Source organism: Telmatherina bonti, assembly GCF_933228915.1.
Source record: "Telmatherina bonti genome assembly, chromosome: 6".
Lineage (NCBI taxonomy): Eukaryota > Metazoa > Chordata > Actinopteri > Atheriniformes > Telmatherinidae > Telmatherina > Telmatherina bonti.
Genome location: NC_136624.1, coordinates 36,137,771 through 36,209,859, shown reverse-complemented (window position 1 = coordinate 36,209,859; position 72,089 = coordinate 36,137,771). Strand labels below are relative to the sequence as shown.

The 72,089-nt window shown below is 40.0% G+C and overlaps 3 protein-coding genes across 6 annotated transcripts in view; 2 read left to right on the top strand and 1 right to left on the bottom strand.

The window, feature by feature from the left end:
• The window catches only part of quob (quattro b), a 37,728-nt gene extending 15,683 nt beyond the window's left edge, over positions 1-22,045 (top strand). For 2 of the 4 annotated variants that reach the window (XM_079242409.1, XM_079242408.1), the window contains exons 2-24: positions 3,760-3,957; positions 5,488-7,018; positions 7,970-8,158; positions 8,677-8,800; positions 9,581-9,674; positions 9,886-9,972; positions 10,078-10,194; positions 11,210-11,308; positions 11,385-11,533; positions 12,179-12,317; positions 12,488-12,610; positions 12,807-13,004; positions 13,129-14,084; positions 14,313-14,562; positions 16,385-16,474; positions 16,876-17,100; positions 17,665-17,835; positions 19,410-19,587; positions 20,173-20,289; positions 20,377-20,631; positions 20,757-21,025; positions 21,600-21,659; positions 21,751-22,045. In XM_079242409.1, coding sequence (XP_079098535.1) covers positions 3,760-3,957; positions 5,488-7,018; positions 7,970-8,158; positions 8,677-8,800; positions 9,581-9,674; positions 9,886-9,972; positions 10,078-10,194; positions 11,210-11,308; positions 11,385-11,533; positions 12,179-12,317; positions 12,488-12,610; positions 12,807-13,004; positions 13,129-14,084; positions 14,313-14,562; positions 16,385-16,474; positions 16,876-17,100; positions 17,665-17,835; positions 19,410-19,587; positions 20,173-20,289; positions 20,377-20,631; positions 20,757-21,025; positions 21,600-21,638 — 5,598 coding nt within the window. In that variant the 3' untranslated portion in view covers positions 21,639-21,659; positions 21,751-22,045. The remainder of the gene's footprint in view (positions 1-3,759; positions 3,958-5,487; positions 7,019-7,969; positions 8,159-8,676; positions 8,801-9,580; positions 9,675-9,885; positions 9,973-10,077; positions 10,195-11,209; positions 11,309-11,384; positions 11,534-12,178; positions 12,318-12,487; positions 12,611-12,806; positions 13,005-13,128; positions 14,085-14,312; positions 14,563-16,384; positions 16,475-16,875; positions 17,101-17,664; positions 17,836-19,409; positions 19,588-20,172; positions 20,290-20,376; positions 20,632-20,756; positions 21,026-21,599; positions 21,660-21,750) is intronic. The other 2 variants (XM_079242410.1, XM_079242411.1) reach the window with 2 other exon arrangements.
• A 5,860-nt stretch (positions 22,046-27,905) lies between these two features.
• tgm2b (transglutaminase 2b) lies at positions 27,906-40,376 on the top strand. Its single transcript, XM_079242892.1, has 13 exons — positions 27,906-28,044; positions 30,185-30,364; positions 31,954-32,172; positions 33,799-33,917; positions 34,218-34,346; positions 34,435-34,612; positions 34,770-34,902; positions 35,346-35,449; positions 35,532-35,771; positions 36,679-36,957; positions 37,052-37,212; positions 38,816-38,952; positions 39,513-40,376. Exons 1-13 carry the CDS (start codon positions 28,035-28,037, stop codon positions 39,661-39,663), a joined length of 2,040 nt encoding a protein of 679 aa, XP_079099018.1. The 5' UTR covers positions 27,906-28,034; the 3' UTR covers positions 39,664-40,376.
• Positions 40,377-44,119: 3,743 nt separating this feature from the next.
• On the bottom strand, positions 44,120-68,539 carry vstm2lb (V-set and transmembrane domain containing 2 like b; the record flags this gene model as incomplete). The annotated part of the gene is made up of 4 exons (XM_079242822.1): positions 44,120-44,302; positions 44,454-44,498; positions 46,673-46,842; positions 68,425-68,539. 4 exons carry the CDS (start codon positions 68,537-68,539, stop codon positions 44,120-44,122), a joined length of 513 nt encoding a protein of 170 aa, XP_079098948.1.
• Between the last annotated feature and the right edge of the window lie 3,550 nt (positions 68,540-72,089).

Below are 72,089 nucleotides of genomic sequence, written 5' to 3'. Positions count from 1 at the left end.
AAAAAAAAAAATTGTTGTTTAAGTTTTTTTTTTATCTTCTTATGTTGAACCGCTTTTACAGACCAGGGGTGCCCAAAGTTGGTCCTCGAAGGCCGCTGTCCTGCAGGTTTTCCATGTATCCTTGCTCCAACACACATGACTTTCATTAAATGGATCCAACGGCCATTGAAGTTCTGCACAATGACGTTTGAGTCAGGTGTGTTGGATCATCAAACCTGCAGGATTGTGGCCATGGAGGACCAGAGCTGGTCACCCCTGCTATTGATACCAGCAGTTTTTGTGTTTTCTTTTCTTTTTGACAACCTTGTGTGAGTCAATTCAGAAACTGTGCTTGCAGCGGTGATGTGAAATTATGTGTTATTTTCTCTTTTGTTTACAGAGAGCATTTTGTCTGGTCCGGTAGATGGAGATAGCAGAGGTGCCCAAGTCTGATCCTCGAGATCTACCATCCTGCAGCTTTTAAGCATACCTGAGTCAAATGACTGAATTTCTTCACCCACATGTCATTCAGCTCTTCAGAGATCTGATACCAAGCCATTCCTTTGATTCAGAGGTGTTGGAGAGGCTTGCATCTAAAGGCTGCAGGATAGTAGAGCTCCAGGACCCAGCTTGGGCACCACTGTGCTTTACACACTTTAGAACAAAAGGAGAACATCTCTGCTGGTTTTGCAGGACTTTAACAACCACTTTTTTTCTTTCTTTTTCTTATAGATGGAAGCTTATTAAGCATCGCTGTGTGTATGGGGTGTTTAGTTTTTGAAAACAAATCCAGTAAATAGTACTGGTAAATTCCCAGTAAGATATGATGTACAGCTCAGAGACATTTCTTACTAAATATTAATTATAACTTTGTTTACCAAACATACTCAACCCAGATAACTTTATCTGCCACATTAAACCGTTAGATCAGAAGCTTGGTACATGCAGTCTTCATTATGTAAATGCTTGGCTACTTTTTCATCTAAATCCACTGTTTTCTCAGATATCAAAACACTCCAACTTAAAGCCAAGTTTACAGCAGAGCCGATTCACCAAAAATGCTTTAAAGATGCCCCCCTTTCATCTGAATTGTTTCAGTGTGTTTAGCTGGTCGTTGCTATCAGCACAGCTGGTGCTGCTACCTTGTCTTTGGAGGCATTTAAAGCAGACCTGTGCCCGCAGTAAAAACCAGCAGTATGTGTACCACTGGACATAAAGTGGTGTCATACACAGTTGCATCTTTATGGAGATTTAAAATGAAGAAAAATGGCTTTGTTGTCTCTTTGAATCAGATCTGATGTTGATCCTGGTCAGCTTAGAATCCAGCAGTTTTTGTGTAAGTGTTTCCTAGCATGCAACAAGCTGTGCATGCTCATGCAGGGCAGAGCCCCTTTTTGTCATTGCTGACATTTTTTTTTTTTTCTTTTTTTTTTTTTTAAAGAAGCATTAAACATTGCACTTATAAAATAAACTACATAAATAACAATGAACAAAAACAAAAAGCACTTCTTGATTTTCTTTCTCACTTTAAATGAAAAAAAAAAGCTTTTCAGGAAAATCGAGATCTGCACAGAAAAATGTGAAAAGCTGCAAAAGGATCTGTTTTCTGTGTTGAAGATCAGTTACTCATTTCCTAAGAAGTCAAGGTTACAACAAGCCACATCTTTGTAGTTCACGGTCTCCCTCGCTTGCTACAAAGTGTCGTACTTTTTACACAAGTGGGACAACATGTAAAACTTGAACTAGTCGCCGACGCTACTTGAGAAGCCTTGGCAGAGAGTGTCTCAGATTCTACATGATCTGAAATGATAAAATGTTGGAAGATTGGCAAAAAGTGGCCATAATGGGCAGAATGAATCTCTGTTTGCTTCTTTAAAACTCCTCTCAGCATCAGGCTGCCGTGTGTTTGTATGTGCATAAATGTTTCTAGTTGAAATGATAATATTCAGAACTAACCAGAGTTACAGAATCTACCGGCAAAATAATCCTTCTATGTGTTCATACTCAGTGAATGAAGCTGATTCTGATAATTAATTCAAAATGTTAAGAATAAGGGGTCCAAAAAGTCACATGAATAAAACATTTAATGATTTAAAGCATTCAGGATTCAATAAATGAATGCCAATATTTATGTTAAGACATCATGTTTGAAGAATTTGTAGTGAATGAAAAAACAAGAGTTTTTCTCCACTGTGGACACACTTGCGCAGACTTGGCACATTATTATTATCGTGGCTCCTCGAGCTTTCCTCATGTTTTTTGTGAAAATGCATTTCCATGTAATTTAAAAGACTCGGTGGAGCTATTTTCATCTGTTTTCTTATTCTTGTTGCGCTATTCCCACTCGGTGTTTGATGTGTAAATGCTGGCTGGGACTGTAAACCTCTTCTCTAACCTGAGCACTGAACAAATAAAGGAACGGAAGTCTAAGCCTGGAACAGCTGTCTCTGTGCACAACCCCCACTCCCACTCTCAGCCCTCCTTCCTGCTGATCGTAAGCAACTGTGAGGACTTTTAAATGCAGGTCTAAATAAATATGGTGACAGTTTATATTTGTTCAGGTTGAAGTTGATGATGAGATTTTATGGTTTAGGTAGTAGTAGTTATTATTTGCTTATTTATTTTCTGACAAACCGGAGAAGTTTAGGCTGAACTTCAGTGATTTACAAGTCACGCATAAACCAAACACATGACTACAGAGTAAGAAGTCTTATAACAGCAAAAAGATGATACTTATTGGAGTTGTTTCATTTCTGTAGTTTTATATTTCATGCTGTATTTATGATAACACCACAACACTGGACAAATCTGTATTCTGGAAGAGGTAATGCATTATTAATTAGGAGAGTTCGGCTCAAGCATGCAGGTTTTGAAGTTAAAAAATCTGTCTTTTGAACTGACTTTATCTTTATACGCTGTGGGCAAGAGATGAACTAAAACTTAAAATAAATTGTGAGATGTAAGATATCAGCCCTGGTTATCTGAGACTTGCCTGGATTTTATGCCTCTGCTTAAAATATGCATACCCAACTAAGTTTATCTCTGCAACCAACAGGTCTATTTGAATGATTTTTGGAGTCATAGTAAAAGGAAAAACCAGTGAGATTTGTTGAGATGTGTACATATCAGTATATGTCTTCCTGGTGAAGAATAAATGAAGATGGTTTCCAGCACAAATAAAAGAATTTCCATCGTTTTCTGTGCCTACTTATTCCAGTTCATGGTTGCAGGAGTGCAGGACAGGTGAGAGGCAGGGTAAACTCTGAACAGGTCATCGCGGCCAACACAGAGAAACATAGTCACGCTCACGCCTAAAGGAGAATTTAGTTACCAATTAACAGAACATGCATGTTTTGGGACTGTGGAAGGAAGCTGCAGTATCCAGAGAGAACCCACACACACACAGGAAGACCACCAAACTCCACAATGAAAGGCACAAATCAAACTTTTCCCCCCTGCTGAGATCAAACCAGGGACCCTCTCACCGTGGTAACCACCACACCACCGAACAGCCTTGAAGATTTTTGCTGGATTTTATTTTGTTTTTCAAGGCAAACAAAGTTAGAGGTTTTAATAGACACTTCGAGTGAGGTTTAAAAATGGCCACTCTGACAATTTCCCACATCTATTCTTAGGATTTTATAAGGTCACATAAACCACAAGGTTTGATGGAACAATCTTGTGCAAACACTGCAGCAAAGCAAAGCTTAAAAACACAATTAAGAAAAAAAAACTGCACACATTGAAGCCAACTCACCTTTTTCGCTTCTTGTCCTCTAGAATCCAGAATCTCTGGACCTGTCTATTCAGAGCGCCCTGTCGGCCCTCTTCCCGCCTTTTGAGGCCACGGCACCCATCGTCCTCAGCCAGCTGTTTTGCACCATCGATGAACGTTACGGTGGCGATGCTCTGCAGTGCCTGCTTGACTTCCTTATTCCCTCCAAACACCTGCTGGAGAGTGTCCAACAGGCTGCATGTGTGAGTACAGACACACCGACGTGTTGATCTTTTCTCTTCCAGAGTAAATCATTGCATAAGACATGATGCATGATAAACAAATATTTTGTCAGGACAAATATTAAAAAGACATAGATTTTGATTATTTAAAGACACATTACGTAACTTTTTGATCTTAAAACTCTGTGTCCCGGACATGTACGTTGACACAGTGACATCTATCATCATGAGCGTCCCGATCGAAGCTGAGAAACTGCTCTATAGAACTTTTACATCCAGGATGCAACGTGACATTTTGCTTCACAGCATAATAAGGAGCTGGCTGTTTTGAACACTCAACGTTGCTGATTCAGCAAAGAATTGCAAGCAGATTAAAAGACAGAAAGGGATAAAACAACAGTCATCATAAGACTGCCTTTTGCTGGCTGGCGAGAGCTAAAAGGTTAGGCAGGATACAAGAGGGATGTTGAATTAGTCGTTGATAGGAGGCGCGTGGTGGGAAAACTACAAAAGTTCTGTAGTGTGTTTATAATTTTTTCTTTAGTTGCATCAGCAGAGATAAAGAGGCATAAAAGACCTTTTGAAATTATGCAAGTAACAATAATCTTTTTATTTCCAATATTCTGAGAAATGATTGCAAATGTTTAAAATTACGTATACAGGCGGCTGAAATGAGTTTCCTCCACAGGGTGGCCGGGCTCTCTCTTAGAGATAGGGTGAGGAGCTCGGTCATCCGGGAGGAGCTCAGAGTTGAGCCGCTGCTCCTCCACATTGAGAGGAATCAGTTGAGTTAGCTCGGGCATAGAATAGAATAGAATAGAATAGAATAGAATAGAATAGAATAGAATAAACTTTATTGTCATTGCAACAAGTGCAACGAAATTTAGAGTGCCATTTCAGTTGATGCCTCATTCATTCAATAAAACAATAAAAAAAATAAATAAATAAAAAGATAGAGATTAAAATAAATAAAATACACAAACAATGCAATAGTGTACCGTCTGCTGCCCCAGCTTAATCATCTATCTATGAATAGCAGTATTTAAAATGATGACTGCCGTTGGGTAAAAACTGTTCTTAAATCGGTTTGTCTTCGTCTTCAAAGATCTAAACCTTCTACCTGAAGGTAATAGTTCAAACAGCGAACTATCTGGCATCTGGTTAGGATGCCTCCTGGACCTCCCTGATGAGGTGTTCCGGGCACGTCCCTCTAGGAAGAGACCCCGAGGAAGACCCAGGACATGCTGGAGGGATTATATCTCTCAGCTGGCCTGGGAAAGCCTTGGGATCTCCCCACAGAGTTGGCAAATGTGGCTGGGGAGAGGGAAGTCTGGGCTCCCCTGCTTAGGCTACTGCCCCCGCGACCCAACCCCAGATGAGCGGCAGAAGATGGATGGATAGATGGTTAAAAATTATACGCCAAGAAAAGCTTAAATGTAAACATAGAAATAGAAGAAAAAAAAACACTATTAAAGTTGGAAACTGACTCAGTTGAGAGTAAATCTAATTGTTTGCACTATATTTGTCTTTGTCCCTTGTAATCTGTCCTAGGCTGGATACTCTGATGTGGTTTTCCGCTGTGAGGGCTGGCCTCTGTGTCTCCACGACAAAACTGTGATCCAGCTAGCGCCTGTGAACCCTTTGCTGTTGCGTCCCGGAGACTTCTATCTTCAGGTGGAACCCTTCGGCGACCAAGCGGCACGGATCGTCCTCAAAAGTCTTCTAGAGGAGGGATGTCGAGAAGTCGAGGAGACCCCCATCCCTGAGACATCTTACCCCTGCATGTTCACCGAGGACTGGCTGCTGGACATCAACGAAGGACGCAGAGGAACTCCTCTGTCTCGTTGTTTGCTTTGCACAGACCAAGGAGTAATCAAGTTGCCTTGGAATAAAATCGCCATCCCAGAGTTTTTAGACAAACCTAAGATAATGCCCACCTGCGGGGAGGCGCCTCCTGTGTCAAAACAGATCTCAGCTCCCCTTCATTTCAACTCCTGCACCCTCCCAGTGGACGCCATGTCTCAGCAGATAGACGACAGGATGTCAGCGTCTCTGCGGCCGGCACATTCCTCTTCCAGACTTATTAAAATTGATCAAGACAGACGAGCCACTAAATCAGCCTCCAAACCGTTAATCAAACCGGTGGGTTGGGTTTCTCCTAATACCTGGGAGAGCCATAACTACCAGGAGATAGAGGGTGATTACGTAGATCTGGTGGATATTGCTAAAGGGAAAGACTTTGTGGATAAACAGCAAGACTGCCAAAAAAATCCTCCTAATTCAGTTTTGCTCAAACCTGTGCGGCCACCTCCGCCTGTACCACGCGGGAATATTTCCCCTGGTGGACGAGCTCAGCAGCATGCAGAGAAGCCCTGTAAGCTGGGGCAGGAGCCCACAGAACAAGACTTGAAGTGTAGATACAGAGATTCCTACCTAGCAGCACTGAAAAACCCAGTCCCCTTTGAGAGGGGGAGTGTAGACCTCCTGGCCAACCTTGAAGAGGAGGGTCTGTGTGAGGACGGAGACATAAGACCCAGAGGAACATTTGAAGCTCAAAAAGCCCTTTTAGGAAATTTCTGTAACCGCTGCAGCAACCCACCGATAACAAATGAGTCTTGCCAGCACGAGAAAAGCAGCGCGCTGACCCCGGACGCCGTTTTGTGTCACCTTCCCTCGACTTCTGCTTCAGAAAACCTGATAAAGGAACCACCTGAACTTTTCAAATCCGCCTCTGGCTTGAGTCATAATCAGAGATTTCAGGCTAAACTAACTTCCCACCAGTTCGGACATACCGCTTGTGTGCTTCCAGTGTCAGATGCGTCTCCGGCTCCTCGTGTCGGTGACTTGAAACCGCACCAGAAGGGAGAGTGTGTGAAGTTGTCTGGCAAACACAAAGTTAAAGAGAGATCTCTGTCGACTGTGTCAGAGACTCCTACAGGAAGTCCTGCTCTTTATAAACTCAGCAATAGGAGTCACAGTGATATTTGCCCAGAAACAATCACTAGCGTAATACAATGTAAAAAAGGCCCACTAGTGGATCAGGAGACCACAAAGCTGGAAAGACTGAAGTGCTCTAAGAAAGGTAAGCAAACCTAATGAGTTAAACCGAAACATTTGAGCTTGACAGTCAATTATTTCTTGTCATATATCCTTCAAACCACAGCTGACACTTATCTAGACATTATTATAATGAACTGTGGCTCCATGCTCAAAGCGTCTCTCCACATCAAGCCAAACAGATTGCATGAAACCCAACCGTGACCTCACATGTTTGCGGGAATGTGCTTCACTGAGGGTCGCCTTTCATAAAGGCTCTTCAGAAAGACGGTTCAAAAGTCAAAGATCAGGCCTGAGCCTCATCTTCCTCCAGGGGTTCTCCTACTGCTCTCTGAGCTCTCTGCCAGCGCCGCAACATTCACATCATTCCTCTTATCAAGGGAGTGAGCGGAAATAGCATCCTGCACCCCAGTGAAAGAGGGTCTGAACCCACTGGGTGGAAAAGAAAAAGCAGAGCATTCTTCTAATGCAGAGAGACAGGATGACATGCAAGGAGGAGGTTTCTCTGCCCTCCTCATCCGCCTGCATACACACGCACGCCCTCACAGGGGCAAGTTGAGATCTTGAGTGGAGACATGCTTGTCATGGACTATTAAAGTGGCAAAGAAAGAGAATACAGACAAGGCCTTGTTGGCTCTGAGGGGCTGCTAATTAGGATGCCTGAAATCAAAGCCTTGCTTTGTTAGCCTGGCTGCTACTGTGTTTTGTTACAGAAATTATGTCAAATGTTTAGAAGCTGCCTGTGAAAAGTTGTGCAGCTGTCTAGCGTTGGTCGAAGCAGACAGCAAGCTGTTAAAAGTTACAGATGAAGACATCAATTATTTCTATTGCTTTAAAAGGACGAAGGTCATTCAGAAAGCTAACCATTAATCTGAGACCCCCGAAGAGAAATCCATTTCTTAAAACAATTTCTCAGGCAAAAATATTAAATATACCTTTTGAAACTGTTGGTAAAACTTCTTGTGCTTTCTCCAAGATCCACTTGCAAGCAGAGGTGAAGCTCTGTGTCGTACACATGAACCGGGCTCTAAGCTCAACTCAAAGACCGAGAAGGCATCTTCATCACAGCTTCAACTTCCTGCAACAGGTACTGACCTTCAAGCTGAAGAATCTGGCTTCAGGAGGGTCAGTGGTCTGCTTGAACTGGGCATCATTTGTTTACCAGGTAATTTAAGGAAATCTCAAGGCCTTGGAGAGATTCTAACCAGCAGGATTCTGTATTGTATGAATGCTTACATCATGTACATGTTCTGTCTCAGAGCTTTTAATTATGTCACAAAAAAGAAATGCAAAATAACAATAATGTCTGTCAAAATTATTTAGAGCGCCAATCAGGATATGTATAATCTTGTTGTCTTAGAAAGCTGCTAAAAGAAAACTTTATGTCGTCACTTCCCAGCCTTCCTGTTTTCTAAAACCACTTTACACAACAAGCCACAAGCACCCACTCACATTCTTGTAGCAGTGGCTTGTGTGTGTTTATTTATTCACCAACACATATACATAAGAGGAGAAGTTGTCACTTTAAAAAGTGAACTGGAGTAACCGAGTGTCCATCCTTCTGCTTTCTGGATCTCCCTTAACCAAACTCTATCTTTAAACAATATTCATCAAAACTGTCAGTGTTTCTGTATGTTTTTAACAAAAAAGTGCTGAGATTTTTCACCTTTCTGCGCAAAACAGGCAGCAGGGACAAGAATGGAAGAGCAGTGGTGGAGGTCCATGGGGACATAAAAGAGTGGTCATCTCCTCTCGTCTCGGCACAGAGTGTTTGTGAACTGCTGCTCTACTTACACTCCATACCAAGGTAGAGCCAACAACTGTTTACTGAAGGGATTTAGATGTATCTAAATGTAAATTTAAATTTAATTTTGATCCTTACAGAATATAGGTTGGTGATGACCTTCCTTGTCCTGCAGAGAGGCCACCGGTTGGTTTCATGCGCACCAGCATGCAATAAGACATATCGCCACAAGGGGGCAGCAGAATATCACTCATTCAAACTGATCATATCTTTTTTTCCAATGGCCTCAGTGGTTTTAAACAAAACAATATGTAGTTTTATATATTCACGAGTCATCATGTTTTATATTTTTTACCATGATTTTTTTTCCGGTCATCTACCAAGCAAGCAGTAAAGCTGACTTGTTTTGACCAGATTTGTCAGACTTCAAAGGTCTACAAATAAACCCTGTAATGGTGTTATTTGTTTACCATAGTTTCACTATCAGCTTTAACATTTAAAAAGCATTTCTCCCAGCAAGTTTGACCCTCTGATGTCCCCTATAAAGAGGCATACCACAACCGTCTGCAACAGCCAGACTGGCTGCCAAGTGTCTGGAATGCATCAGCTTGCCAGAATTAGCAGCCATGTCTTATGTAGCTCACACAACAGTTAGGCTACTCAAGAAGAGAGCATTAGGAAGGATGTGTGAAGGCATCGATTACACTGAATCTGTGAAATGGAATGTGTGTGTAGACATCAGATAGTTAAAAAGGCCCAAAGCTGGCCTTTTTGACAAATAGAATGATATGATGAAGTGGACAAGTTCTGAGTTGCCTTAAAATTATGCAAATGTTTTATCAGGAAAGATGTTCAGGAGCTGGGAATGACTTTAGTCATCAATGCCAGGAAGAAGTCTCCTCCAGTTCACCTCTACAAAGCGCTGCTGATGGCACAGGTTGAAACAACAAACCTGCATGCACACGTTCAAAGATCTCACTGATAAAGTAACTCACGGTCTGACAGTGAAAGCTATTGTTTTTTATGTGAAGTAAAATGAATGAAATGAAAATGAAAAAAAAAAAGAAGTAGGGAAGTATTTACATATTTATGTAGCAACAGAATAATTAAAAATCTACCATTGTTTTTCTTGTTGGCTTTTGATACAGGAGCAAGCTCTCCATGCAGTCCACAGCATCATCATTCTGATGGACAAGGACACTTGTCCACGACCTGAAAAGCAGCCTGGTCTGCAGGTCAGAAATCACAACTCTGATGTCCATTTTTAACCTTTTTAATTATTATTGACACAAAGAAATAATGCAACTTCCTTCTTCACCAAATCTTCCTCACCAACTCAGATGGACATGGTCATGTCCATGAAGGCCCTGAACAAGACAGTAGAGACGTCTCAGCTGACCTCTGACCTAGGAGGGACGTTTACTTACAGTCATACAGACTGGCTGCAGTTCCATCAGGTAAAACATGTCGCTCCATGACATATCCGATCATAAAACTGGTCGACTAACGCTTATTTCATTCCCTCCTGCAAGGGGGAGGTTATGTTTTTGGTGACGTTTGTTTGTTGTTTGTTTGTCTGTTCGCAACATACCTCAAATGGACAGATTGTGAATACATTTTTCAGAAATCTCAGATATAGAACAAGTGATTAACTTTTAGGGAATGATCCAGATTATCACCTGTATCAAGAAATTTTTTATAGGACTCGTTATTATTGGGTTAATATTGAACATTTTGCCTTCTAATGCAACAGATAATGCCCAGAATCACTGCAGAAAAAATGACACCATGGTAGATCTTTAACAAACAAACGACTAACTTAGATTTCTTCAATAACTTAAGAGACTTTTAGAGTTAAAGTGCAGGAAAGAAGCTTTAAATGTTCATTTTCTATCCCTGCAGGGGGCTGGTGTCTATTCCAGCAGGGTACATCTTGGACAGGTTGCCTGTCCATCACATAGACAAACAACTATTAACACTTACAAGGAGAATTTAGACTGACCAGTTAACCCTCTATGCATGTCTTTGGATGGTGGGAGGAAGCTGGAATGCCTAGAGAGAACCAGGGAGAACATGCAAACTGGTGTGGTGTAGTGGTGGTTTACTAGTGCTAACCACAAACCACCACTGTGCACCCCAGGCTTTGAATGATTTTTATGAAAAACCTAGTGTCAGTGTGGGGTGTGTGATAGTACACCTTCTATTAACAGACTTTGATGCAACTTGTGAAACTAATTAGTACTTTATTAAGAGACCAATTTTATTAAAAAGACTGTCTTTATGTTATCACGATGCACCTACCTGCAGACATTTCACACTACCTCTGAGATCTTTCATTGTTACACTTTGATGTACAGTAAGCCTTGTGTTTGTTGTTTCTCTGTTAGTTAACACAACGCAGCCTGTCTGCACTGCCTCTGCTGTCCTCTCTACATGTTAAAGTATTTCTGGCCACTGTTTCATTCGTTTCAGAGACTGGTATCTTTCATGGCTGACCTGCGGGGAGCTGACAGTTTGCTGCAAAAGGCCATAAAGAAAGTGGACAGCAAAAACCAAATGGGCACCGTGAAGGTAAAACGAGTTCACGATGCGATGTAGCTGCTGGTTCCGTCTCACATGCTGACTGCTTGCTTTATGGTCACTGCAGGAGGTGAAGCAAAGAATTCAGGAACAGAAGGTTTCAATGAAGGAGGTGCTGGAAGATGTTAGACTGGTAACTCTGCAGAGGGAAGGAGGAGCTTTACTAGCAAGGATAAAGAGAGAGGAGTTCAGATTTCCACAGTCTGAAGACTACAGGTATCAGACACAGCTTGGATGAGTGCACAGTGAGAAAAAATGATAAATTACTGCACAATTAGCCAAATCACAATATATACACACCAGGGTGAACCTTTCAAGAAGTTATGAGCAGCACGATCACTAAACTGGTGCTCTCGCTGATGAAAACCAAAGGCTCTGAAAATTAATATGCTTCAACTGAGACCATAGTTTTTAATCACTGAGAAAAGACTTTCTCATTTTCAAGCTTCAATATCAAACGGATCTTCCTCAAAACTCATTCACTCTCAAAAGATCCCTCCTGTGTGCAAATAGGTTGCAGTTCAGTAAAAAAAAAAATGCTGCTCCATCTTTCTAAATTTTACGCTGCCCGTGAAAACATCCTTACACTCAGACTATCTGAGAGCTGTCACTGAACTCAGTATTTTCATAAAGAACCACAGACAGCTGCTCCAATCGGCTGTGAGAGAAAATCTGGAATGAATGAGATATTTTTGTTAGTTTTGTCATCTCAAGTACATCATATCGTACACGTATATAATGAGTGAACCCACATTTATGATGACAAGGCACTAAAGAATACATATGATGCTACTTTCTGAAAAGAAAATGTTTGAGTGTTTTAGATCTCAGCGGTTCTTTGTGCCTCTCCTTTCTGTGCAGAGAAGCTTTGGACTCAGTTACAAGTCTGTACAACCAAGTGGAGGAGAAGCTTCATACGCTGGTGATGAGATCAAATGAGTCTCTGCAGCAGCTGGAATTCCTCCTCAGGCTCAGGGAGATGGAAGCTGAAGTCATCACGGTACCTCCGCTTCGCTCAGTCAGGATAACTCAGTAAAAATTGATAGAAAAACGTGATTTTCTGAAAATGAATTTTAGTCAGCTTTTGTCCATATGCGGCTGTTTCCCTAAAGAATACAGCAGCAGCTCAATCCATGATGCAAGATTGCATAACCGCCACATGTTTTGCAGGCTGGGGTTTGGTTCAGCACGGAGGGCGAACAGAGACTGAAAGACTCTTGCGCAACAGATGATGCATTCGTCTGTTCTCAGAAGGCCTTGGAGGACTTTAATCAGTTTCTCCCCCAATCTAAGGTATGCTTAAAATAATTAAATAACATAAGGCCCATTGAATTTAACCAAACATAGCCATGTTGGGTCATCTGCACTCTTTAATGCAAACCAACATTTTTTTTTCTCGTGCTGAAAAAGTTTAATTTCCTGCAGCATTAAATGATTAAGAGCATGTGGAGAAGAAAATTTGCTCACTTCACATCTTACCATTGCACAGGAGAAACAACAGCATGCATTGACATTGGTGAAGGAGGCAGAGGAGATTGTTGGCAGCAGCGACTCCTGTCCTGCAACAGATATTTTTCGTACTCTTGTGAGCACTTTTAAATCCAATGTAGAAGACTTCATGTTGCGGGCAGAACAGAGGCGGAAGGAACTGGACACGCAGGTGCACGTGTACAGCTTCTGTGAACAGGTTTGTATTTCAACATGGCTTCATTTCAACTTTCAGCCTCTTTCTTCTCACACTGCACAGCTGTATGCATTGTTATTGATATGATTTTACCTTTACATTGATAAAATTTGTTCATTGTGTCCAGGTTACAGCCATGGCCAAGGAATGCGCTCAGTTTTTGGAGCAAGCGGAGAAAGGGTGTTACTCAGCTCAGACCCTAAGCACACTTCAAATGTATGAGGAGAGATTACGTGGTGAATTCTCCACCCCACACTTCCAGGCACTGCGAGCTAAAGCCTGCGCTGTGGGATCAGGGGCCTCTGGGATGATGAGAGCATGGAATGCAGCCTGGGTCCAACGCCAAGAAGTCAAGCAGCGTCTTGAGAAGATGCAGAAGACGAAAAAAGGCGCAGATAAGAACCAGATCCAGCAGACCACTGCTGCAAACCCTCCAGAGGAGAAGGGAGAGATGGAAAAGAAGGGGAAAAAGAGCAAAGTGGGGGAGGCTCACAGCTCTCCGACCCCACAGCCAGTCTTTCACACAGAGGTCGCCGATACTGCAGAAAGCAGCACCGCTGCATCGCAAAATCACAACCTGAAAACTGACATAAAAGGGAGAAAAACAGATCCAAAAGTCCTGCAGTTTACTGAAACAGTTAAAAATGCCACAAGGAGGACTCCAGTTTCCCCACAAACCAGTGACTCTCACCCAGAAAGTAAATGGAGGGCAAGAGAACACCACAGCGAAGCAGAACTGAGGAGCGCAAGCTCTACGAAAGATGGGAAGAATTTTCCATCGCATCAGACTTTGGGTCGATCCTTAAGCGAGGGTTCGTACACAACAAAGATCTCTGGCTTTTCACCTTTGAGTACAAGTCACAAACACTGTCACAGCAGGACGCAGTCACTGGATCAGCCCGTCCACAGTCTGCACATTTCCCACAACACGAGTTTATGGCCAGGAAACCTGAGCTGTGAGTCAAAGCAGGACAGCGATAAAGAAGAGGGTAAAGAATGTGCACTCTCCACCCATGATACTGAAAATGGAAGCACTCCTGAGACATCAATGACGCCAACAGAAAACAATGGCAGCAACTCTGTGTAAGTAATGGACACTGCATCTGCTGTGATTCACAGCGCTGGCAAATTCTGCCAAACACATCTAAAACTATATTTAAATGTGTCCATTCACGTGTTTTCCCCTGATTATGATTCTATGAAGAGAATTGCTTCCTGCACTATGAAATAATGGAAAGCAAATCATGATTCTGAGCTCACTTCTGTGTAAATAAACGATTTTACATTTTTCATTTCCTACATTTTCAACAGGAAAGTACAGAAGATCATGGAGGAGCTGCTGTCTACAGAGAGGGAGTATGTCAAAGCTCTGGGTTATGTTAGAGAGCATTACTTCCCCGAGCTAGAGAGGGCTGACGTCCCTCAGGACCTCAGGGGCCAAAGGGGGAGCATCTTTGGTAACCTAGAAAAACTCCATGACTTCCACCGTCACCATTTCTCTGATGAGCTGGAGAGCTGTGGGACTGAACCTTTCAGAGTGGGCCGCTGCTTTCTACGTCACGTAAGGGTGAAAGTATTGAAAATGTTTGTCTCCTGTGTGTACGCTGAAAACAGAACTTGCTAAGTGAATGTCACATAATTATGTAAATAATTTCCAGTTGAATCAATTATTTGATTTACTGAGAAAGAATTTTGATGAAATATGCTGGATCAATGTGATGTGTTTGGGTTTTATCACCATGACTGAGTCCAACTAGCTCTGTGAGGGCAATTATTAAACAAGGAACTGAAATACCTTTGTTGTGCCTATTAAACACGAACAACAAAAGTATGAAGCACTTTATTAATTACTTGTGTAACTGAAAAAAACAACTTTAAGTGTAATCTTCCGTCCACATATAAGATCTTCCGTTAACATGTCTAATGTAGCTTTACAATCCAGTTGGATCAAACCATCACAGTTACTAAAAAGATTGTAATTCCCAAAACCTCAAATAGTTGACCCACCATATTTACACTTAGCTTGATCAGGAAGTTTTTTTGTATAAATATAGGTATAATTAAAGAAAAAGAAAACATATATTATACATGTATTATTATATGTATTATTACATGTGTATGTGTGAATGATCTCTGAAATGTAAATATATCATGTTTTTTACACAAACATGTTATATGTAAGGATTAAGTAAGGAGGAGCCGTGCACTACATGGTTTCTATGCACGACATGGAATCTAGAACACCACGATGTGCAGCGGAGTTCCTCTGCAGAGTGCAATAAAACCGTGTAATGCATGGATCAGAGTTGTTTAATCGGCTTTAAACCATAGTCCCACACAGTAAACATTTTATAACAAATGCCTCTTTCTTTCTTCTTTTTTTTCTTTTTACAAAATATGCTAAATATGCTAAATTATAGGAACTATATTATGTTGGCCTCAATGTACTTTTTGAGCTAAACAACCGTTGTCAAGCTACAGCGCATTTAATTTATTCACCAGTCAAAAGCCGGGGACACTTGTATAGGAGCAATATTACAGTGGTTTAATCTGCAGAACTACATGTGCATATATATGAAAATAATGCACACCACTTGGCTTTAGAATTCTTACTGACCAATATATGATAAATATATCATGCTTTATATACCGTACTATGTTTACGACAGTACATAAAGAACCTAAAGTACCCAAAGAAGAACAGAATAATATTACAGCACCATGAAACATGCTGGTGAACTGGAGATGGTCTTTACCATGCTTGTGGCTCTGAGGGAAGAAATGTCTAGATAATGGGGGGTGGGGGGGCTGATCTTAATGGTTCTGTACCAGTCCCAAAACACATTTAGAATGATTGATCATCCTGAGTGTTTCATAAAGTACAGGATTCTCAAAGCCTGTTGTTACGGACAGACCACGAGAGATCCTCTGTGATGTGGGTCCTTAGGAATTTATTGCTCATGACCTTCTCCATATTCTCCCTATAGAGAAAATGGAATTAATGTGGTCCACTTTAAGTAAAATCCCAATTTCTGCAAGTTTTATCCAAGCCCTCCCTCCTGAACTGGATTGTTTTTCTGTGCCTGAAGCGGCAGATGTAAATCTGGATAATAGTGAGCTGTGGTCCATGGCTTTCTGTTCTAATGGTTAAGGATAACTGATTTCAAAGAAAGTCGTTCCAGATGTGGAGACTGATGCTGAGTTTTTAGCTTCCAAGGAATGTTTGTTTTTACCAACAGTATAATGCATATTAAACTAATTATATATTGCTCATACAAATATGATCAAGCATAGTATGAATGTGAGTTATGGAAAATTACGTTGACTGTTTGCTTTGTGATTATAATGATGATTAATCATTGTTTTGTTTTTTTGTTTTAAAGCGAGAGAGCTTTGCCTTGTATGCTCTTTACAGCAAGAACAAGCCGCAGTCTGACCGGCTTCTTGTCAATCATGGACATTCTTTCTTCAAGGTTAGAACTAGTATTAACTCGCTTTGCTCGGGAGTTTACATTTTTTTTCCTCAAAGCAAATTTCCTTCAATAAGCAGTAGATATATGTTGTATCTCCAGGAGATGATCAGCAAAATGCTGCTGAATTTTACGCAGGACAGGATGAATGTACAGCTGATACTTTTGCACAAATGGAAAGTTTGCAAAATCACATGTGAATGCATTTTAGTTGAGATATTTCAACTAAAATCATTTTGGCCTCACAGATAGAATATTTCTGTCATTAAAACAAATAGTGTTTGTATAAATAACTTTATTTTAATGAGCCTTTAATGCAACCTCCCATCATTTCACATTGTTACCTGACAGATTTCTGCTCAGTCCTACTAAACTTTCTGTTTGGTTCCTATTTTGTCATCTAGCAAAAGCAGCTGAAGCTGGGGGATAAAATGGACTTGTGGTCGTACCTGCTGAAGCCCGTGCAGCGCATCAGTAAGTACAGCTTGCTGCTGCAGGACATGATGAGGGAGTGTGGACCAGGACGAACCAGAGAGATCGCTGAGATAAAGGCAGCCCTCGAGGTCATCCACTTCCAACTCCGTCATGGCAACAACCTGCTAGCCATGGATGCTATACACCAATGTGATGTAAGCAGAGCTTGAACAGTTACAACACCATCCAAAAAGCATCCACTTCTTTTATACTGAAGAAGCTACAAAACCATTTCTATATGTATATGTTGTACATATATAGTACTGTAAAATAGTACATTTTAGTTGGATATCATTTAAGTAGGAGAGAGACAAGTAAAGGCAGGACCATAATATCCTGTTCTATTCAGCGACATGATTGATATTTGCCGAAGTGTTCAGGTTTTATTTTCTTTGGGCAATGCAAGCATGATGTATGGGATGGAATGTGAAGGGTAAGAATAATGGATCCATTACTGTGGAACCATCCTTTCTGTGGAATGTTAAAGGGAGGTACTGTGTGTGGGGGTTGATGATCTGGAGCACCACTTACTGGTGAGCCAAGACAAAGGGAATGGCATTGAGAGTAACAGGGATGCTGCTGGTTTTTGCATTGATTTAATGGTGTCTGTTAAGAGTTTAATATTCTTACATGCAGTTGTTTTTGAGAACTTTTGTATTGTTGTTGTGTACAGCTCTGTTACTGAACATCCGTCATGCACTTCCGTTTGTGTGCTGCAGGTTAATCTGAAAGAACAAGGGCAGCTGATACGCCAGGATGAGTTCTTGGTAACTTTCAGGAAGAAAAAATGTTTTCGTCACATTTTCCTCTTTCAAGAACTCATTCTCTTCAGCAAGACCAGAAAGACCGATGTAGGAAATGACACATATATCTACAAACAGTCATTCAAGGTATGTACGTACAGTAGGCCTGCATCTATTCACACTCAATGTTTACCAGATGTACCACGATATGGCAAGCTCAGCAGAAAAGCTTCCAGTATTGTACAACTTCTTCTGAACAAGTCACTTCAAACTTACACACTGTGTTGTTGTCATTTACAGAAAATAATTTTCCAGTTAGCATCACAGCTTAGGTAAAAACATCACAAATTTCCACACAAACGGCATATGTACGAAAGTCTGTCAAATTCTTTACAAATAATTTAGTAAATAAACACATAATTATCCGTTTTGTACAACTACAACTGAATAAAGTGATTCCCAGCCAAGTCAGTAGTATTATACATCTATACATACATACACAATCAAAGCCCATGTAAAGCTCTCAGTGATCCATCATCATTGGAACCCCATGAAAACAAAGATTCTAAGGATAAGCAATAATACATACAATATACTGGTAAGCGACTGATAAAGTTATCAGTAACATACGATTGTATGACTTTGTAGCATGAGTTATGGCTGAAAAATGAATCAAGTATGATCTATGAGTAGATGCTCAAGGATAGCAATAGCTTGTGGCTGCTCTGCAGACCAACAAAGTGGGCGCTAGCTGTGAGCTGCCTGTTTAATGTGTGAGATCTTGCTAACATCAGCTTGGATAGGGCCAGGTGGCTGAGCCACCAACAGCGGTCTTGAATTTGCTTGAACATTACTAGCTTCTAACATCTGCTTCCTCAGCTGGGGAAATAGTTGCTAGCCTCTGTTAGCATCAGCTAGATTCTCCTTGTTAGCTGTGTGCAGAAAAACAAAGGCAGAGAAAGAAGTTTTCTGTGTTTTGACTTCATACATTTGTTCACTAAATACCTGATTTCTTAAAAAGATGGCGTTACTACCACAAACAGGCAAAGTTTACCAGTCCTCACATTCACATGCTGTGTACAAAGAAATCCATTAGTAGTATAACTTTGACTGACGATGGGGAAGTACAAGTATCGTCATCCTTCAAGACCTTTGCAGTGAATGTTTCCTGCTTCAGTTAGCATTTTAAACTTCCTACATGTATAACAGTTGTATACAAATAAACTACGGGAACAGAGTGATGTTCATAAAGTTGCATCATCACCTGTGAACACATAAATATCAGTAAGCTAATAAATTCAACTCATTGGCTCATTTAGCTAATTCCAATAGCTTATTTTAGAGGTTATTATAGTGAAACATGTTGTGAATTGAAAAGAAAAAAAAAAAGATTTTGACTACTTTTTTCCTTCATCACCTGTTTCTATTGACAGTATTCATTTTAGTCTTAATAAAAACACATTCTTCGTTAACTTCTACCAAAATATATATATGTCTGGGAGGACCCAGTAAACTGCAGCCTAGACAATTGCCTATAGCGTCTATAGAAAAGACTGGAATTGCCCCCTTTTTGCAAAATTCTCTATAATAGCACCAGTCAGACCTTGTACAACCCTTTCATTGCTTCTCTAACACACTTCATAGCAACAAACTTCATGGGTTCAGTTATAGGACTTTAAAGTACAATCCTAAATGGTTGCATTATCTTTTTCTGCATTTAGACATCTGACATTGGCATGACCCAGAACAGCGGTGACAGTGGTTTGTGCTTTGAGATCTGGTTCAGAAAACGGAAAAGCCAGGACACGTACACACTGCAAGCAGTCAGCCAGGAGGTGAAGGAAGCCTGGACCAAGGACCTAGAGAGGATCCTGTGGGAGCAGGCCATACACAACAGAGGTATGGAACGCAGTAGAAGCTTTGATTAGAGGTAAATGGGTGACATTATGATTTATAAGAAACACATCTCCATATTTAGGTTGGGATTCTTTGAGGGACTCATTGGTTACAGCTCAGATATTTTGTTAAAGTAATTTGACACTTTTATACATATATATGTTAAAATAAGTCACTGAGGGTGCATTCGCATCAAGATAGTCCGCTAAACTCTGTCCGACTGGGGATTCGGCTCAGTTAAAGACGGGGTCTATCCATGCGGACCAAGAGCGTATTCATGCTGCACTTTTGTAGGAGAGCCGAGTCCGCTTCTTTGATCAGAATCAGGATCCGTTTGTGGCATTCACATTTCCCCAAACGAAGAGGACTTTCAGAACATATGGACCAGGATTCGTATCAGAAAGGCTGATGTGAATGTGCCCTAAGTGATTAATGAGCAAAATTACTCAAGACCAAATCAGCACATTTAACTGAATAACAAAGGCAGCTATTTGTCTGTTTTTACACTGAAAAATATGTGGAATTTCTTTTACATCCATCTCCAACTTTACAGTTTGCACAACACATGTTCCTACGTGTTCTTTTTAGAGGTTCGCATGCAGGAAAGGGTGTTTCTAGGAATTGGAAACAAACCTTTTATGGACATCCAGCCCAGCGAGGCAGCTATCAATGACAGAGCTGTCAACTATGTACTGATGGGAAGAGGTGAATATTTGACATTGTTGACGATTTGATCTTTAGGCTTTCCACCAGTTTTCTCTAAAAAAAAAAAAGCTTTTTTTTTCACTCCAGAAAACAAGGTGCTCTCCTCTGTGGGATCAAGCGAGTCCCAGACCAAGCTTCCAGTGGGGCGACCAAAATCTCTTGGTTCAGGCAGCAGCTCATCTTCCTCCTCTTCCTCAGGACGGGGCTCCCTGTCCCCTGTAGGATATGTGTGTGGACCAAAGCGGGGGGCGGTTTCAGATGGCCTTGAAGGATATTCTCCACCTCCTGGAGCTCTGGAGGACGACGACCTGGACCATGAGAGTGGAAGTCAGACATTGTTATGTAAGTAAATGTTTGGTCAAAGAAGAGGAAGTATTTAAGATCAGAATCTTTTCAGAGTATCGAGATCTATGAAGTGTTATCCACAAATCTTCCCTGTTCTTACAAAGCAGTTTTCTTTGTTTCAGTGGACAGCTCTGAGTCCTCCGGAGAGAGCATCAGCGGCTTCAGCAGTTCCAGCCAGAGTTACCATTCTGCTGTTGGAGGAGAGGTGGAGGACACTCCCTCTGTCTGCGCCTCCATTATGACTGTTAAGGAGGCAGCAGCTGCTCACTCAGTTGAAGCTTTCCAAAAGCCAAATTCCCCAGTTGGCTGCACAGAGAAAACGCAACCGCCAGTTGCACCGAAGCCCAAAACCAAACTGCAACACCAGAACAAGGATCTGCTCAGACAGAAGGTGCAGCAGAGAACCTTTTGAATAATTCTTCATGTGTTTAACCCTTGAGGCACCCTATAATTTACAAGACAAAATACACTTCTTATCCCAAACTATACCCTTTATAACAGCGTCATAAAAATGTAAACTATACATATTTATTAAGACTTTTTTTCATATCAGATCAGAATGATTTTAGACCTAACTACAAATAGAAAGTATAAATAAAAACTTATATTTTTAGATTTTTATTCCCTTTTTTCACAATAAATCCACATTAGATTTTTTGGGAGTAAATGTGACCAAAGTGGTCATGAGGTCAAAAGTGCTGCAAGTGTGTTTGTCTCCTACTCAGTACAAGTAAGGACGATGATGGCATTTCAGAAATAATAAAAGAAGAAATTTGTGTCAAGGTTGACATATTTAACCTTTAAATTGAAGATAACCGAATGTAATAAACGAAAAGTAATTTGTTCCTTAAAGGAGCCTTGAGGGTTAAAAAAAAACATCATGAATTAGAAAACAAAGAATTTCATTCATGACAAATAAACTCTTGTGATTGAAAGAAAAGTAATAATATGCTCATAAATCTCAGGATCAGAACACAAATGTTGGAAAGTCCACTGAAGTTTAACCCAAAAAAGGGCAATATAAGGTAAATATTACATTTCCATGTTACAGAAATGTCTTCAAATAAAGAAAGCTTGTTTGTTGGTGTGGTTTGAATGTTTGATTTCTTTCTACAGATCTGAAAAGTGGCACAAGAAGCACGACCATGGTGATGATAAAACCAGTTCAAGACATGTAATTATTCCAGCAAGCTTTTACCACTCTGTACATAAAGTTTTTAGTATCAACATAAACAAGTTTAGATTTTGAAAGACATCACTTTACTTACTGTAATTCACTGTAAATTAGTTTTATAGCTCAAGCTGCAGTTTTTAAGTCTGTTATTCCTAAACTGGCGTGACACTTAGTTAAAGTGTTTTCTGACAATGTTCAACATGTTTTACATAATGCTGTCTTTTATCTTATGAATGTATGACCGTTTGTGCAAAAATCAATAACCTAATATTGCTTAATTACGTGGCCTGTGTTCCTCTGAAAATAAAAGGCTTTTACTTATTTTCTTTTCATTAGCACCTTTTTAATAAACTTTTTTTCTGATTTGATGATTGATTATCCATAAACTTGTACGAATTTCTATTTGAAATACAGAAACTTCATGACGTTGATGTGTGTTTTTTTATTTTATTTTTTACTTCTAAATGTGAATTTTATTCAATACACCTGAGATTCAACATGGTCATTAACCGCTGAGTCTAACTTAGGGTTGTGGAGACGCTGGAGTCAATCCCAGCAAGCACTGGGTGAGAGGCAAGGTTCACCCTGGATAGGTTGCCAGTCCATCGGAGGGTCACACAGAAAGAAAAACAGCCATTCACGCTCAATATCATGTTTGATATTGGATGGTGGGAAGAAGCCGGAATAGTCAGAGAGAACACAGCATACAAAGGGAGAACATGCAAATTTCCCACACAAAGCATTTGTCCGCATTGCCAATGAAAATAATGCTTCATACACTGCAACAGAGTGGATAATTACACTTCAAACATCAGTCAATATCTGGGCTGTACATTTCATGCACAGGAAACTATCAGCGCAAAAGTAACATTTAATAGAAGGATCAAAACAAAAAAACGGAATAAAAGTGATGAAAAGCTTTTACATAAACCAGAAAAACTAAAAGGAACTCATGTATCATTAAAATTCATACCTCAGACACTTAATTAAATAAAATACACAGGTATTACCTTAATGAAAGGAAATCAATCAATCAATAAATCAATCATTTAATTTATGTTTATTTGATGTTTATTGTAGTCATTTAGCAAAAGTTTTTATCCGAAGTGACTTAGTTGTAATAAGTAACCACTTAACCATAGCGATTAACTTAACATGCATGTCTTGTGGGTGGGAGGAAGCCGGTGTACCTGGAGAGAATCCACGCACTCGGGAAGCCACACGGACACAGTTCCAACCTCCCGCCAGACCAAGGCTCAAACCAGAGATCTTCTTGTAAGACCGCGATGCCAACCGCTACACCTCTGTGCCGTGCTGTTATGTAAATAAAGGTTTTATCAAAGTCATATCACATTGATAAGGGAATCATTTGCTTGGGCTTTAGCACCAAAAATAGAAAATGAAAAATAAAAACAAAGCTCTGACATACTTTTACAAAAGTTTAAACTGAAACAGTAATAAAAAACATGACATCTTCATTTCAAAGTTTCCAGATATAAAAAACACTTCATGTCATCGGGATAAATCCTTGTATATCAGCATTCTCTCGGTTGTTTAGTCTTCTGTAACTCATTACCCTCCCGTCTTTTAACCCCCATGCATGTTTCACATTATCAGGAATTCAGTCCAGATGATTGATGCTGCAGTCTTCCTGGAAAGGCAAAGTTTGTTTTGGCAAAAGGATGCAGTCACCATCACTGTGTGGATTTGATCTGGCTGCAGTTTTACTTCTGCTAACTGCTGAACTGACATTCCTGACATAATACCCAACTTTCAGGCCAAGACTTGACCACAGACCAGAGCACAGCTTTTCACTTAACACTGCAAATGAGATTCTCACTCGTGAATTCAAAATGTTTTTAAGTTTGCTTGTCTTTTGGTGGGTGCTTTTCACTTTGTAACTTCATCATGTGTCACTGACGTACTCTTTGGGAGTTTCACAGAAACGGACTTGGTCATCAAACTCTTCTTAAAACTTACAAATCGTCCTCCTCCTTCCCTTTCGGCTTTGTCTCTTTCTCAAGGGGGTTGCCACAGTGAATTACCTGCTCCCACCTTTTTAACATGTACGCAATCCATATTCACACGTCTATGTTGGCACATGTTTTACATCGGATGCCCTTCCTGATACAACCCCTGCCTTTATTTGGGCTCAGGACCGGCACTGGGAGCACTGGCTTGTGACCATCTCAGGGCTGCATTGTAGGGGGCTTGAACCGCCTCTACCTACAGAGCTACAGCTAGTCTCAAAAAACTTACAACTAGTTCTGTTGTTTTCTGATTTAGCAAACCCGTTAGTACCATCTGTGTGCTTCGGCAGGTTCATCCCCACTCTGCTCCAGCAGCAGAAACAGCAGGTAATTCTACAAAAGCTGAGCAATTCCCCATGACTGCAGATTACAATAGATGATACTTAGAGTAAAATAACCACCTGAAGCTACAGTATGTGATGATTTACCAGAGTTTGAAAAGGCCAGAATTTGAAACAACACAACTGAGAAAATCCTCCTCTTTCCTTAAAGGCCCTTCCAAAGCCACGCCTCGAAATGTGTGCATGTGCACTGCCGAGATGAGCAGTGAGACTTAACCGAGTTAATGATAAGAATTATCATGTTACACAAATTATTAATATTTACACAAATGAAAATAACTTCAAAGCTAAATAAAAAATAATACTTTTTATATAGCTGAAAGATTTTCATTCTGTCTTCTTATCGAAACAAGACAAGGTTTTCTCTTACTCTCAGACAAATAGGGCATGGGTAAACAACTCCAGTCCTCCAGGGCTGCAGTCCTGTAAGTGTTTGTTGTTTCCCTGCTGCAGCACACCTGACACACATCAGACTTAATTAACAGACTTGTGCATAGCTTGACATCAAACTCTATACAAGTTTTCTATCAGCCATCGATTTGAGTTGGGTGCGTTGCAGCAGGGAAACTCTGAACACTTGCAGGACTGCGGCCCTCAAGGACCGGAGTTGCCCACCCTTGTAATAGGACGATGTAGCATATCTTGACATGTTTCAGCTGTTAACTGCCACCTTCCTCAGTAACATCTGCTGATGTGTCGTTGTCGTGGCATCCGCTGCTTTTTGGAGGTTTGTGAATCTGTCAGATTCGACACTCCACCTGCCGTGTGGTTAGTCTCTGGACTAAGGACTCCCAAGTGTGTTAGAACCTGTATGCCCTATCGTCCTGATTTATGGTGCTACTCACTCACTTTCTGATGATGATTGCCTAATTTTCCAACCTTTGCATATGTTTCTATCTCATGTGACAATCCTTGTGCTGTCCCAGTCCCTGACACAGTTGTTACTCTTGCAGTGATCCAATACGGCTGATTTTAAATTCTCCTGTTTGAGTCAGGAGACGTTTCTAAGGAAAGCTGCAGGTGACAGCCAAAACATGCGGCATCATCCCATCCCTTTGTCTGATAATTAGAAAAAACCTCACATCAATACTCCTAGTTGTTGTTAAATTAGCTGGTAGTCGAGTAAAGGTTTCTTATATAATGTTTGTAGTTATTATCAGCTAACTTTGTTTAGCTGAAAATCAGTTGTCAGCTCTGACACAAAGTATGTCTTAGACAAGAACATCAACTTGACGAAGAGGCGCAGGAACCTGGGCTTCATCACAGCATAATTTTGTATTTTGTAACTTTGGTGGACCATGGAACACTTCTGTATGCTTCTTGACTACATCAAGGGGTCATTATGGTACCAGGAGCCACAAAAAGAAGTATAGCCCAGCAGCATGCCCACCAGACGAGTACTGAATCTAACCTTTTATGTGATTTAATTTCTCTCATGTATACAGCACAAAGCACGTACAATTCAGTAATACCTGACAGAAAATCTCCATAGTTGCCTGCAGTCTTGCAACAATGCCAGAAGTGATAACAGATTTGTTTGGTCCACATCTGTAAAATAGAGCCCCTCCTTTTGCTGGCCTGCCTCGATGTTGGTGTGAGTGTCGAATATTTATTTTGAAATTGTCTCCTTTCAATGAGATGCAGCATTTGTAATGAATGTGGTCAATGACTGCGCAGAAAAAGAATGTTGATCGGCTGCACAAATCTCTCAAGAAAAAATTTACAAACCCACGTATGGGATAAGGCTACAATGGATCAGCATGCCAAAACTCTTAATGGAGCTTATTTTTTCCATGATTACAGCCTTCCTCTGAAAACTGACTCATCCATTTAACAATGGCAGCTGTTCCCCTGGATTTGATTCCAATCTCAACACCGCATCACATCTCTGTGTTTTGGTTGCTGGTGATGGAGAACAGGAAGAACAAGGTACTCCATAAGCCAATTTCAGACAGGTTTGGTACATCAGTGATGCAGGATGGCCCATTACGTAATTTCTGAGAATGTATGTGTTCCTGTGTTATGCTATGTGTAAATATATATATATATATATTTTTTTTTTTTTTTTTTGGCGGATTGTGTTTATGAGTTTATTGTGTATAAAGTATGGATATACTTAGGAAGAAAGCTGTTGTTAACCAAGACCTGGAACAAGGTCAGGATGGGCTGCGTGGTGGCATAGTGGCCTCACAGTTAGCACTGTGGTCTCACAGCAAGAAGGTTGCTGGTTTGATCCTTGGCTGGGGCAAGGTTTGGTCAGTGGCCTTTCTATGTGGAGTTTGTATGTTCCCCACCTCCCCATGATAGTTTAATTGGCTAACTGTCTGATCTGCCCAAGTGGCAGTTAAAAGTGAAGTGCATTAAACTACAGTTCCCCTTCATCCACTAGGGGCTCTGAAACATAGTGTTAAAAAGGCCAAGTTCACAGCAGAAACAAATCCATTTCAGGTTTAATAGGTCAGGTTTACCTCCATGATAACTGTGGGGGGAGTAACTTTTTTTTCTAACTCCCCTGTTTAAAAGTATTTTAATCTTGAAATTCAGCAAGCGTGTGTACTTTTGACTGACAGGTACCCGATCTCCCACTTAGTTAACATCTTCGATGTTGGTGAAAGCGACAGTGGACTCACATACAACAAAGGCTTAGCGTAACAGCTTAGTTTGTTGTTTAGAAATGAAAACAACAAATCACCACCAAAACAAACAAAACCTTACCTGTCCAGGAAGAAAACAGCCACCCCAGCACAAGACCGCAGACCTACAGCCTCACGGAGTTTACACCATATGAACACACTACGTCGGTATTAATTCTGTCTCACCACTTTCTTTGTCCACTTGCTGTTTTTTTTGTTTTTTAATTATATCTTTCTCTAAAGATGGTTTTTTATTTAATATCTACAGTGGTTGCATTCATGGTTTTGGTTGCTGCTCTTTGTTTGCTAACCTACTCCATCTCAAATTGAAGTCAATTAACAAGCTAGCACAGGAAGGAGTGCGCGCAGGTGAAACAGGAAGAGGCGCTTGTCGGTCAGCCAATCACGGCTGGATTTGTTCCTTACAGAATGATTCTGATTGGCTCACCGATAGATAGATAGATAGATAGATAGATAGATAGATAGATAGATAGATAGATAGATAGATAGATAGATAGATAGATAGATAGATAGATAGATAGATAGATAGATAGATTTTATTTATATGTGCAAAATGTATAAAATGATGTAAAAAGGGGAGGGGATCACAGGAAGAAGAGTTACCGATGTTTCTGTCACTAATTGGGATCTGAATAATCGAAATTAAATGTAAAGTTTTGATCAGACCCATAAGATGGATATTTTTCCCCCCTTTCAAATTCATCCCATCCGGCAGCGAGTAGAATATAAGCCCATCTGAAATAAGTGTATATATAGAGGATTGCATACTCTGATAATAAAATATCTGCCTGATCCCTAAAAAAAAGTCTTTAAAACAGAAGAAAATGTCAGCGCTGGAAATTGTTGTTTTATTGTAGTTTCTTCTTACAGCCTCTATGAACATCATCCTTCCTAACTGTTAAAAAGAAAAAAAAAACACCCACACCCACGGTGTTTCTTGACTAACATGACAGCATTTCAACAGCAGGGTGATAAATCCTGACAGGATGTGCGTGTTGCGCTCTTGTGCGTACTCGTACCAAGGTTTGGTCCCCCCACTCCCCTTCCAACCTCTCATTCCGTTTAGAGGAGGGTCGTGTCACACCCACCACTATTGGTACAAGGAAGACTACAAATAAGACCGCTACAGACAGACGGACCTCTCTCCCATCTGAGTCGGAAATTAATTTAACACAATTCAGTTAAAAGTCCCGCAGGAGTCATGACACAAGGTAAGTCCTTTCATTACTTTCACATTAAAGTGCTTTCCAAGAGGAAACCATGCCACTATGACACGAGCTAAAGGAATTTACAAGTCAAATAGCGCAAATGTGAACCTTTATAGTCGTCTTATTCCGTTCAGGTGGCAAATTACATGTCCTACTCATGCCTGTGTGGATGTCTGAGGTTAAACTGGAATTTATAAGTATTCTAATGCTGTACAGTGATCCCAGTTGCTGCAGACAAAAACACACACTTTCACATCTTAATGTAATTTAAGCCGCAGTGCATGCTTCCTCACGTTATCCACTCCCAGGAGTGAATGCCCCAGAAGATGACTTCCACCCCCATGTTCCAGTTGATGGTAGCTGCACTGGGATCTTGAGTTGTAATAGCAGCTGAGAACAGCTGGCGCTTCTCCTAATTGATGCTATATTTAAAGGCTCACACAGTCCAACAAATAGTTTGGGTTATGCTGCAGAGAACACTACCAGAACTCGATAAATTCTTCAGAAATCTCTCAGTTTCATCCAAAGATCCACTAAGGGGAAAAGCTATTTATCACCTGGGTGTCAGAAAGTGAAGTGAAGAATATCTGAAGAGGAAAAACATACAATACATGCACTGACTTTGCAGTTTTTTTCTCCAGTCTGCGTATTTACTCATGGTTTTTATAAGTTAACCTTTCGGGGCAAATAAAAACAAATGTAAACAAAGCCTTGTTGGACATTCTAACACCATCAGCAGTGACACTTCCATGTGTGTGACATACAGACAGCATTCATCTGAAATGAAACGTGTTTGCTGATGGAGTCCTGAGGTCAGCATGGGTGTTTCCTGCAGGACTGAAAAGTTCTTTTTCTTTAGAGTTTACCTGTTTGTATTTCCAGGATTAAAACAGTGTTTACTGTACCAGTGACGAAACAGTGTGTTTTCCTTGTTTTTTTCCTTTTAAGGCTCATACTGGGCTTATTGTTGCTGGTGAGAAAGTTCATGGCTATTAGAGTTTGGATGTAGCCTCAGGATACACATTCTGTACCGGTTAGTTAGGGAGGCAGGGTCAAGGCTAGGGGGTCTCTGCTTTTGTCTTTCATTCTGGGTTTAGGTAATCTTACAGAATTAGCAGCAAGTCACAGCTTCACATAGCATACCATAACGGCTTCACTTTAAAGGACTCATAAAGCGGCACCTTAGCTACAAAAGCCAACTTTTAAATCTGATCTGCAGCAACAAAAATGTTGCAAAATAAATTAACTTTAGGTTTTTTTTATGGGTTTGGGTCACAGACTTGCATGTGGTATTAATTAGATAATTGCTTTCACATTCTGTAGGGGATTTTAATAGCTTCCCTTGTTTTTGCAGCGCAGCTGTCTTTTCCAGATGGTTCTTCACTCAACTATTAAATAATAACGAGACACTAGTGCTGTACTTACGTCTTTGTTCTGGCAGATTTTGCTTATGAGCTTATTTGCTCGAGAATATGGATATACTTAGTAAGAAAACTTTCATTTGTATACAACTTCTAAGATACCACAACATGTCTTCAATTAAGACCTGGAACAAGGTCAAGATCAGTAAAACTCCAGAACCGTGACACACAGCGAGTAATGTTCCCCCATGGACTCAGTGTGAAACAACAGTCTAGCGCAGCCTTGACTCCACTGCCTTTTTTAAACACAGAAGCATTACAAAGAGGTGGGGCTAACCGTCTGATATGCCCCACATCAGCCTGACCAGCAGCAGCCGAGCTTTTCCTTCAACCTGGAACTCAAACGTTTGGACTGTATTTGTCATGTTAGGCCCTGGAGAGCAGGAGCGTCTGTGTTTACGCATCTGTTGAATCAACACACACAGACGTGCCAAAAGTAAGTTATTTTACCAGCCAGTAAATCCCGCAGCATCCTGCAGTTGACAGCTTGATTTCATTTACTTGTAAGTGATTTCAAGATCACAGAGTAAAGAGACACAAACATTAATCAAACTCTTTTATAAGGTAGGGAAAATGATGTTATTATAAAAAGGAAGCAAAGGAACATTTAGAGGTGAAAAAACTGAAGTTAACAAACAATCACCTACAATGATGGTCTACAGTAGATAGAAGGAACTTTTATAGACTTATGTTTGTATTTCTTTGTTTTGTTTTCTGTAAAGCTCTGGACATCGATCGCTGGAACCTGGAGTGTGAGTTTAATAACACAGACCATCGCACTGATCTCAACGGTGTAGATCGACTCATTGTGAGGAGAGGCCAGCCCTTCTCAATCAGCCTGTACCTTCGCTCTGGAAGCTACCAGCCAGGGGTCACTTCTCTCGACTGCGTTGCAGAAACAGGTGCTGAAGCTCTTAAGTCATTCCTGTATACAAAAATGTCAAGTCTATGCTTTTTTCCAGACACCTCCCTGCTTGTTTCATGGCCACTGGCTCAGCTTTGTGTGTGAGAATGTTTATGGAAAAGCATTGTGGCTGCATCCTTTCATTCAGGAAGTCGGTGCACACTTGAACCCTGTGTGTGAGTTCAGTAACATTATTTTCCTTGTCACTTATTCAAAGATGTGAGGAGAAAAGGAGCAGCAGTGTTGATGGAAAAAGGAAAAGGGAGTGATCATGTTCGGTCATCTGTAATAATGAAGGGAAGTTTGGCTCTTTTCAAAGATTCAGTTCTTTCGACTCGGCTCCTTTAGAAGAATCGGTTCTTTAGTTTCCCAAATGACTCTTTACTCAGAGCTTCTATTTTAGTCTAATTGAGCAATTATGGCCCTGCGATGGACTGGCGAGCTGTCCAGGGTGTACCCTGCCTGTCGCCCAAAGCCGGCTGGGATAGGCTCCAGCTTCCCCGCGACCCTGAATTGGAATAAGCGGTTCGGAAAATGAATGAATGAATGAATGAATGAGCAATTATGAGTGGTTTGTTTGTAAGTATTTTTTTTTTTTTTCATCATAAGGGCCTTCATTTTGAGCGTCTTTTCATTAGAAAATTATCTTTAATATATCAACTAAATCTTTAAACAAACAACTGAACACAGAAACGCATCAAGCAAAATAATTAAATAAAGTCTAAATATTGTGACATTTTAAAATTAATAATTTCTCTTTTTTTCCTGACATACTTCCAGCTTTCCTGGTCTGTACCACTCCTTCTTCACTTAGTGGTATGATTCTAGTCTTCCTCCTATGGAACTGGCCACACAGCGTGTCAATCAAAATAAAGTCCCGCCCCTTCTAAAGATCCAGAGATGTCAGACAGGAATCAATTCTTCTGGTCCCCAACAAGAATTAGAACTGGCTCCTTCATGAATGACACATCACTAATCTGCAAGACTGCCGCTGGCTTTCACATCCTACCTTTAAGATGTCGTGCTCTTGTTAATCATCACCTCCCTAAAACATCTGCAAGTTTATACGAGTTTTATGTTATTGTTGGAAACCTGACATCATATCTTTATCATATTTGTCTTCAGAGTACAAACTGTCTATTCTTTTCATCTGATACTATAAATGTGACATAAGATATTAACTGTACAGCAACTACATTAACTAGTTCACTATGTTGCCTTGTATATTTAATTATATAAAATAAAAAATAAAGATAACTGTTGCGCACCAGGAAACGCAACTTTTTTCTTTAAAGAAATGTTTGCCAAGAAGGAAGCGTGTGTGTAACTATAGATAATGCTATCAGGTTGAATGTGAAGGGCAAGTGATCAAAAAGCTAGCTGTGGTTGGCAGAGTTGGATGGAAGATGTTGGAGGATTAACTCGGGTGGAAATAATTGAAGTAAGCTGTTGCGATCACACAGTTATGCTATCATGTATGTCCAAAGCAAACATTGAAGGGGTTGGGAAAACAGAGACACAAATGTTTCACTAAAACCTCTTTGCTTCAGACTTACTAATCTAACTTTGTCCACTGCTAACCCGTAGGTCCGGAACCCTCTGATCAGCATGGCACCAGGGCCTCCTTTGGTCTGTCCCCCAGCGTTGACACTTCCTGCTGGAGTGCTGCTGTCATCAGCCCCCCCGGGGACACGGTGGCCCTGTCTATCTGCTCTGCCCCTGATGCACCTATAGGCCGCTACACCCTGACCCTGGGACAGTCCGTACGGATTGAGTTCATCCTGCTCTTCAACCCCTGGTGTCCAAGTAGGTAAAACTGACCATGTGTCAGGCTGTGCTGGATCTTACTGAAAAGTGCTTTGATGATCACGTTTCACTCCTGCGTGGGCCGCAGATAACAGCTACTACTTTTCACTTTAATAATTCTTCTAATGACTTTGTGAGGGACCGAGCCGAAAAACCAGAGAAGCAGAAGAAATTTCTTTTCGAAAAATATAATGTCTACATTTATTTAACAGAAATATCAAAATAAATCTTTTAGTGTAATAACTTTGGGCCCATAAAAGAGGTCAAAGAAACAAACTTCAACATAGGCATCAACATAAGGAACTAAAACACTAACTGACACACAAGGGACTCATATCCTCCTGACTACCAGTAGTTCAATTTGTCCTCTGTGGAGGACCTTTGTAAATCTAAATATTTTTATCTCCCTGAATGCTACTGAACTAACACCTTTTGCTCTTTAAAGAGGACATTTAGTGCTTTTAAATGGTACCTCATTTGTGGGGGTGGGGCTTTGTGAACTTTCTTTCTCTCTTCAAGAAAAATGGCCTCCATTGCAACAAGCATGTTTTATGGGAAGAGCAAAAGTGCAGAATACTTTTCTTTGTGCTGATTTTTACTTGAAATTTTGTAGTTATATTTTTATTGAATATCCTATAAACACATTAAATTGTTTCTTAGATAAATATAACTATATTTTACCACAATATTTAAAAGTTTAAGCAATGTCCTCCGTAGTGGATATTTGTAGTTACACATTTTTTTCCCTTGGTAGTCAGGAGGATATATACACTGGCTGTTCAGGCCATTTTGACACAAAATGGCCTGAACAATACAATACTCTATACCAAATATAACATAAACTTAACTTATCAATGTAGTGTTACATGTAACCTGTTAAGACAATAAACTAAACAATCTGAGATTCCTAAATAATGCAAAACACAACTGACAAACAACCACTAGAACAGGGGTGTCAGAATCCAGTCCTCGAGGGCCGGAATCCGGCAGGTTTTTGTTGTTTCCCTCCACTAACAGCTGATTCAAATCAATGGATCCAGCAGCTTCTTGTCAACCTGTCTGAGTGTCGGTCAGGTGTGTGTTGGAGAACAGAGAAAACAAAAACCTGCAGGATACCGGCCCTCCAGGACTGCAGTTTGACACCCCTGCACTAGAAGAACCTAAACCCCTCCTACACTTCCCTCCTAAAAAAAGATGGTACTGCCCAATCAGGCCTCCAGTGCAGCCAGGACTCTTTTCTTTGGCAGGCTTGGGAACTCCACCCAGGAACTGGCAACTCAAAAGGAAAGTATATTAACTGAAAGCAAAGCAAATTAACAAGGTGACAAAACAAGTTAACTAAACGTGTGCACCCAGTTAGTTAACCCCCTGTAAACCCAGCTAATAAAAATATGAAAAATGATATTTGATGTGTATGATGTGTATGAAGTGTGTCTTTCAAGTATTTAGATAACTAATTGAAAAAAAAGAAAGCTACCAGACCTTTACTGTGTGGCAGCCCATGCTGCCATCACAGACTTATATAAGCAAATATTAGTTTTTAAGAAATGCACACCAGTACAGCATGAGTCATTCTCCAGTTACAACTTGTCTGACAACATTATTTGTATTTTCTCTTGGCAACAGAGGATGCAGTGTATATGGACAATGAGGGGAGTCTTGCCGAGTACGTTTTGTCCCAGGATGGAATCATCTTTCGAGGCAGCTACAAACATCCCATACCTACTCCCTGGAATTTTGGCCAGGTACCGAGACTGACAGCAATGATGTCAGCTTCACTTAATCATACGTACAATCAACCACATGAGCCAGCACTGTGTCAGAGTTTAAGTTACACTCATTTTGATAAGACACAAATATCCACCTAATGTACGATGTGTTACATCATCTCCAGAACCTCAACAAATACATCTGATTGTAGACTTTTTAGTTGATAATGGGAGCTTTTCTTTCCAGCATGACTGTTCTAAACATCTGCTTTTGTGTCTATTCATGCTTTTAATCACAGGGCATAAATAACTAATGTGCATTTCGCCGTGTTACAGTTTGAAAGTGGAATCCTGGATATCTGTCTGAAGATCTTGGATATGAATCCTAAATGTCTGCGTAATCCTGCCAAAGACTGCTCCGGTAGAAGAAATCCCATCTATGTCTGCCGAGTTCTAAGTGCCATGGTAAAAGACTCAAAACTGCATCTTAAATGGAAAAAAAGCTGATAAATGTGTAAAAACAGGCTGGAATCTCTCTTTGTTTGCCTGGCAGGTGAATTGTAATGACGACAAAGGGGTGTTGCTGGGGAAGTGGACAGACGGCTATGAAGGAGGCGTGAGCCCCTTGTTTTGGCGTGGCAGTGTGCAGATTCTGCGTAACTGGGGCACACAGGCCTGTCAGCCTGTTCGCTACGGACAGTGCTGGGTGTTTGCTGCAGTGGCCTGCTCGGGTAAGATAGGGCTGAGCTCATCTACTGCCTCAGTCAGTCTCAGCCGTATCTTTAGACAGCACACGCCTTTTGTCTCGAGCAGACGCAGCATGACATCAACTATGGAAATGCTTAGTTCTGATATGTATTTTCTCCTCTATTGAAACTCTTCTGTCAGTTTCCAGAGCTCTGGGCATTCCCTGCCGAGTTGTAACCAACTACCTGTCTGCTCACGACACAAACAGCAACCTGGTGATCGAACGACATGTCAATGAAAACGGGGAACTCATTCAATCCAAAGAAATGATCTGGTAAGATCCCACTGAAATATTTACAGGGGAACACATTATGTTATGAGCTGTCATAAATAAAGTGATTAGGTAGTTGTTGTAAGTTCCAACGAACCATTTAAAATATGAGGAATATACATATCTGCTACAGAATGATATTACATAGGTAAAATAAACATGGAAAGATATGTTTATAAAAATTAAAATAATTCAGCTTGTTTTTAAAAAAAATGACAGAAATCTCAAATTACTTTACAATAAAAAGGTAAACAATTGCTGAAAAGAGCAAACAGAATAAAGCATGTATGGATTAGATTATCCATCCATGGTGCCTCCTGCCTCTCGCCAGACAACGACGGCATGGATGTGGAATGTGTCGTGTGAAATCAACCAGTTTACTGCAGTTTGAGACAAGTACAGGTGTTCTATGTTGTCAAGTTAATGGTGTGTATTGTTTATTGCAGGAATTACCACTGTTGGGTGGAGAGCTGGATGACCAGGCCTGACCTTAAACCGGACTTTAACGGCTGGCAAGCCAGTGACCCAACACCCCAAGAGAAAAGTGAAGGTAACATGGACTTCTTCTTCTTCTTCTTTTAACTAAGAGAACCCAGCAGGTTTAGCGTCCTGACATTTTCTCCTCCCCTCAGGAGTGTACTGCTGTGGCCCCATCCCAGTCAGGGCCATCAAGGAAGGAGAGCTGGCTTTTAAATACGACGCCCCCTTTGTCTTCGCTGAGGTCAACGCTGATGTCGTCACATACATGAAGAAGGAAGACGGCAGCACCTCAGACGTCACCACCATTGCACTGGTGGGCCAGAAGATCAGCACCAAGAGTGTGGGCAGCGACACCAGAGAGGACATCACTCATCTCTACAAGTACCCTGAAGGTAGCCATCCCTGCTGGATGTATGGATATTCATCATTCTGTATGATCTTTTTACCATACTTGTGGCTAAAACTAAACTGCCATTCACATCTTCTTTTTTTTTTTTTTTTTGTCTCGCTACTCTTGATTCAGGTTAGGGATAGTGCCCGACGAGGTGTCCATTATCAGAAATTAATGGGCGACTCGGAGCGTCCATTAATTTCTGATCATGGAAACCTCGGAGGGCATTATCCCGCTTATACCATGGTCACTCACAAAGGAAATAATATAAGATCAATTACTAATGTTGTTTTTGCTATTAAAATAATGTTTTTCACAAGAAAGGGCAGAGCAGACTATTTAATGTCTTTTGTTGTGGCGTTTCCAAGGTAACCGGCTTTGAGAGCACCTGCAGCGCATTCGGCAGCAGACACTATTGCAACAAATACCCGATGATGTGCCCACGTTGAGGCATGGGCTTCGTCAGGTGATCGAGTCTGAAAGATAAGAGTGTTGAACGGAAGTGCCGTCCCCCTCCTCTTAACGGATTCCAGTGAAAATATGAGTTTTCTGCCTGAAATGCATATTTCTTCACAATATGAAGGAAATCGGGGAGGATGTTTATCATGTTTATGTGATGTCTGACGTTGTCAGTCCAGATATTCTTTCTGCCCGTTTGTCGCTAACATTTCTGTTGCCACGGTTACCAACTGCTGTTTGAGCCAGCGCACTGACTGAGAACTATTGGGCGATTTGACGGAACTTTTTTTAACTGGTGTCCAATATTACTTTTTAAATGACAACCTGCAGCCAATCAGAATCGAGTATTCACCCATGCCATGGTATAAAAAAGGTTAACTGTTCTGGATGACAGCACTTTAGCTTTTAGGTCAGTGTCATCCACCATGCTTCTGCTTCTACATTCCCAGGATCAGATGAAGAGCGAGACGCTTTCAAGAAGGCCAACCACCAAAACAAGCTGCTCCAGCAGCAGCAGCAGGGTCAAGGCCTACTCCTCACTATCAAAGTGACATCAGACATGAGGAAGGGCTGTGACTTCGATGTGTTTGCCGTCGTTACCAACAACACGCAGACTGACAAAAAGTGCCGCCTGGTACTTGGATCCTGCGCTTTGTCCTACAATGGCTTTTTAGGAGGGAACTGTGGCTTTAAAGACTTGTTGAATGTTGAGCTTTCACCAGGAGCAGGTAAGCCACGTCATTGCGCTGCAGGTACATGAGATTGATGCTAAAATGGGACTGATCACAGTAAGGCTTATATGATTTCTATTTGTCCTTTCAGAGAGAAAGGTTCCACTACGACTGAACTACTCAAAGTATGGCAGCCAACTGACTGAGGACAACCTAATCCGTCTGGCAGCTCTGCTGGTGGACTACTCCACTGGAGAAGTGATGTTGGCAGTCAGAAATATTGTGGTGGATAATCCTGAAATTAAAGTCAGAGTGAGTACAATGCAATACAATACAACTTTATTTATAAGGCACTTTAAAAAAGTACTACAATAAGAAGTTGTGGAGAAAAAAAAAAAAAACTAACTAAAAGTTTAGCTGGTCATGCAATCTAATCGGTCGTTCAACACTCCTTGTGCTCCAAAGCACAAATAAACACATCTACACCTGAACACAACTCCATGAGAAGGTGATGGAAGTGGTGGATGATTGTATTTGTAGCATATATTTTAACAACAAATAGAGACTATAATTAAAACTAATGTCAACAATCTGGTTATTGTTTTATTAATGTGTTGTTATCGGCTGTGGTTCCCTTGCATTTGGCCAAAGGTAGCAGCCTAAAAACAACTGCAAAAGGAGAAGAACAATAGGAATAATCCAAGCAGAAAACCGAGCAGAAAAATACACCACCTTTATTAATTAATTAATATTAATGATAATTTTCTTTAAAGAATCAAGACAACAGAAGCTACAACTTGCTGTCGTCTCCACCCCAACCAATCGAGGCAGATGGCTGCCCTCCCTGAGCCGGGTTCTACCAGAAGTTTTCTTCCTGTTAAAGGGGAGTTTTTTCCTTCCCACTGTCGCCGCGTGCAGCTCAGGATGGGGGATTGGATCAAAGTCATGATTCAATGCAATCAGTTGGTTTCTATTATAGGATATGTATGAATTGGCTTGAAATTATGTGTATGTTTCGTGTATGCAAAGTACCCTGTGACAACATTGTTGTGAAGTGGCGCTATACAAATAAAGCTGAATTGAATTGAATACAACTGGGATGTTTGAAAGACAAGAAATCGATATGAACAGAAAGATTTTTGTTTATGATCAGCTTCTCCTGTGAAAACAGCTGAGAAGTGAAGCAGAACAGTTGCGGGAAAGGAACAGTGAGGAATAGTGTAGACTGTCTGCGGCTGAGGAGGCATGGTAGACGGGGTTAAGCTGGTTGCACCAAGCAGAAGCAGGCTGACGGTCCTGACAGAGTATAACTTAATGTTTCATGACTTATTAAAGATTCAGCCAAATAATTTTAAAAACACATTGTCTGAAGTATGAACTGGCAGGAATTGAATGAGGCCATGGCAGATGCACCGCAGAGGTTAAGTCTGACGGTGTTTGGTGTGCAGTCGACTGTCCAGATGCGATAAAACCGGATACATAAGGAAAACCGTGGATGAAGATCATTCCAGCTCATTTCTGTTTGACCTCTTAAACTCACTGACACAAATGAAGCTTGCCAGAAGTAATTCCTTCTTTGCTATGCGATGAACTTTTGTTTCATTTCGCACATTTAACAAGTAAATGTTTTAAGATGGCTGGATATGAACCGCACACACACCGCTGTGTGCAGTAAGACACTCTTATCAGATGTACAACCAATGAATTTTGGAGATTTTTTAAAGTCTGTTGATGTTCAGAAAATCTCAGAACTAAACATTTAATACCATTCAGTAGAGTCGTTACAGGTTACAGCAAGCTTGTTCAGTACATTTGCAGACCGCCATCTCCTGCGTTTCTGTGCGTTCAATGAGTTTTAACCAAAAAGAGCTGAGAAGTGCAAAATGCGAGACTCAGCAAGGTCTGTGTCCTACAGATCCTGGGTGAACCAAAGGAGAACCGGAAGCTGGCCGCGGAGATCACGATGCAGAACCCGCTACCAGAGCCACTGGAGAACTGCTGCTTCAGCATCGAAGGGGCCAACCTGACTGGTGGTCATGTGATCTCCGAGAGGTCAGATCAGATTATTATCATCCAACTTCAAGTCAGTTATTCAGAGAGATTTAAAAGAAACAAACAAAAAACTTGCAAGACAGAAATGTTTGTTTTCCCAGTTCTTAGTTAAGCTTTCGTCCTGTTTAATGGTTTGCTGCTGTGGCTTCAGTGCAGCAGGATACAGAAACATAGTCCACAGAGGATTACTGCAGACAACACGGCATTTTAAAATACTGAATTACTAGTGAGGTGTTCTACTGTTCCACTGTAGTCTCTGTGAATCTATTTGTATGTTTGGACACTAACAGCTGAGTACAGTTCATCCAGCTTTTTAGTGCACAGTCTCTGACAGCCTGACTTGTCGGCAAAATCCTCTTTAATGCTCCATCCTGTTGTTTAGTCTCCCTGTTCTGTTGAGCAGTTCAAACACTGCAGCCCCGTGTGCATCATTTCCACAAATAGTCATGCGCGTCATAAGTCTTGTTACAGATGTAACTAATCTTGCAAATGTTTAAGAAATCTAAAGTTCCAGCTGTCATTTTCACCATAATAAGAAAAGCTAAATATTTACCTTACAGGTTGAACTCCACTGTGGGACCTGGGGAAGATGCCAAAGTTAAAATCTACTTCACTCCCACCCATTCTGGGCTGAGAAAGCTGGTGGTCGACTTTGACAGTAACAAGCTGTGCCACGTCAAGGGCTACAGGAATGTCATTATTGGAAAATAAACACATGTATTAGCAGTTATATAAACATAAGAAAAGACACCCTCTCTTTGCACGCTTTAATACTCCCATGCCTGTTTGTTTAGATATATTCACATCCTGTTGTAGAGGGACTGTTTTGCTCCTTTTTAAAGGTCACATATTATGCATTTTTTCCAACAATTTCATTTGTTTTTCAGAGATCAAGCAACATTGTTTTCAAATTGTATAACGTCAAATTCGGCTTTGCTTTTTAATTTCAGCCATTTCAAAAGTGGCTCTAGTGAGCTCTACTGAGAACGGGCTGTTTCTGTGTGTCAACCTGTAAATGTTCATGACTGCTGACAGTGGTACCTGTCCGATGCAGCTTTAACTGGTGCCTGCTGTGGGATTTTAGAGGGCGATCTCAGCTAGCCAGGGAGCGGGTCGATGGCAGCATCAACTACTGGGGTGTGTGGTTATTTCCCTTCATGAAGTCACAAAGAGCTAAAGACTCACCTGTTTGTGTAAACTTTTGCTAAAAAGTGGAGCAAGCGAGGTGGATGAGAAAATTTTTTCTCATTTTGTGCTTCATACACAGGCTGTGGAGACACATGACATCACTAGAAAGTAAATTTTGCATAATATGGGACCATTAAATCTAAGGAAATACTGTAAACGTATGCAAAACCTAAAAAAAAAATAGTTTCCTGTTTCAACTGTTTTGTACTGTTTTTAAAAGTACAATTAAAAAGACTTCACACACCTTGTGAGATCATGTCAGGAACTGGTTTGAATCTGCACTCTGCCGTTTATTTTTTTCTTGTGCATGTTAATCAGATTGTCACACTATTCTAGCTTCATTGGAGGTCAGACAGAGTGGTGTTTATGAGGTTGTATTATGTGATCATGAAGAATATTTATTTGATCAATTATAGGATAGCTGTAATGTGATAAACATTCATCTGCAGAAATATCCATTCTCCCTGTAAACATGTTGCTCCAAGTGTTTCTGCACATTGTCTCACATATAAACATCATATTCACACCCTGCATTAATTTGAAATAGAGCTCCATCTTATTGTGTACTTCTCTTCTTGTAGCTCAGATGCACATCACATTAAATATGAACTGCTGTTGTGATGTGACATGTACAGTTCTGATCTTTAAAGGACATAAAACAACGCATTTCATTCTTCACCGCTCATAAAGAAAGACTGGAATCTAAGTTAGATGTTTGATATAATCTCAAAACTAGCAGTGCCAAAGAGTCATAAAAAACAAAACTTTAACATCTTAGACTTCCATTTCTTGTTCCCATCTTTTCCCTTAATATATTCACCTACTTTGGGCCCCTAAAAAAAAAACAACTTCGTGTTTTTACATATGTGTCACTGCATGAAGCTTGCCTGGCGATGGGCTGTCCAGGGTGGACCCTGCCTTTCGCCCAAAGACTGCTGGGATAGGCTCCAGCTTCCCCGCGGCCCTTAACCAGACTAAGCGGTTAGGATAATAAATGAATGCATGAAGCTACAGCAAAACTATCAGATCAGCAAATCTATATTTTGAAAGTGTTTACAGTTCAAATGCCAGAAATCTTCAGAAACAGCATGAAATACAGCTGCAAGTTTGCATGGTGCAGTTGGCCTACATTTGGCTTTTATAAGAAACTTTGTTTAGTTCCTGTTTCAAATATGTTTACTGTCCATAAAAACCTTCTCTATCACTACATTCAGTATGCAGTCAGTACAGCAACAATGCATGAACAAATTTGTTCACTTGCATGAATAAGTGCTGCTCTCTGCTGGTCATAAAGATTTAACTTATTACTGTTTAAAAAATGGAGAACAATACATGTACACATTTTGTGAAACCTGAAACTAGACTTTTAGGTAAAGAAAAAACACTGTAAAATGTAAATAAACAGAAAACAATAATTTGCTAATCCTGTTTAACCTATATTCAACAGAATACACTACAAAGACAAGATACTTTATATTTTTACCGATAAGCTTTGTTTTTTGCAAATATTCACTCATTTGAAATTTAATTCCTGCAACACATTTCAAACAGGTGAAACAAGGTGAAAAAAAGCTCAAAAATGCCTCCACAGGTTCATTGGAACCATGTGGGTGTCATGATTGGGTATAAAAGGAGCATCCGCCGAAACATTCCCATCGTTTACTAGCAAGGATGCGCGAGGTTCAGCATTGTGTGCTAGCAAATAGTTCAACAGCTTCAAGATTTTTTCTCAATATATAGTTACAAAGAATTTAGGGTCTACATCTACATTCTGCAAAATCATCAAATGATTCAGAGAATCTGGTGAAATCTAAGTATGAACTGCTGCAGTAATGGGATTTCTGACACCCATATGAAATTGTTGAAGCTGAAAATTATCACTGAATGCTCATGAACCCTGATCCCTGAGGCAGGACTGCATTAAAAAACATCATTGTGTCACCATGTGGGTTCAGCAACTCTTCAGAAAACCCTCATCACTTAACACAGTTTGTCGCCATGTCTACAAATGCAAGTTAAAACTCTGCCATGCAAAGCGAAAGCCAAATCTCAACAACACCAAGAAAAGCCAAGAGCTTCTTTGTGACCTGAACTCATCTCAGATGGACTGATAAAACTGGAAAAGTGCTTGGTGGTCCGATGAGTCCACATTTCAAATTTGTTCTTGGAAATTGTGACGTGTTTTCCTCTGAAAGAGGAAAAAGAGCAACATTTAAAAGCCAGCATGTGTGATGGGATGGGGGTGTGTTAGTGCCCGCATGGCATGCATAACCTACTGTGCAGGCACCCTTAATGCTGAAAGGTACATGCAGGTTTTGGAGCAACATATACTGCATCCAAGTCTGTCAAGGACATCTCTACTTATTTCAACAAGACAAAGCCAGGCCACATTCTGCAGGTTCAGGTTCACAGAGGGCATGTACCAAACTGTACAGCCTGCAGTCCATCTCCCACTGAAAATTAGTTTCACATCATAACAGAGAAAGTTGAGCAACTTAAGTTTTACATCAATCCAGAATGGAAAAGAATTCCACCTACAAAGCTTCAACAATTAGTGTCTTCAGTTCCCAAATGCTTAGTGAGTGTTATAACACGGTCGTAAACATAATCCTGCCGCAGCTTTTTTAGAACATGTTGCAGACATCCAAGTCAAAATGAGTAAATAAGCACAAAATAAAATTTAAAAAAAGTTTAAACATATAACATCTTGTTTTTATAGTTTTGTTTGATTGAATAAAGCTTAAAAGAATTGACAAATCACTGTAGTCTGTTTTTTTTTTTAACATCTTACACAACATCCCAACTTCATGGGGAAAAAAAACGGAGCTTTGTCTCACAATTTGTAATTTTAAACTCTGTAAAATATAGTGGAATAAACACAATCAATGGCACACACAAGCTTTTAAGGCAAATAAGAATAAAAACAGCTTGAGCAAATTTATGTAACTATTAAGCTTATTAACATCATGTGACAGATACATTTTATTATAAAGATGTTACAGCAACACTTCAGATTATTGTTTATTAGATATTCAACTGTGATTTGGCTTATGTGCCTTTAAATGTAATCAATTTCTTTCAAACGTTTAATAAAGCATGTAGAGAATCACAAAAATAGCGAGCAAATAACATTTCAAACAAATATATTTAACAGATCAAATACCAACCAGCAGCACTAAGAACAAACACAATCCAGACATTAAAATCGGGTGACAAAGTCACGTTGCAGATTAAGAAATGACGTTTGGGTAGTTATGGTTCTGTTGTTTGGTTAAACAGCTCTGAGTCATTTTATTTTAGTGGTAAACATAAAAGTCTACAGTGAAAACAGAAAAAAAAAGAGGAATTTCTATAAGATGAAGAAAAATATTTGCATTTTCTCTGACATTTCTTTTAAATCATTGCACTTTTATGAGTTTTAAGAGAAATAAAGACAGAAAAGATTCATGTTAGTTTTTGCCTCTCAAAGGATTTGTTGGAAAACATTGCAAGAATTTTGGAACAAGACAACGATAGAGGGAAAAGGAAAGGCTCTATTTTCTGTCTGTATCACTCAGTCTCAGTGTTATTTTGTTTACTATTAAAGACATCAATAATAAAATTAAAAAATTAAAACTTTTTTCGTTAACTAAACCTTTACTGTTGCAGTAAAAACATTAAATCAACCTCAAACAAGAAAAATAAGCCTGATGTGCCGTCAGCGCCCTCTACTGGTACTCAACGGCACTGGCTTCCAAACAGCATAAACAACAAACCAACGCAAAGTCAGATTAGAACCAATGTGTCATCTGTGTGGTGGATACTGTGGTGACAGTCCTTCCTTACAGAGGTAAGTCATGAACATGCAGATGCTCTAAAACACACAGCTGTCATCAATGTCAGCAGGGCTGCCGGTTGCTTCCTTCTTCAGTTTCCTGCCATCTTTCTGGTTGGATGTGTGGGGGTGATTTCCCTGTGATCTATATCCTGGTTCCTGTAGCTAGACATCATCCAAGTCCCGACTCTCCTCAGGTCGCACCTGGAGGTAGGCCCGGACACGATGGCGCTGCGCCACTGGCCCGCTGTGGTCAATAACGCGACACTCGTAGGTGCCCTCGTCTGATGGTTTGACGCTGGAGAGCCGGAGTTTGTGGGAGATGTTGCTGCCTGCCACCTTTACCACCTGATAAAGACAGAAGAAGGGCTGTAAAGCCGTGTGTCCTTTAGAAAGATCAGTAGTGTTAAAATGATGAAAAGAGCAAATACTGATGAGAAAAAACAGCTTGTTTTTATAAATGCTGGATTTGTTCTCGCTGAGAGTCGATGCTACTCACGCTAATTTTCGTGGCGTCTTTGGGCACCTCCTCCAGGGTTACAACCTGCAATGAAAGACAAGTAATTACATGATTCCTTGTTTTTCTTTTCTCTTGGGTTAGGTCTTACATGTATATGTGTGCATGCTCAAACCAACATGTATAAATGTGTGCACAGGCACACACTCTATGTATGTATAACTTAGAGAAGGAGAGTATATGTGTGTGATTGGGTATGCAGAGGCACAGAGGTATTCTTATGGGTATGGGTATGAATTATGCATGCAGTGAAGTGAAAGTTTGAAAATCTATTTCTTTCTCAGTGCCAATTATAGTGTCTAGAGGCACAACAGGGGAGCATGAGCTCTCCCATGATGGGAGAGAGTCGACCTGTTCCCCCAGTGCTGGCAAATGCTAATCAGCAATTATACCTTCATTTTCATGCCAGAGGCTTTCTGCCATGGCTAATATTACATTTCACCTCGAGTGATATTCAGTAGAGATTTCGGTTCAGTCGTAACAGTTGTCAGAAGGGTTCGATGTCCTGGAAGTGGTTGGCATGCGGCTGTGTTAGCCACAGCTTGAGAAGAGGAAAGAGGAGCTATGATTTCTGGCTCTGAAGGTTTTTAGGTTAAACAGAATCACAACAGCTTCTGTTGGGACACCATGGAGCCAAGCATTGCTTTGTAGATGAAATGGAACACTTTTACTGTGAAAAGGAACAAACTTGCTTTTCAGGAAAAACGCCCATTTATGCTTCCTTACATACGTAAATAAAGTACATTTTAAACGTTATCATACGTCGCCACCTTCACTGTCAGGCGTCTATTACATTGTGAAATCAGTTTATCCACTAGAGGGCAGTGTTGAGTAACAGTGGTGTACCACTTCAAAATTGTTCACCACAAAAAACAGCAGAAGTAGAATAAAACCATAAACACTGTGTCCGAATGTAACACTAGTCCCTAACCCCTCAGATACTACACAGGTCTGCACTATACAACCCAGTAGTTTACTCATTCTGTTGCCGATTCAGACACGAAATCAGCTGTTTTCTCCTCATCGCAGATCACGTGACAACCAGCTGTCACCACGACAACCACAAACTGCCTCTTACTGCTTCATTACAGTCTTTCTTTATTTGGTGAATATTTATTTAATTAATAAAAATTCAAATGAATGATGAGCAGTTTTTTTAAACCTGCTTTGACGTTCGTATCACTTGCACTATTTTGAGCTCCTGCTACAAAGCATTGTGGTCTATATTGACCATCTAGTCACCATCGATGCTCACTACTTTTCAAGATGCATGATGGGTAATTGTGAGCGCGATTCTTTTTTTTTTTTTTCTCTCTCTGGACATTTGGAGAACTCTAGAAGTTGGTGTTGCCATCATATTAGGAATAGTGTGCACATTCAGACGCAGTTTTTTTTTTTTTTCTGTTCTTCTTTGGGTGCTTTTTATCTGGTAGTTTCTGTATGGTAACAGTATCGTGTAACATCCTTGTTCCCGTAGCAACAGTGGCCATCTTGTGACTTCACCAGCCAAATAGTGAATTTCTTCAAACTGCTTCTGACTGCTTCATTGCCTTAATTTGCTTTTACATCTTTACACACACATACACACACCTCCCCCTCCCCAACAAATCACCCATTATAACTGATCAATATTCATTGTGTTTTACTTCAATAAATGTTTTGTTATATTTTGAAATGAGAAACTGTGTTATTGTGTATGCATGCTGTGATAACTGCTGGTTGTGAAGGTTTGTGCTCAGATTTGTAGCCTCTATTATCTGTCTAACTATGTAACATATCTGTACAAGACTCACCTGTCGGAGATACTCTTGAGACCGATATTAGGTATAGTTATATGTTCACAAATTCTCCAGAAGTGCTCTGTAGTTAATGTTTGATATGAATAATTTTATTCTCCATAGACACTTATCAATAATGGCTAATAACCAGACTTGCTTCTACTAACATCCAACATTAAACAGCCTAAACCACATAACTGTGATTTGAGACTTTTATACTGACTGATTAGACTGAAAGGAATAAAAAAACAATTGAAAACTTTATTTAACCAAGCGATCATCAGTTAATCCGGAGAGTTTACTGTGCTTGGAAAACATCACGCTATCCTGAACGATGGGCACCACTGACTGGAAATATCTGTGTAATTATTCAGTGTTTCAGCAAAGCAAAAAGGAAAACCTGCTTTTTCCCTTTCAGCTTACATTGTTAGTGATGAGGGGAGTCTTCTCTTGCCAGTCTCTGTGCTCCTTGATGTACCACCACTGGATCTCCAGGGAGTAGGAGGGAGGACCCGCACCGCGGAAGGAACAGGCCATCTCTACATCCTCGCCACTGTGGGTTGTGATGTCATGTGGGACCTCTGTAAAAAGAGCTGCCAGAGAAATAAAGATACTATGAAAGAAAAGTCCAGAAAAGGGTTCATTTTTAAAGTGTAATACTCCGGCAGCACTTCTCATCTAGAATTTACCTTTAAAATGACAAGATATGCAGAGTGGAAGTAGAATGCATGGAAAATAGTACGGAATAAAGGCAAATCTGAACATTTGTACAAAAAAATCCTCCTTATTCAAACATCATCCTATCGAGTCTCACCGGCTGCATTTGAAAGAACTATAAGGATAACATACAGATGCTGCTGGGGGTGGATGCCTTTTTAAATAAAAATAAAAAAAAATAAGTATGAGCACGTTATTAAATATCTAGTTATTCAAAAGCTTACAAAATTTCACTGCCTTCTCTTAAACTACAATAAAATCAGGAAAAATGCGAAGAAAAACGGCTTTAACTGCTCAGTGGTCTCAGTGCAGACAGTGTTCACATGGTTTATGGCTGAAGCCGGTAACAAACTCCAGTTCAGCAGAGTGTGAAATATCCTGGAGAGCCTGCTATCTTATATCATATACTCTCCCAAATAATACTTTATATTTTTTGCTCAACTCAGCACACCACAGGTCAGGTGAGTCTGCTATTATATTTGCATCTGGCAACCTGTCCGGCTTGTGCAACGATGATGCTGAGGCTGAACAGGAAGCTTAAAGGAAAAAAATGGAGAACAGAGGAACATTCAACTGACTTAGACCTCAAGAATTATACCCTTGGTGCACTGCTGCTTACAGCATCATTTGTCAGGAGGTGACATTAAGTAGCAGGGGAGAGTTTCCTTTATGCTCCCAGACAGGAAGAGGAGGAGGAAGGAGAGGAAGAAACCAACAGAGGAGGGCAGAGGTGAACTTAGACAAGTGTGTTGAAAAGAAAGAAGAGCTGTGAGTGATGGATGGAAAAGTTCTGAAAGTTAGGGAACCTAAAATAATTCTCTCACACACACGAAGGACGCAGGGCCTTTAGTGAAAGGTTGATCCATGAACAGCATGTGTAAAAGCTTTGCTGACAGAAAAGGAAATAAAAACGTGAAGAACTCTTCTCTGTCAGCCGTGCTATCTGCTCTTTTTCTTTTCCGTGTATCTGGAAAAACTTTTAAGGAAAACAGAATGCAGACGGGAAGTCGTTGCTAAAAAATGAACCACGTCTTTTTTTTAACCTTTTAGGAGCAGAAACACAGAACCACAGCCAGTATGAAATACAGTGGTGCACATTCATCATGAGAAAAACCTGCTTGTTCATTTTTATTCAGCTTTATTTGCATTGCGTTACTTCACAACAAGGTCATTTTAGGGCATTTTACAGACATCAATTCAAGCCAGTTCATACTATTTTTTTTCCATTTATCTATATTTATTTCTGACCCAGAAGGATCCATATAACAATAATAATACAGTACTAAAATACATACAATACAATAAATAGCCTAGTTAAGAGAAAGCTAGTGATTGCTTCTAATCCCGACTTCAATACAATCCCCCATCCTGAGCATGTACAAGGCGACACAGTCTGACTAATCATCATATATAAGTTTACACTGAAACTGTTCTGCCCTGTTATGGACTGGCGACCTGTCCAGGGTGTACCCCGCCTTCCTCCCAAAGACTGCCCGGGATAGGCTCCAGCTCCTCCGCGACCCTTAATCAGACTTAGCGGTACGGATAATGAATAAAAGTGTTCTATGAAGCTGAATGGTGGAACTTTGAGCTAATATTTGTGGCATCTCTTGGATCCACATGGTGGCATTATCTTCTTTTAGATTGTGGGAATCTGTAGTTTCAGAGTTGCCATCAACTTATTTCTACATACACATTTTTCCTGCTTTTGAAATAAAAATAAAAAGATTATGGACATTAAAGCAAAGGACTATGGTAGATATGATGTAACAGACCTCATATTACTGAAAATTTACAGCTTCCATCCTACATCTGAGCCGGCTGGTGACAATAAAACTGTAGGAACACTGTTATGAATCTGTCTCTTATATAAAAATACAGACGCGTTAACAAAGGTGGAGAGGAAATTCATTGGAATTAACAATATAAATAGGTGTGCATTTGTTAACCCTCTGGGGACCAAGGGTATTTTAGAGAAATAAACATCGCCTGACTTTTTTTTTTTTTTTTTTTCGTTTAAATGCTAACAAACACCACCTTTCAATGCTCCATAATGTCCTATACCTTGTTTTTTTTAAATTTTTAATTGAAATATCATAAACTGCTATGTAAATGAGGCTCCTTTGCTTGAAATAAAGAGTATTATTTCGAAGCATGACTAAAGGTACTGAAAGGGACTGAAGCACCGCAGCTTTCCGAAATCCCTGTCAGCTGCACACACTGTATCTGTTACCAAGTTATACATCTGTTACGACGCCGTCGTGTCGTTTATGTTGAAATAAACTACTTGACTAATGCAAATGTTTGTTTGAACAACTACGCATGGTATGCGTGCGTAAAAGCTGCTGTTTTCAGAATTTATCGGCCTTGTAAATACAGAAGGCAGCTATCCGACTGCTAATGACACCGATGCAGAGTGATTGACACTGTTTGGAGGCGTTTCCTGACGCATCATCGGCTCTGATTGGAACACCTATTTTGACACAACACTGTATCACTGATGAATGGGCTACAGTGATGCCGGAACTACCGTCTGAAAGCCCGGAGTCTCCCGATTAAGAGGGGGAAAAATGTAAGTTTCTATCTTTTATGGTTCGAAAGCTATGCTGGATTAAACACAACATGGTCCCTGGCATCGCCGACAATGCCGGCGTCCCCAGAGTGTTAAAATGTTTAAAACATACTGTTTGATTTTATAGGCAGAAAATAATATTGTACTTCAATAGTTGATGAGTATCAGTCATGTTAATTTATCTCAGAGATCTCCAACTCGGTCCTACAAGTTCTGCAATCCAGCAGGTTTCCATGAATCCTTTCTCCAAGACAGCTGATTCAAATTATTGATTGTTAGTGCAGAGCCTGATACGCTGTCAGATCCATTTAATTTGATTTAGGTGTGTTGAAGCAGAATACATGGGAAACCTGCTGGATTGCAGACCGAGTTGAAGACCTCTGGGTTAACCGATCACAAGGAATGTGATGGACTGGTGACCTGTCCAGGGTGTATCCTACCTCTCGTCTGATGATGACTGGGAAAGGCTCCGGCTTCCCCATGACCCCTAATAGAATCAAGGGGTTCAGAAAATGACTGAATGACATAACAATCAAAAGTCTGCACACATTTTTGACTAGTAGTGTAGCTTTAAAATGATTAATCTCATGTTTTACTGAGGTATAGCATTGTTTTACTCTACCTTGTTAGAAAAGCATCACATAAAAATAAATATGTAAACTACTTAAACAGATCATTAAATCAACTCAGAATAAGCTGTGAAAACACACTGAAGTCCCAGTCTAATTTCACCTACAATAATTCCTTCCCTATAGTGTTATTTGTGTTATTAATATACTGTTAGACTTTATTTGTGGAGCCATCGGCATAAAGAGGCAGATGACTGATGGTTGTAGGTGTTTATATTTAGTCTTTGGTTTAGCTTTTTTTAAGATATGTTGATGGTAAGCAGGCGTTTAGCAGAACCCACCAAAAATTCCATTAAAAGATATTAAATAAGTCCAAAACAGGTAAACTAAGCAGAAGAGAGGCAGGTGTTCTGTCTGAGCAGCCGCCTGAGATGGCCCAGTCCTTAGCCACCATGGTTTCCCAGTTCAGTGTGCTGCAGTGATTCTTCCCAACAGTTCCCATCCAGCTCAACTCAGCCACCAGATCATCTGGGTAATCTGTTAGAGCAGCTGAATCTGGTGCTAGACAGGGAATGACTGCTGCTGTTTCTGAGACCACTGGACATAACAAGATGTTCAAAGTTGAAGACGCAGTTGCCGAGGATTGAAGTTTTGCTAAACATTTTGCCTGAGTGGCAGCAACAGAGATGCAGTTCTGAATCCGCTCATCCCTTTGTGAGGCTCTTGCTTCAGGCGATGGTTACCGTCCACTAAGGCTGGGCAATATATCGAATATACTCAAGATATCGTGGCTAGTCCCCTGTGGGATATAAATAATGTCTATATTTGTCATATTCGAGTAGCCTGTTGTCACGCAGGTGTTTTTAGCTGTGGGCGGGGTTTTCTCCATCCTCCTCGACTCTGCACCGCTTTGCACAGAGAGTTAAAGCAAGCGCACCTAGTTACGTACATAACGTGAGCTACGTGCTACGTCATGAGAGGCAGCGTGTAGCCACTGTTGCCAACTTGGCGACTTTCTCGCTAAATCTGGCGACGTTTTTTGGAAAGCGACAAGCGACAAATCTAGCAACTTTTACAGGAGTTATTGGAGACTTTCCTGGTGTTTTGGCGACTGACTTTAAAGCGCATATTGTAAAGTTATTGTTACGAACGAGAGTCTCTCCCCATCCTAAAACACTCGGTCGCTCCAGCTGCAGCTGCAGCCAGTCAGAGGAGCAGAGAGGACACCTGCACGACTCCACCTACAGTCACAATGAACAGCCAAATCCGCCACTGATCCCGCTCTTGATTACAGAGTGGGACGTAAATTACAAAGTTTTTCACGTCACGCAAAATAATTAATTATATTTGATTACATTCACAGCCTCTGTCACTTACTCACCTCATCCACTGTGTGTGGCACAAGCATATTTATCTAGCTCGACATGTCTCTAGAAAGTACAGAAAGCAGTGGGAATCAAATCCTGAATTAAAAGCTGGCTGAAGTCGTTTATTAGAGACGATACGAGGACATTCTGCCTGTATTATAAGACTGATTTCTACGCTAAAACTCTGCGATTAAAAAAAATACACGACAACTCAAAAACGTGTCCATGAAGCAAAGCCTTATAATATATCAACCCAAAGCAAGCTAAAACTAAAAGACTAAACTAAAAGTAAGAAAACTACACAAATAATTAAAAAAAACATAACTGTATCTCTGTCAAAGTGTCTCTTTTGGGTCACTGTGGCAGTCCCAAGCCCAGATAAAGGAGGTGGGTTGGACATAGAGCTAGCTATTCCACAACACATAACAACCCTTTGGTTAAATTTGATATTTGATAATTTAACATTTAATAAAACAGGACAAAGCTGATTTATACAATGTGGTTTTAATGGTATTCAAAATAAATTTTCAAAGGGATAGACTGTTTCAGTGGCAAAAAAAGAAAAGAATAGAAGAAAATAGTACAGGATCCATCATCTGGCGGTGGTTTGGATACCGGAGAGAGGATGTTTACCAAACAACTGTCATATGCAAAGTATGTCGCAAAAATGTCGCCACAAAAGGTAGTAGTACCACAAATTTATTTCATCATTTGAAAAGTCCCCCCCTAGAGCACATATTTTCATATGTTGCATTTATTACATCATACAAAGGCACTTTATTTTGTTTTAAAATGACATGTTTCTGCCACTGCTTTAACTGATCAATAAATACATTAATTCATTAAAATTTCATCCTTTTGGCATGAATGTTTAAAATCAGCACATCTTAATGCAGTATGAACAATTATGTTTTAATGGAGCAACAAAATCATCTTACTGATGTGATTATATGCACCAAAGCATTCATTCAAGGCTGAGGTAAGTATCGAGATATATATCGTATATCGTGACATGCCATAAAAATATCGGGATGTTACTAAAAGGTCATATCGCCCAGCCCTAGCTGAGGTATCAGTGTGCAGGCTTTAAACACCAGAGAGACTAAAAAGTTTCAGCACAAGTAAAACATATTATTGCAAAAATAACATAGATGTAATGGGGTGCTCTGATTGGCCCTCTTATGGTCAACTGATTGCTTGTATGTTTTATTAGTTCTTATTATAAGGAACAAATTATTTATTACCACATATAATTGAATATGAGCTTGAAAAAGCATTTGAGAGTGAAGACAAGCTGAGTTCCATCTTCCCCTGCAACAGTTTATTACCTGGTTACAACTTTTTACATCCCAGTTTGACAGGATCATCAAGGTTGTTATATTCCTAAAAAACGAGGACATAAAAAATATGAGCATAATATCATGGATTTGAGTTTGTAGAAGAAAGAGGCTGATTTTTATCATGAGCGATCTCACACAACCACAGATAACACTGTTCTGGAGCCTCTGCTGAATTCTTTTCTACCATCTCATCCGTAGCTGCGGTTATGAAAACAATGCAGCGAAAAATAGGTGTGCAGTTTCAGTAAAGCCTATAAACACATCTGATATCACACACAAGCTTCTAGTGTTCCTATGTAAAGAACCTGGAATACAAACAATGTCTTAAAATTTTCCTTTTTAAATAAGAATCTGAATAATCCAATTATATAAGGCTGACATTTAATTATGAAAGCGATACTGACTGATACAGATGTTGTGCATTTCTAGATAATTGTCCTTGATTTATTGAAAATATTGACTTCTTTATATCTAATAACAAACCAAATTTTTTTTTTTTTTTTTTTAAATATCAGTAACAATTCTTTATTTAAAAAAACTTACAGCATAGTATAATAAGGGATGTGAAGAAGAATTACTGAAGCTAAATGTGTCTCCACATCTGTGTGAAGTCAAAGTCGAGTCAAGGAGAGTGCTGCATGGGGAGTCCTCACACTCTCAGCAGTAAAGAGCTACAGTTGGATCAGCTTAGAGCTGCAAGGCAATTCCCGAACTCTCCCATTTCCTCCGTCAGCCAATAAGACCACAATTCTGCAAATGCGCGATTTTTCTCTATTTTCCTCTCTTCTTGAAGCCACCTTAGCTCTCCTGCTGTCTCCCTTCAGATTACTAGACTCCTAAAACTCCCTTGTAGCTGCAAACACATTTACTCTTTTCACTGCCTTTTCTATTACACTTTCAGTCTTACTTTATGCCTATTAGAGGACCCTACTGCCTCTTTTCTCCACTCAGATCTGCTCTGTACTTTCTCTCTTCTTCCTGTAATTCAGATCCCATCCTTACTTCCTTCCTCCTCTGACTCTTTCGCTGAGAGGGCACTCTGTGTGGAGCGCAGTGGTTTGGTTGTATCTGGCATGAAGAGACTCTTCCAGGGCTCCCTGAGTAGCTGACTACATCTCCTGGAGCCTTGCCTGCTGGCTATAGCAGATGTTCAACATCCAGGGAGAACTGCCATGTGTGTGCATCTCACTGTGCATGGAGCCCCATGGCTTTAAATCATTATTATGTGAGTAATTGTAGATTTGAAATGGATGCAAGATGCATCACAGATTTTTTTTCTGAAATGAAAGTATAATCACCTCTCCAGACACTTCAAAATGTCCACCACTATCCCACCATAAAAGATTATGTTTGAATATTACCTGCATCTGCATGACAGGCATGACATCGCTGAACTTGAACTGATCTTTCACTGTGATGCCTTGTGGCTAGGGCTGTGACAATATGCTTTTGTCCCAATTCGATTTTTTCTTTGGGTGCCAATTCGATTTAAATTGCGATTCTAACAATTCTTCGAAATTGCTGATTTTTGTAGATTAAAGACAAACAAAAAAGGATAAAACTATTTTTTTTGTTGTTGAATTCATATAGGAAAAAACAACACAGTAGCCAGACCATCATTCTGCTGCTACAATGCACAAGAAGACAAGTAAAAAGATCAATAAAAACAATAAAAATAACAAAAAAATTTTTAATGAATTATTTTTATTAATTTAAAAAAAAAAAATCTATTTTTTAACAAAAAAAACCAGAGAAGCAAAAAATCCAGATATTTGATTTTTTAAAATTCGATTTTCCCACCCCTAGCTGTGGCGTTTGAATGCCAGGTTAGTAACCATCAACTCTACACTACTTTCTACGCTGCATTTTGGGGTGTTTTGATTCCACCAAACACCCCATGCTTGCGGGTGGGGTGCGTATGTGATGGTTGATAACATAGGCTTACATTTCTCCCCATAACCACAGTTTAAGAATTAATTCATAATGTGGTTTATTTCATAAAGTGATTTATTTTAAAATGGATAAAAAGGGTTAAAAAAAGCAACAAGGTTTGTTACGAATAGTAAAGACATTTCCGTTACGAGTTAGATACAGCTAAAAGATTAATTCTTTTCATACATTGTTCATAAGAATTTTATCTTGTTCAATCTAATCCATCATGCATGGGTGAGCGACTAAAGAGGCTTAAATCCTGTTGCTCTGTGATCGATTGGTCCATCCTACCACTAGGGGGTTGCGCGCCGTTTCCTCATTGCAATAAACCTACCGCATGAGGGAAGCAGTAATAATCCCTCAGTGATACTTTCTACCCTAATTCAGGTAATGATGAACACTGTAAATGTTTTGATGGTGTTTACAGTTTTTAAACATATTACAGCATGTTTTATGCTAGTTTGGTGAAGTCAAATTGAGGTTTTATGCTATTTTGAGATGTAATGGTTTTACCTCAATCCGTGCTTTGCTACGGGAAACTAAGCAGTTGTGTCTTTTGGTTGTTCATGACTTCATTTGCATTTTTTATATAAAAAATGTATTGTGCATTGCAATAAACCCACCGCAGTAATAATCACTCGTGTGATTCTTTCTACCCTAATTCAGGGGTATAACACGTAACCTGTCACTGCACATTCTGACAGAAAAACAAAACAGGCAATCTCTCAGTAGCCTGTCCTGTTATTTTAAAATCAATCTTCTGATATCATTCATTAAAACCTCATCATCTAAGTCTGTTTGCATCCTGCAACTTCATCCTGCCTCCATCCACCCCAACATTTAGTGACAACTACAGTAGTGCAGCCTGACTGTGTCATGATCATGTGTCATACATTTGAATATCTAGATTTTTGTCAGTAAACAGAAGAAAATGGTGGTTGTTGCTTGATTGGCAGATGATTACTGCACTGATGTTTGATCAGTGTTTTCAGTTACGGTTCGTGCTTCATCACTGATCCGACATATGAATGGAAAGTCTGATGTGCTATTGCATCCTTGGTGTAAGCGCCGCTGGTGTTAGATGTGTGCATGGTTTGCAGGTCAGATCATAAACTGGATGTTCTCTCAGATCCTCAAACAGGACTTGATAATCCCTCTGACACTTGTCAAATTGCCTTTCAGTTTGCAAAGCAAGCCCCCCCCCCCCCCCCCAAACCCATCAACTGGCCTTTGCAACATGACTTGTTGACAAACAGACTGTCTGCTGGTGTGTGCTGTGTACACGTCAGGCCTTACATGAAGCAAGCCTGCTCAGCAGACGTCCAACTGTTTCCCGACTTTAATCACAGCAGCATCTCCAGAAATCAATCCCATAACCTTGGCAGAATGCTAAATCAACACAAAAGCTGACTCCACGGGCAAAATTTTCAGAGCCCCCGCTTGAAAAAAAGATGAAAAACATGTAGTTCTGAAGGGAATATTGACTTCCAGGGAAATCTTGAGCACACCAGGCTGCCTCATTTATAACACTATAGAGCTGGCAAAGAATGAGTTTGCTTGTCTTGGCCTTGTCTAAGTATAGATTTTCATAAAGGCAGTACTGTCAGAGCCATCCTCAAGCAGGGGCAAGGGATCATCGTTTGAAGCTGCACTTACAGTACATGCATTTTTAAAATGGGGCTCTTCAATATTATTCACCCTCTAGCTCAGAGAGCGATGACAGAAGCAGGGCCATGAGAGCGCTGGATCAGCTTCTCGCTGCCCACCGTGGACTCATTAAAAATGAAAAGGCAAGAGCATCATGAAAGAAAACAATGCAGTGGAGAATATAAATATTCAAACAAATACCAACAAATTGCTCAAACCCACAGGAGACCGGCCTCTTCTATTAACAGTGAAATCATTTCTCACTTCAGGTTCCTGGAAAAATGCAAGGCCCAGATCCAGTCTGCGCACATCGATTCTTTCTGTCTCACCCTCCCTGCTACGGAGAGAGTTGGGCTGTTTTAGGATGACTACATTACAAAGGTTTTCTTAGCATGAAGGAAAAGCAAGCGTGAAACCTGCATCTTGCCTTGTTCATGTATGTGTGCTTGTGAGAGCTTGTAATGTGAGCTACAGCTTTTCTTTGTCAAACCATTAGAAGAACATGGCTGATGTTACATTCAACTCACTGTTCAAAGATCACAAGACATGCACATTAGTTTCAAACAAAGAAGGAAATCTTTACAATGTGACCACAAGCATAATGACCTCTCTCTTTGGTCTCTAAATGCAAAATAAAAACAAGCGAAAGTTCAGAGACGGTCCTGAGAGCGACAATGAGTACCAGAAGTGGCCAAAGTCCTGATGGAAGCAGGGGGGGGGGTGGTATCTGAAATGAAAATGTGCGAACTATGAGTCTGGGATTATTACGCAAAAACAGGACATTTCAAAGATTTGCTTGGATGTTTATGAGCAGCAACTAACGTAGTGAGGAAGAAGCGACGATGCAGCATCATCCAGCAGTCTGATCTCACAGAAACACATAATGACAGCAGGATTCTCCATACTGGAAATAATCTGACCCACTGGCACAACAGAAAGAAATTCACTTCTCCAGATTGAGGAGTCTCACCGTTTGTAACTGCAAGAATATCACTGCTTGTAGATTTTACAGGCACATCAGCTGGGCGACAGCAAAAACTCAGTTTGATTAGCACAAACTTCACCAGACTGATTAAAGTTTAAAAGTCGCTCCTGACTTTCAGCATGCTGGCGATCTCATTGACTTTAAAGGGAAACGCTTGAGCAGGGACCTTCAGTCCTGGTGAGTTTCAGTGTCCTGCAGGTTTTCCAAAGGTCCCTGCTGCAACACACCTGATTCAAATTAATGTGTATTTTGCAGACACGTGCAGATCTTGAGTCTGAGTCAGGCGTGTTCCAGCAGGGTAAACCTGCAGGACACAGAAACTCATGGACCAGGATTGAGAATCCCTGCACTCTAAAAAGTACTTGTTTAACACTACAGTAAACACCGTGATAAGTGTTGCAATAAAATTGGTTGCTTATGATCAATAAAACCAACAGGTCCTACATTAGAATAAATACATTGTCAGTTCATCAGTCTTTCAGACTGGAAACTTGCAAGGAGAACTTTGTAAAAAGTCATTTTAAGTCTTATTTGTCTTTTGTGTGTTTTAACCTTCAACACACTGCCAGTGCATTCATGCGCCCGCTTTTTGCAAGCACTTGTCAGCTGCCGGCGCATGAATGCGCTGAAATACATTAACACAGTTCAATGTTCATGAATTTGCAGGGCCCCATTTAGAAGACAATGATGTTTCTGAAAGGGAACTGTTTGAGCTATTCTTCAATGAAAAGATCATTGCTCTGTTCATCCGCGAGACTAATCAGTATGCAGACCAAGTAAAAGATGCAAAGGGTGACAGAGCAGACGATCGAGTCGTGTTGCTTTTGAAACAGGAAGGCATGATTTTTTTTCTGTTTGTGAAAAAGAATGCAGTTTCATGAGGACAAACGTAATTTTTTATGCAGTGTGATGAAGGTTAACGGGGTAACTTATGTTACTGTGTTTTTTGATTTGTTTGTATTTGTTGCTGTCTGTGTTGGACCAAGACTCCCTGAAAAAGAAGATTTTACTCTCAGTGGGATGACTTTTTCTGGTAAAAGTTAAGTAAATAAATAATAAAGCAATTTCTCAGAATTTTTTATTTTGTGATTGTTGCAACTTAAAATGCCTGGTTTGAAGTATCTTCTAATTTTTCTAACTTTTTGAGAAAAGTTTTAACTGGAATTTTTTTTTTCTTTCTTGCAAAACACCTGAAATAAAAGAAAAAAATGTCTAAATGGCTTTATAAGCAAGCGGGATGATCTTAACCATTTTTATGCATAGTGGCCATATAGTGGACACCTATCTACTAGTTTTTTTTCTTGCAAATTCATGAATGAGGAGGGCATTTTTGAAAATAAACCACTTCAGTGGATATTAGTAAGTTGTCCAATAAGTTTCTACTCACTGCAGAATAAATAAATAAATAAATAAATAAATATATATATAATTGAACATAATGTTATTACACAACATGTAAGGCCCCGGGGGTGGATGAGATCCGCCCGGAGTTCCTTCAGGCTCTGGATGCTGTGGGGCTGTCCTGGCTGACACGCCTCTGCAGCATCGCGTGGACATCGGGGGCAGTGCCGCTGGATTGGCAGACTGGGGTGGTGGTCCCCCTTTTTAAGAAGGGGGACTGGAGGGTGTGTTCTAATTACAGGGGAATCACACTCCTCAGCCTCCCTGGTAAGGTCTATTCAGGGGTCCTGGAGAGGAGGGTCCGCCGGATAGTCAAATCTCGGATTGAGGAGGAGCAGTGTGGTTTTCGTCCTGGTCACTGAACAGTGGACCAGCTCTATACCCTCTTTGGGGTCCTGGAGGGGGCATGGGAGTTTGCCCAACCAGTCTACATGTGCTTTGTGGACCTGGAGAAAGCGTTCAACCGTGTCCCCCGGGGACTCCTGTTGGGGGTACTCCAGGAGAATGGGGTACCGGACCCCCTTGTGCGAGCTGTCCGGTCCCTGTCCGACAGGTGTCAGAGCTTGGTCCGCATTGCCGGTAGTAAGTCTGATTCGTTTCCGGTGAGGGTTGGACTCCGCCAAGGCTGCCCTTTATCACCGATTCTGTTCATAACTTATATGGACAGAATTTCTCGGCACAGCCGAGGTGTTGAGGGGATCCGGCTCGGTGGCCTCAGGATTGGGTCCCTGCTTTTTGCGGATGACGTGGTCCTGTTGGCTTCATCTGGTCGTGATCTCCAGCTCTCACTTGAGCGATTCGCTGTCGAGTGTGAAGCGGCTGGGATGAGAATCAGCACCTCCAAATCTGAGACCATGGTCCTCAGCCGGAATAGGGTGGATTTCCCTCTCCGGGTCGGGAGTGAGGTCCTGCCTCAAGTGGAGGAGTTTAAATATCTCGGAGTCTTGTTCACGAGTGAGGGAAGGATGGAGCGCGAGATCGACAGACGGATCGGTGCGGCGTCTGCAGTAGACTGTGGACTCTGCGCCGGTCTGTCGTGGTGAAGAAGGAGCTGAGCCAGAAGGCGAAGCTCTCGATTTACCAGTCGATCTACGTTCCTACCCTCACCTATGGTCATGAGCTGTGGGTCGTGACCGAAAGAACGAGATCTCGTTAACAGGCGGCTGAAATGAGTTTCCTCCGCAGGGTGGCCGGGCTCACCCTTTGAGATAGGGTGAGGAGCTCGGTCATCCGGGAGGGGCTCAGAGTAGAGTCCCTGCTCCACCGCATCGAGAGGAACCAGTTGAGGTGGCTCGGGCATCTGGTCAGGATGCCTCCTGGACCTCTCTGGTGAGGTGTTTCAGGCACATCCCTCTGGGAGGAGACCCCGGGGAAGACCCAGGACACGCTGGAGGGATTATATGTCTTGGCTGGCCTAGGAACGCCTCGGGATCCCCCCCACAGAGTTGGCAAATGTGGCTGGGGAGAGGGAAGTCTGGGCTTCCCTGCTTAGGCTGCTGCCCCCGTGACCCAACCCCGGATAAAGGGCATGAAGATGAAGATGAAGTTATTACACAAGTTTGCCATTGCAATAAATATGAAAAGAAAATTATACTTATATTTTATACTAGATTTACATAATTATGATTATATGTTATTTTGTTTAAATATTTTATAGAATACATTAAAATAAATCATAAATCGTGATAAATTCAAAATATCACTAATTAACAAAAAAGTATCATTGCATTTATCTGTAGAGGTAAAATACAGTATTTTAAAAAAAATGTTGCATGGTTTTATTATTAATTCATGCAACTTATTTTTCCCAACAGAGAGTATAAGAAATTAAATAGAAAAAAAACTATTCTGGTTCCTTCTTTCAGCACTTTGGAACAGATCTGGATGTTCTGGATATTAAAACAACACGAGGGGGATTTATCTCATCTTTTTGTTTATTTCAGACATTCTAAAAAAAACCCAACTAGCTTCCTGATGTGGCTGATAAATGAACTACATATGAACTACACATATGAATCTTGGTCAGTGCAGCGGACTGAAGGAAAACTTTGACGACCCAAATAAGATCTCCTGTGACCCACATGTGGGTTGCAACCCCGTCTTTGGGAAAATTGAGCTAAAGTACAGGATATACACACTATAATTTATACAAAATTCCTGACAATATGAGCTAAAGTGCTCTGGATGCTAATGATGTAGCATAATTAGCAAACTGTAAAATCTTTCTATAGCAGCAGGAGGCCTTGGATACTACGATGATACATGACGCATGAAGCCATTTTTGTAGTTTTTATGCTTTTGTCCTACAAACAGGAAGAAGCTGAATAGTAGAAATGACTGATTACGTTGTATTTGGGAGGGAATAATCTCTAAAGTCGCTAATAATGTCCATTAGGTTCATTTACATTCTGATCATTTTCATAAACATCGTGATTAATATTAATGCATGTACACAACAGAGAGAACAAAAAAAGGAATTTATCAACAAAAATCTTTATAAAAAAAAAGTAATATTAAAAATTTCTTCAACAAATAATGTAGGATACAATATTCAATACAATTTAAAAAAATTAAAGATACATACTAATGACATTGACAGAAATGACCGTAAAAGAAACCATTTTTTTAAATGTATTTTGAAGGAAAACATTCATACAGACATTTAAAAGATTCCCAGCACTCTTGAGGCATCTGAGCCAAGAATAAAGCTGGTTTCACAGCTGGTCCAAGTCCAACGCTAGGCGGTTTTTATGCCTCAGTCACTTCCTGCATAGTCATATTTGAAATGAATCCCTCATAGGTTGGAAGAATAGCAAAAATCCTCCTCTGGTTCAATGCAAACATTTTTTAGCTAAAAAAAAAAAGGGTCTCCCCAACGGGGACAGATAATAAAAGTGGGTTCATTAACTTAATGTCTCCATTGGAGTCACATCTGCAGGCCACTGAAGAGAAGAAATGATTGACTGAGAAACAAAAATGTAAATACCATGGCATAAATATCCGGCTTATCATCAGTTCCACCAAGATGAATGTAAATAACCTGTGAAAAGCATCCATCTGGGAGAAGGTATTTCACCAATTTGATAAATGTGTTTAATAATCCAAGAGGCCCAGAGGGAACGGCGGCTGAAACAACAGGAAACCGTAGCTATGAGGAGACCTGCTGGTGATATTTGTCTTGATCTAAGCTTTAATTCTGCATGCAACAAACTAACCACATGGTTCTTTTGGGTTTGTGAATGTGAGAAACATCACAATTAAGACATGTTTTAAGGACTCGAGGGGTGCTGTTTTCCATCAGTGCTGCTAATAAGATGATATTATTTAGCCGTCAGATTGAATAAAAAGCATAGATGAGTCAAATATTACTGTCACCTTGAATTTTTGTGCCATCCCCGTCGACGTGCAAGTGACAGCTTGAGAAAAGAAGAAAACACTAATGACACGAGCAAGTTTCCCAGAGAGTCAATAATGCTGCATTAGCTTCAGAATCAGTCATGAAGCAAACAGACAGGGATCTCCTTGGGGAAATAAACATTCGCTGCAAGACCTTCAGCCTGAATTCAAGGTGGAAGGAAAAATAATCAAATAAGAATGGTGGCCTGTAATCACGCAGGCAGCTGTCTGCCTGTTGCCACCAACACTTCGGGCCTGTAGAGTGAATTTTTCATGGCCCTTGGGACACTGGACCGAGAAGCTATTTCTGCGCTTCCTCTCAGTATGTGACAACATGATGCAGCATGTGTTGTTGACAACATGTACCGGTGCTCAAAGGCCTTTTCTAGCTTGCAAACTGCACTCCATCTGCACCACCCAGTGATGAAAGACAACGTTACGCTCGGTTCCACTATGCTGTCCTTGAAAACTTTTACGTGATGGTGTTTGTGTTTTCTTTAAGATGAGATGACTGAGTGCAGGAGCCTTCATCTTGGCACAATGAGTACTTTGTGCTGAGTTCAAAGGCACTGAAGTGGAAGCCGATTCAACCAGTTTCATACTTTAGTCGGAGTGGCGTTGAAGGGGAATTTCCATGGAAAAGGAGCTTACACAAGCTTAAGTAAACAAAATGTCATTGCTGATGTTCGCAAAGTTTTACTATAAAATATACAAATTCTATCAGTTATACATACACACTCACACATATACATACACACATACAGTTATCCTCAAATGTATTAATAACTTTTAATTTAAAAAAGGATTATTTTAAAACAGTCACTCAAATAACTGGAAACTCAAATAGCTGAAAGAAAAGGAACAATAATTTGCTAAATTATAATTTAGTGATATAAGAAATTTGTTTTTTCCCTTAACTGAGTTGAAGAAAAAAATAAAACAAACTAACAAATTGGTCCTGGACAGATTAGAGCACTTTTCTGATGAACAGAGGGAGAAAATATCTGTCAACAGGTGCAAAAGTCTGACTGGGAGGAACAGAAAACACCTGACAGGAGTGGAAGTTTAACAAAATATTAGTTTATGACTGACGTAACATTTATCAGATTTGTTTGCAAATATTTTTATTAAACCAGAATTAGAAAAAAATTGAAAGGGTTTTTATAAAACTTTTATTTATTATCACGTCTGTCCATTTCAGCTTATTTCACAGGCAGCTGTTTTTTTTTTTTTTTTTGTTTTTTTCCTTCTTTATTGAGAGGGTATGCATAAATTTGAGGACGAATGTATATACATACATACATACATGCATACATTGCATACATATACACATATATATATATATACATATACACACACACACACACACACACACACACACACACACACACACACACACACACACACACACACACACACATACATACATACATACATATATATATATATATATATATATATATATATATATATATATATATATATATATATATATATGTGTGTGTATATGTATATATATATATATATATATATATATATATATATATATATATATATAGGCTAGATATATGTATACACACACCAGCGTACACACATATGTATGTCTATGGCTGAATTAGGGCCACTGGTCCCCACTGTTGTTCTAAAATAGGAAGCAGTAATTGAAGCACTACATCACAAAAGAACTCTGCTGGTAAACTCAACAGGTCAAATACCAGCCCGACTGCCACCTGCAGACCCTACGCTTGAGCAGAGCGAGTGTAAACCTGCCTTCAGTCTAGTACAGTTCTTGTTTTTAACATGTCCAAAATGTTTCCAGAACGCCTGCCTTCAAACCAATGAGTAAATCTCACACTCAGTAACAGTGGTTGAAAGGCTAGCTGCTGGCTTCTTGCTATCTGGTTTTTAACCATTTGCTAACCGGACACAGACTTCTGATTGGTAACTCCCTCAGGCAGCCGCATGCTGCTCACTGACTCTTGACTTGCAGCTCGTGAAACGGCGACTGGCTTTTTGAAAATGCTATCTAGACATGTCAGTGATCTTTAACGGTGCAGTTCTCTTCACAAACAAGAGCTGAAGGCTGCTTACAAAAACTTTGCTCTACTAACGGGCCAAACTGACCCTGTCAGAGTTGCCAGTTTTAGCTGATTTCAGCTGCACCAAACTCTGCCAAAGAGTTGCTCCACTGGTAGCTTCGTATATATGTCAATATATATATATATGTGTGTGTGTGTGTGTGTGTGTGTGTGTATATAGAAGTCAGTGTCTGGGTGGCAAATGGTTAAAAAACAGATCGCAAGAAGCCAGCCTTTCAACCACTGTTTGTCTTAGTATAATGGGTGCTGCTCTTGTTGAATTAACAGTAAGGATCACTGCCCTAAAGTATTCGTATTTACCTTTTAGCTTCCTGCAACATTTCACAGCTTCATTTCTGCCATTTAATTACTATAAAAAAAAAATAGAATAGATATATTTTTTAACATTTATGTATTGTCACTCAAGCGGCACTTGTTGGAACAGATGAATCCGTTAAACGAGGAGTGTCCAGCTCTGGTCTTCAAGGGCCACAATCCTGCAAATTTTTTAATTTATTCCTGCTCCAACACACCTGAGTCAAATTAATCAGTCACTGTGCAAATCCTCATAGGTCACTGGGTCTGTTTTATGTGAACCAGGTGTGTAGGAACAGGGAAAAAAAAAAAAAAAAAACCCTGCATGACAACGGCCCCCCGAGGACCGGCTTTGAACACACCTGACCATTCAGGGGTGAGAGCGCATGACTGGTCTTGATGGAATAGCACAGAAAGGGACAAATCTCTGAATGGAACAATAAGGAAAATGCACTCAACGGGAAATTTATAAGCCATCTTTTCATTTCATGGCGATTTCATGATGTTTTCTCAAAACGGACTGGTACGAAGCATTAGCCATCATTGCAGCACCTGCAGCCATTTCTTTACATCAAAGGTTCTTTTCCAGCAGTGTTTTTTTTTTCTGTTTAGCCACTGGGAAAACCACTAACAGCGTAACATGTCACCCCAAACACTATTTAAGAATAAACTGCTTTCTCTAAGAGTCTCTTAAAATATTTTTTCCCAGTTCTGTATTTTATCCCAATAAACTCTGCAGAAATATCAGTTTTATTTGTTAACAATGTTGCATCAAAGCATTTTCTGAAGTTTCTACCTAACTAGACTTAACTATAACTCGACCGGGCGATTACATCAGCATCTTTACCTTCATGCTCCCACATCTAAAATGTGGGAGCATGAAGGATGCTTCATGCTCCCACATGCTCGCTTCAGGATACTGTCGAGGTGTTTGTTCCTTGACTATGCCGCTCTTTCCTCCGCCAGCACCCTCTGCTGTGACAGTATGACTGTATAATCTGCTGCCCCCCTCCCAGTGTTGCACTGTCAGAGCTCCTCTAAACTGAGGGCCAATGAAAACTGCCTGGGCTGTCCTCATTAAGAGGACACCAAGCTGTGGTCTGGCAGAGGATCCCAGACGTCTTGGACACTTAATGAATCGGTACATGGCCCCACACTGTTAGAGTGGTATAATGTACAATGGATAAGAGGTTGAACACTACCAGAGAGCCTGAACATCCCCGCCATTGCTCTGGAATGGTGACATGATGGAACCGTGTGTGGATTCATCATCACTTTACTGTATGTGCGCATTATGTTCTCTTCAAGGACAAAAAGTCACATCAAGACCGCATTTGCATGAAGTTTTCATTTTTTTTTTTTTTTACTACTGAGACTTGACCTTCATGCACAATCAGAATTTGAGACATGTTGCAAACAACGAGGTGAAACTTCTTTCAGGGCCATTCGTCTCCACATAAAATGTCTAATTCTTCGTTGCAGGAGATTCGATCTACGATTCAACTCAAGTGGAAACTGAGGTGCAAGGGCCACATGCACTTATCTGAAACAAATGAGCCACGGCTGAATCTAACAGGCACTCTCCAGAACCGTGCACGCAGCCTCTCTGCTCTGCATGAAGGCTCAGCTCCGCACAGCTTGTGCAATTTATCAAAGAGCGTGATTTGAAAAAGAAAAGAAGAAATCTCCTGAGGATTAGTAAGCCACAAAAGATGCCACAACTCTAGTTTACTGCTGCTGGTGCTGTCTTTCTGCACAGATGAAAACAACATGTTTTTTTCTGAATCTACTTTTTTTTTTATTCCTGAGAGGAACTTCTTTCAGGTCAGACAGAACAGTCGGAACGGATGAATGTTAAGGTCAGTAGTCTGACGCCCAGTTTTTCTAGATTTTACGTGCTGTTTTTCATTATCCGTGTTCTGGATCTTAGGCTACCGGTGAGCAGATAATCTAGAGACACATGATGACGAGGTTGAGGCTTAATTATTCCATATCGGTTATTTGTGCAGATATACAAACAATAAATTTATTGTTTGGAGCACGTTGCTCCATCTCCTGACATCCTGACCATGTTGCACTAAACATCTTCTGTCCTGTGATTTCTGAGTCCTTGTAAGCCCAACATTATTTCTGCCCAAATGTTGATTCCATGTAGAGACTGAAGAGTTGCTCAGTGACCTCATTTCTCAACCCTCCTTAAAAACAGAAACATCTCAAATCCATGTGTGAACGTTTGAAACTTGAAATGATCAGGAATATGAACAATGTTAAAAATGATAGGATGCCTTTCTTTCAAATGTAACAAATTAGAGACGATAAAGCGTGTACATACATACATACATATATATATATATATATATATATATATATATATATATATATATATATATAAATTGTATATAAAACATGTGCAAGGATGTACATGTGGGTAGATTGAAACATTACTATGAAACTGCTGTGTGTCTTCTTTATTGCAACAATAAATATAAATTAATCCAAACTTTAAATTTAACTTTAATAATTTCTTACACAACATTGTGTTTTCGTAATCAGGAAGCACTTCCGGGTCTCTGTGCACCAAAAGCTAGCTACAGCATATGTTGGGATATATTTATTTTCCATTAAACTACTCAAGAATGTGCATTTGAACATTGCATATATCAAATATATCATAATTTGACTTTGAAGATGTGCTATGGTTGGAGCAGATGCACTCATATCTGAATAAAATCAGTAAAAAAGTCAAATGAAAAGAAAAATACCATTAAATGGTGCGTTGTGTATTCCCAAATACAACAAGATAAAATTATGTTATCATAAATACAATACTATAAATTATTTATAGAATGTCATTTATGTCTGTACTCTAGAGAATATAGATACATATTTAGATGTAAAAATGGTTCTTTAGTGTGATGCAGCAGGGTCAGAATCACATTTTTTTTAACACAATCTAGGTCCCTTCTTTCATTCACAGCAGTTGCCAATTATTTCGCTACATCAGTGGATCACAGAATAAAACAATATAACATTTAACATTTAGTTTTACAAACAAATATGTTCAGGGGCCTATATCTTAGAGTAGACCTTCATAAGTGATAAATGACAGACTGACAAGGCAATTTCATTTAAATGCATCAGTAAACACCAAATAACAGCAAACAAAGCTAAACCTCTAAGAGTGCGAAGGAAGCAGCAGTATGTGCCAAACCGAGACTACAGAGATGTTTCATTTTGTTCCAACAAGACGAGCAAAGTTGTTGACTGAAATATGTTCAAAGTTTAACAAAAGATTCATTTAAATCATTTGATGTTGGTGCAAATGTTTTTATAAGCATAAAGCTAATTAAAAAAAAAAAAAAAAATCTTAAACTCTGATCGATGCTCCACCAGATATCTGAAATAAAGTGCAGATCACATGATAGCTGTCAATTTAGTTTGAAATGATGTTTTTATAACCCCTTATATTTCCTGTGATGCTGATTATTTCAAAGGTAACCTGCTTATTTCTACTCCTAAATTAGGTCAAAGATACATTTAGATTGATCCCAGTTAGACTACAGCTGTTTCTTAAAGTGCAGGATTACATGGAGAAAGGCAATCTTTGTGTTGTGTTGAGTGGGCTCTGCTGAATCTGCATGTAGGGCATGAAAGAGTTAACATCTAATCTTAAACATTCAAGTTAGGCTATATTTATGCAGTTTTACAAAACCTTTTTGGTATTTGAACTCACCATTTTAGGACTAAACAGTAGTGCCTCATCTTCATGACGAAAAGTAATGATACTGAAAATCCACCCAAAAACATAGACTAACGCAAAACACACTGTTTTGCCAGAAGACTACTAACAACTTACCGTTTCCAGAGACGTGGTTATCCACCTCCCGGTATCCGTCCTTCAGAGCCGCGTTAAGTTGAACGTAAAGTCCGGCGTAGTGCAAAACCCCTATTATCACTCCAAACGCTCCCATTGCTCCAGCTGGCGTTTTCAGCGATTCATTCAAATTCTCACATCGATAACAGAATATCCCCACGAGCAGCTTGCAGACAAACAGCTGGACTTGCAGCTGCTCCGGAGTCTCGCGCCTGCCCTGCTCGGGAGGAGGTGATGCGGTCAGGCAGGCGGCGGAGGGAGAAGCGACGTGGAAACAGGTGCAGCGGCTCAACTCAATTAGGCGGAAGGATCTCGGTTGTTTCATTCTGGCGGTGATGCACCTGGAAGGTATTTTTTCTGACCCACAATAAGCAGAAGATGTACGGTTCTTATTCTGTTTATAAACGCACGAAAACAGTGTTAGTTTGTGGGACTCTTTATGACTGGAAGCTTGCTTTCAGAGCTTGGCATAAATCCAATGATTTATTGTTTTATGAAGAGTGAATTTTCTCAGTGGCCATTATGTATCAAATCAAATCAAACTTTATTTCTTTAGCACTTTTCATGCCACGTGCTTTACAAAATAAAATCAAGTCATAAGGATTAAAACAAACAGTGGATAACAAGGAATTTAAAAATAATAAAGACACAAGCTCTTTCCCCACACTCACACACACACACACACAAGGACATAGACTATTTTATTCATTTATTATTGCCTAGAATAGTTTTTAAGCTCCTCTGTGTTTACTGAACACATTTATTATTGGGTCCTAAAGAACACAATTTAAATCCGTGGTGCATGAAGAACTTTGATTCCTTTCGCATGAAACAAAAACTTTTGTTAATTAGTTAGCTACACTGAAGTCAAAAATAGTCTCTCAGTGACAACATCTTGTTTCATCAATGTGTTGTGTAGAGGATCTGAGGAATCTTCCACTATTTTCAGCAGCATTATTTTATTATTTTGAGCAGCATTTGTTCCTGGATGGTCAGCTCCATTGGGTCCAGTGTTATTCCCAGTATGAACCTTTTTTTCTTTTTATTTATCTATTTTTTCTTCCTTTATTTTATTATTATTCTTTTTTTGTTTCTTAATTTGTTTCAATTCACATAATAAAGATTGTTCTTTAGTTCATGAGTTGTATTCGAACAAATAATCTTTCAGAATAATGCGATTGAAAATGAAAGTTTTATTTATGGTACAAAAAATTGCAGAACATTTTTTTAAAATATAAGTTAAAAGCCAAATGAAATTATTTACCCGTAGTTTTGTCACAACACTACATAAACAACATATCACAAGGTGAAAACTGAGACATTTTTCGGAAAATGTGAGCTCACTTTGAGTTTTTGACCACTAATGAGGCAACATGTCGGTCATATGACTCTCAGATATAACAGCCTGTTATAGCATATATAGCATATATATTCCACCTTTTATTTTATTTTACTTTAGTTTGTAGAATAGAGCCAAAATATTGGCTTTTTTTAAACAAGAATGAAATGTGGCTTTCTAATGCTTATGGTAAATATCAATCTATGGTGAAGTTTTTGAAACTTGTTACCATTTTATCAACTTCTTAATGAAACATTGAGTGTGCTGAGCGCTATTTCTTAAATTCCTCCATCACAGCAAGGCGCTGCAGTGATTATCTGCAGGTATATTTACATATACAGCAATATTTTTTTTAATAATCTAGTAAAACGATGCTAAATGTTCTGGTCTTCTAGATATTTTAAGTGCTTTCACCACGGCTCTGGCGAGTGAAAACAAAATGGCAATGAAGAGGAACTTTAGGAGCAAGGCAGTCCTTTGAGAGATATCTGGATGTAATTAAGACTTTGGATGAGGGCAGACAAGGTGTAGGTCTGACTCTGAATCATTAATGAACAATGCTCTGCAACAAACAGGAAGATGATTACAATTTATTATATGTATTGGATGCAAAGATCATTATTGGAATACAGAAAGTTAGAATAAGGTCAAATGAATCTGTAAAGCAGCTGGTAAAATGAGACCTTTCTGCAAGGTTTTCTTCATGAGCTATTCAGATTAAACTAAAATGTTCTCAGTGTGATTGAGAGCTTTTTCAGGCTATACTTCTCTTTTTTACAATGCCACCTAGGGATCATTTTCATGCCCCTTATTACCCTGACAATGATCAAGTGGAATGAATGAAAATAGATCACTGGATTCTAGTTAAAGTCTTTCCAAAGGAAGCTAAACTATGCAATCTGCCAGTAAACTGCCTCCTAAATCACAACAAGAGAACCAGATGTTGTACAATTTAGACCTAAAAGACAACATCATCAAATCCCAACTCATATCACTGACTTGTGTGTTTATTTTGTGTGGATGTAGTTCTAGATAAACGTTGACGTAATGTGGGGTAAAATCTGAATGATACCGAATTTCGAAGTGGTCAGTGAAACTTGTTTTGTTCCAGTATACTGGTTTGACTTAAATGCAATACAAACATGTTCTGTTCCCAGCAAAAAGACAAGTGAAGCCAGTAAGGATGTTTCCAGTTTGACAGTGAGGCTATTCAGGATTAAAATGGAGACAAATTATAGATCAGATACTTTTTATTGAATTTATTTTTTTTTTTATAATTATTTTATTAAATTTTCTTTTTATTGTTTACTGCTCTGTTGTTCTAGAGTTATGTCATTTTTTGGCACAAAGACCAAGCTTTCTATCACATTTCTGTTCTCTTTTTGGTAAAAATGTAATGTGAAAACTTTGTCATTTAAAGCTACATTTTATCTGCATTTCTCTTTAGTTGAGTTTTTAAAGGGAGTATTTCATCCTGCTATCTTCCATCCATCTGTGTAAGATCCCAACATGTGGAGCTCACAGCATGTAGTCTGGATTTTCAGGGAGAAAGAAAAAGGGATTGTTTATCTCAATTATAGCATGAAAACTCAACACTATACTGATAAATGATGCTCATATGTGTTGTATGAATCATGCGAGGGCAAAAAAATCTATTAGTTTGTTCAACTTTCATGATTTTTATATATGTATTTATAAACATAATTAAAGTTAAACAAACAAATGCACTCAATTTAAAAAAACAAAAGAGTCCAAGAACTCACATCTCATCATATTGTCTTTCTCACACACATAAAAAACATAATTGGTGGTTAACATCTGGGTATGAACATCTGGCTTGATGCTGCGGTGAGGAAAGAATGTGTATGAATCCACCCACATCAGGAGCCGCCCCACCAAGGACCTCACAGGGTGCCACAATGGAAACAGGGCAGGTAGGGGTCCACATTACAGCCAGGGCTGCAGTGCAGGACACCACTCACCCTGAGAAGGTCCTGCCCTTATTTTTTCTTCTTGACTTTCATTTCAACCTCCCCCCACCCTTTTTTTCTTTTAACGTTCTGAGTATATTAACACCTCCCATGTTGGGAGAGCTGTGGGTGAAATTGAAGCTGATATATGCAGACGTGAGCACCAAGATGGACACAACACCTGGCTGAGATCAGCACATCCAAAGCACTAACCATCTCAGACAGCCCCCGCTAGAGATGAGTTATACAGTGCATATGTGTGTGTGTGTGTTTCACATAATAGTTATACAGTATAGGGCCAGTTAAATGTAAAATGAAGGGAGTGAACTGGGAGTGTG

Excerpts from the sequence above, each read along its gene's own strand:
- tgm2b (XM_079242892.1), top strand. Across the intron at positions 36,958-37,051 it reads TGAGCTTTCACCAGGAGCAG|AGAGAAAGGTTCCACTACGA; the intron begins GTAAGCCACGTC and ends TTGTCCTTTCAG. Across the intron at positions 38,953-39,512 it reads GGTCATGTGATCTCCGAGAG|GTTGAACTCCACTGTGGGAC; the intron begins GTCAGATCAGAT and ends TTTACCTTACAG.